The sequence below is a fragment of the Mixophyes fleayi genome, chromosome 2 (genome assembly GCF_038048845.1).
Source record: "Mixophyes fleayi isolate aMixFle1 chromosome 2, aMixFle1.hap1, whole genome shotgun sequence".
Classification (NCBI taxonomy): Eukaryota; Metazoa; Chordata; class Amphibia; order Anura; family Limnodynastidae; genus Mixophyes; species Mixophyes fleayi.
The window spans coordinates 375,788,800-375,860,888 of NC_134403.1; the positions used below are offsets into that span (position 1 = coordinate 375,788,800).

The 72,089-nt window shown below is 41.7% G+C and overlaps 1 protein-coding gene across 1 annotated transcript; it reads right to left on the reverse strand.

Moving 5' to 3' along the window:
• Positions 1-10,087: 10,087 nt before the first annotated feature.
• On the reverse strand, positions 10,088-57,381 carry CD2 (CD2 molecule). The gene is made up of 6 exons (XM_075197510.1): positions 57,275-57,381; positions 39,706-39,999; positions 38,486-38,725; positions 25,464-25,580; positions 12,500-12,862; positions 10,088-11,090 (listed from the first exon to the last, which is right to left on the reverse strand). The coding sequence occupies exons 1-5, from the start codon at positions 57,336-57,338 to the stop codon at positions 12,510-12,512; spliced, it is 1,068 nt and encodes a 355-aa protein (XP_075053611.1). The 5' UTR covers positions 57,339-57,381; the 3' UTR covers positions 10,088-11,090; positions 12,500-12,509.
• Positions 57,382-72,089: the final 14,708 nt, after the last annotated feature.

The window sequence follows — 72,089 nt, forward strand, 5'->3', positions numbered from 1 at the left end:
GAATCAGAGGAGGGGGAGCAGTGTGACTGGGACATAGCTATACCGGGATATACTTTATATAGGAAGGACAGAGCGAGAAGAATCAGAGGAGGGGGAGCAGTGTGACTGGGACATAGCTATACCTGGATATACTTTATATAGGAAGGACAGAGTGGGAAGAATCAGAGGAGGGGGAGCAGTGTGACTGGGACATAGCTATACCGGGATATACTTTATATAGGAAGGACAGAGCGAGAAGAATCAGAGGAGGGGGAGCAGTGTATGTGATAAAAAGCATAAATACAGCTTTAATACAAAGTATTGAAGAAAAAACTGAGGCCCTTTTGGTGACCATAGAAACGGGGGACAATGCTTTTCTTTGTACTGGGGTGATCTATAGACCATAGTTCAAAAAGAGGAACTGGACAAGAAGTTATTTCAGGACATCAATAAAATGATATTGAAAGGAAAGGTAATAATCATTGGATTCTTTATTCTACCTAATGTGAACTGGGAGAGGTCTTTTGCAAGTTCCACTAGAAGTAGGGACATTCTGATTTCCTTGTAGGGAGCATCCCTCAAGAACATGCTGATTGAGCCCACTCACAAGACTCAATATTAGACTTAATTCTTACAAATGTAAAATATCTGATGTATATGTGGGTGAGAGCCTAGTATTCAGTGACCATCAAGCAGTCTGGTTTAGTATAAAGACAGAGACCGACTCATACCACACAAAAACAAAGGTGCTAGATTTTAGGAAGGCTGAGATGGGAAGAATTTGAAAGGATGCAGGAGAGGTGGGAAAAAATAAAAAGTGCAATAGTTAAAGCAACAGACCTTTGTATCAAAAGGGTTAAGAAAAGCACAAAGAAAAGGAAGCCGGTGTGGTTTGTAAAAGAAGTAGCAAGTATTGTGAAAGCAAAAAATGTCCTTTAGGAAATATAAGCAGACTCAGAATAATGCAGACAATGAGCTGTATCTTGTTATACAGAAGGAGACTAAGAAGGTGATCAGATGTGTAAAGGCACAAGCTGAAGAGAATATGGCCCAGTCAGTAGGTAAAGGGGGCAAAATGTTTATTAGGTATATAAGTGAAAGGAGAAAAACAAAAGGGGGAATAATAGGACTAAAGACAGAGAGTGAGGGTCTTGTTGAGGAGACAAGGTGATAACAGATCATCTTGATGATTATTTTTGCTCAGTGTTCACTACAGATAGAGCCGGGAAGGGGCCACAGATAAGTTACAAGTATACTGATAAACATGAGGTAGATACAAGAACATTTACAGAGGAGAAGGTCCTAACAGAGCTCTCAGAACTGAGAGTGGATAAATCAATGGGGCCAGATGGGATCTATCCAAGGATACTAAAAGAGCTTAAAGGGGGCTGGTAACACCATTAACAGAATTATTCAACCAGTCACTAGATACAGGAGTAATCCCAGAGGACTGGAGAAGAGTGAATGTAGTCCCACTGCACAAAGTGGAAGCAAGGAAGAGGCAACTACAGACCAGTGAGTCTTACATCAGTAGTAGGAGATTTGTGGAAACACTGTTATAAGAAAGAGTTGTAGAATATCTCAAATCCAGTAACTTACAGGATCCCAAACAGCAGGATCTACTGGGGGGAGATCAGGTCAAATAAATCTACTATTGAACTTTTTGACTGGGTGACTAAAGTAGTAGATCAAGAGGGGCTGTAGATGTAGCTTATCTACATTTTAGTAAGACTTCTGACACTGTCCCACATTGCAGATGTAAATAAACTTGAAAGCTTGGGATTGGATTCTAAAATGGTTGAATGGATAAGATCTTGGTTGCAGGATAAAAAACAGGAGGCGTGAAGTGTCATTCCTTGATGTTATATTGTAACCCTTTGCTTAGTGTATTCTGCCAAATAGCTAATTGACCCGAATCCCTGTGTATTCAACTAAAAATATAGGGAGAGGAGAATGCCAAGAGAGCTAATCTAGCTTGGAGGATCCAGATGTACAAGATATCAGCGAAAAGGACTCTGGGCAGGCATCACGGTGCCACGAGCCAGTAACCCAGGCTGGGCGACATCGTAACTGTCTAGCTAATCGGTAGTGGTAATATTGCGGGAGGATAAGACTCTGAAAGAGACTGAGATTATTACTTTGGAGTACTGACTACAAGAGGCTCCTGGAGGATACATGCTACCATCTACCCTGTGTCTTGTGAATGTTATGTGGTGTTGTGCTGTAATAAAGCCTTATTTTGGATATATTCTGGTCTACCCGAGTGAGTTGAATCCCACAGCGGGTAACTGCCATCCCAGCTAAGGGTGGTATCCTCACACAATGTGTGACTGTATGTCATATTGTGTAATACTATGTATGACTCAAACATATATAATACGTTTGAATTACACACACATCTGTGATGAAAATAGAGGGTTATTCATGTTGTAACTCTCACTCATATACTGCCTATAACAAAGAAAAGGGGGTATCTAGTATATTACCTTCAGCAGCTACAACATAAGTCACATTATAGCAGTAAGATGTTCAGTCCTGGAACAACTGCACAAAGATGTTGAGTCAGAAACAGCTTATGCCTTATACCATAAAAGCATTTCAGCTGAAGCCTTCCTCAGAATGGTACAATTTTGAGAAAGGCATATGCAGAAACGCTTTGATGATATAATGCACAATGTCATAATATAAAGTAAATCATACTAGCTTACAGTGATTGAGGGAAATGGTTTCTGCAACAAGTGAGGATCAAGCACCCTGTATTCAAGCTTGCATTAATGGGAAGCCATGCAAAATGTTATTGGACAGTGGATGTCAGGTTTCAATTTCTCCCACATCCCCATCAAGCATCTGTTGGGATTGTAGTAAGGGGCCTCAGCAATACAGCTTATCCATACCTCAGGTATGTCACCGCCACCCTCCAGTATTAAAAATAAGTTGTTGAGGTTGAAGGGTCATTGTAATTGGTGACCTTGGTCGGGGTAGATACAGATGACAATCATAGCGACACTCCTGCTATTGTCCATAATGATACCAAGAGTTTCTGCTGTGGCAGTGAAATCCCTCCAGATGAATAGAGAAAGATAATCAAGGGAACCATAAAGAAAGTTCTTGTGTTTTCTCTGGATAAATTGGATGTGGTCCTACCTAAGGGAGTTGAACTTAACTTTCGTAAACAAGACAATAATTTTGTGAAAGATCAAGGAGACCAGCTGATTTGGAAGATCTGAGACAACACTTACAAGGCCTTCTTTATACTGAATTGTCAGAGGACTCTGCATTTAGTTCATAGTTATGGAGAGGAACAAAAATGGAACTATCCAAAGTTTTATTATCTACCATGTGCTCAACAAAAGAAGGCGTCACACACCAGGTTACCTCTCCGTTGTCTTTCCAAGCTGTTCCTGCGGTCCTCAGGCTCTGCTGGTTTCAGATCTCTCTGCAAGATGCTGCCCAGTCTGTCTCCACTCCAGAGATCCCTCAAGCATCAGGATATGGCCGCTGCCATCTTGGATTTGGTCAGTGTTACAATAGAGGAAGGAAAGGGTCCTCAGTTATATAGCTGGAATATTGATACATAGAAGGTAGACATGAGTCCATATACAAAGGAGAGCATATTGACATCCCTCAAAAATGAATGTAGAAGAGTCAAACAGGTGACATGGGATACATCCATGGATACTAAAAGAGCTGGTTATGATTTATTCAGCCAGTCACTATTAACAAGAGTCGTCACAGCACTAGAAAAGAACAAGTGTGGTCCCACAAAAGTGAAAAGAGAGGAGAGTCTACAACTACAGGTCAGTGAGCCTGACACCAGTATTGGGGAAATTATTGGATACACTGTTGGTGGGAGAATTGTCGAATATCTCAAATACAGCAAATTACAATTTCCCAACCAGCAATGGATTTGCTGATTTATTTTTTGACTGGGCCACTAGGGTATTAGGACAAGGTGGAACTGTGCACGTAGATTTTAAATGGATAGCGTTCTAGTGGAGTTACCCCAAGGACCTGAGCGTGGACCAATCCTCCTTATTATCCTTACTGTTCACAATACAAATTACCAAACAAAATTATGTAAAAGAGTAGACACACCACTGAGGTGACCAAAATGATTGATGATCGGCCGCATCACATTGATATTACTTCCGGGGAGCGGGCGGCCCTAACAGCCCTGATTCTGAGCGGCCCGGGGGGCCGATGCCCCCCTGCCCAGCCCGCCCCTGTATGTAGGTTAGAGAATTGGCCAAAAGTAGAAAATGTAATTCAATGCCAAAAAAGCAAAGCTATGCCAGGGGCAGGCTGGGCTGGGGGGCAGGGTGGCATCTGCCCCAAAGGGCGGTCCTGTAGTAGGCTACCTTGGGCTGAGTCACTGGGCCACTGTCACAACTATATTGCGTACCTGCTATTGTTGGCGCAACTGAGAGGAAGGTGCGGAATCTACCGTGCCCCTGGTATTCACCAGGAACCCCCGCAAGGAAGTATGGACTCCGCTGCAGGGACACGCAGGTCGCGGTCCTTCCACGAGTCAACAGCGAGATACAAAGAGGTGTCAGACAGGCCGGGTCTGTAACGTTCTGGTAGTACGAGGTACACAAGGATATCCAGAAGAATGATGAGACAAGCCGGGTCGGTAACATTCAGGTAGCGCAGTACAAAGGGAAAATCCAAATAAGGGTGATCAAATGGTCCGGGTCAGAAGGTCACTGGCAGCACAAGGAAGGTCAGGAACAATGCAGAAAACTGGCAACACACACAATAACGCTGGAGACAGGAAGACCTGATACTCTGGCACAGGTGTCGTGCCTTATAAAGCCCAGGGGGCCAATAGAATTGTAATGGGCGGCAGCGCTGTGCTGAGCTGCCGCAGTGCTATCCAATAGCGTCCCGTTGCCTAGCAACGGGGCACGCATGCGCAGATGACCGCGCCGGGCGACCGGGACTTCCGTGTCTGGTTGCCTGGCAACCAGACGCGCTGGGCAGTGACGTAGGCGGCCGTCCCGAGGAGACAGCAGGACGGCGCCTAACAGCCACCTGCATTTTTTTTTCCTTTAAAATGTTCCTAATAGACTGCTGAGTCGAGTTTGGCCCCCGGGCTAAAATTTGCCAGCCCCCCCCTGAGCCATGCCCTTGGGTCTCAAAAATCCAAAGTCTAAATGAAACAAAAATGGAAACTGCTGGGGAGGAAAGGGATTTAGGAGTCACTATTTCTGGTGCAAAGATGGGCATATAATGCAGGAAAAGCAATGGGGAAGACTAGTGGGAAGCAGGTTTATAGGAAGTAGCAAAAAAATAGATCCACTATATAGGTCATTGATGAGACCACAAAATACTGAGATCAGTTCTGGATGACTTACTCCAGAAAGACATAAATAAAACAGGGATTGTGCAAAGAAATGCTACTAAATAGTGCATGGTCTACATCATAGAAATTACTAGAAAATACCAACAGATCTCAATGTATAGCCTTGAGCAGAGAAGGGAGTGGGAGGTACGATAGAAACTTTCAAATATTTCAGTGTTTTTAAAAGAAAGAAGAGGAAAGTATTTTACAGAGGAAATTCTGAGTAATTTGGGTATATCACAGTGTGAGAACCAATTTAGCAAAACAAGTTTCTGTAACGTCACCTAGTAAAGGCCTAAAAGAGCTCTAAGCGTTCAAAGACAGGTCCATCTTGATAGTGACTTCAAAGAGGCCTGGTCTACACAGTGTAATGTCATAAAGGTAGACATGGTAAAGGTCTGTGGCAAAGCCTTCATGTGCTGTTATGCCTGCTTGTTGATGCCTTGATCTACCTCTTCTGTATGTTGGATTTATGTGGTTCTAGCAATGCATCCGTTAATGAATCTTGCTGCATTTCCCAGCAGTTAACAAGCTGCACTTGTTGTCTGCCCTTTAATATGTTGGTTTTCAATGCAATCATGTCCAAATCATTGGTGAGCTTACGCTGTCACACAGTTACAGTTGCTGTAAGTCGCTCCTGATCCTACTATCCTCAGGTCCTGGTATCCAGATCCTGTAAACCTTGGCTCTCAGTTTCCAGTGTGCAATGCTGAGTACCTGGAATTTGCTAACTGTGCAATCCTGAGTTCCTGGCATCCTGTTTCCAGTATGCAATCCTGACACTCAGCTACCCATGTGCAATTCTGAGTTCCCGACACCTTGCTAACAGTTTGCAATCCTCATATATCTCTCCACACTGAGGACTCTCCATAATTGTCAATTATTGTATGGTTTCTGGTGTAGTAAGTATTTCTGCACAAAAATCCTGACATCCCTGACAATAAATAGCCTTAAAACAATTGAAGATTAATTATAAATAGGTATAAATTAGTAACTAATGTAGTGGTTGGGGTTTTGTGTTGCCGGACAGGGATCATTTTGTCATGTGTACTATCCTTTTTTGAGGGATGAAAAGTTTTATATACAAATTTAGATTAAACCCTACTGATCTATATTGGAATCAGTTAAAAATAACTTGATCAGGCTAAGGTTATTGAGATTATTTCAGAAGCATAATATAGATAAATTGTAGATGAGACTCTGGTGGTCCCTAACCACCAGACAATTCCCCCTGATCATTCCATAGTTCCTGAAATAAGCTCAATTACTGCAAGTGCATCCCAATATAGAGATATTTTATTGCACCATTTGATTATATGATCAGAGTCATCTGTTATTAAAACACTTTCACTTATATTGATCAGTGTGACAGGATGGATCGCCTATGCCACCCTGTCTGTTGTTGCTGGGAGCTCTCTGGGCTTACTTTGCCACTTTTCCCTTTTGTTATCCCAAATGCACCCTCTAACCGCAGTAGGAGGGGCTTACAAATGCCCTGGGCTCCTTACCGGCATCCAGAACATGTTCCTTCTGGGTAACTGTCACTGCTAGAGTACCCCCTTGCTGATACACTTGTACTGGTACTCCTGACCTCTTACTATAGATCAGGGTGCTGTGGATGGATCCTTCTAGCCTATCACACTGACCAGAGCTGCTGGGTAGCGGGCAGAGCGGTGGTACTGGAAAGCTGGGTCCAAACCTCAGACAGCCGGGAATGGATTAGATTTTGGGTCTAATCTGTAGGTCACAGGATTTTCAGCATGGAGAAGTTCTCAAGCAGGTCTTTGAAACAAGTGATGTTTATTTGCTCTCACACTGGTTGCAGGTACCAGTGATCAGGTCAGATGGAACAAGAATGATACATTCAGTACAAACCAGCGCTGTTTTATACAGTGTTGGACACAGCCTCATAGGGTAATCCAGCCCCCTGAGGTCTGAGTTATTTTTAGTAACAGGATGCAATATGTTTACCCAAACATGGATTTAAATGCAATTTATACTTAACAAAATGTACACTTATCTGCGATATCCTGAATCCCATTGATCGGAGATTTACTTTTACTTTAACCAGGATACAGGCAACAGTTCCCTGCCGTGCGTTCAAGTGTTGGTCACTCACATTGAAAAGACTTATTTAGCATTTCCTGCTATCTGCAAAACAGACTCCCTCCTCACATATGTCTAATTGGAGATTTCGTGGAGCAAAGTTACAAAACCCCAAACAAGACATTTCCTCTGCCAAAATACGTAAAAAACTTCCTCAAAAAATGCCTATTGCATCAGAAATTAATGCCATTCCTCTACAAAGTGCCACACGATACAGTAAAATCAGTACATTGCAATGATATAAATAAGCGCCCTGCGCTATTTCCTTTAAATTAATTTATACCATAAGTTATAAGTGATCCAATCACAGTCAGCTTCTTTTTAGCAACGGTTGATGATCAATCACTGTACACAATAATTCCAAATTATTCAGGTATTAAGATTATTTCACACAATACATTTTATGTTAATTCACAATTATTTTTTATTTGAGGAAGCCTATTATCTCCAGGTCTGTGGGTACTTGGGTTGCTCCATATTTTGCTATGTATGTGATGGTGGGAAAATAAGAAAATACTGGATGATATTTTTTCTTAGTTAAAATTTTGGAGGAGTTACATCAACAGCATAATACTGATGTAAGAAGGGATTGCCGACTCTTTGTTGGGATTTTTATTACATTTCGAAGATTTAGACCATGATATAAACTTTCCATATAACCTTTTTGGATTTGAATATCAATATTGTGGGAAATACACTAAGGTGATCTCATAGCTGTTGTCAGTCTAGATGTGTAAAAATATTCCTTACGGAATATCTTGGCGGATATATATATATATATATATATATATATATATATATATACACACACACACAAACCAATATATTAAAGTTGATTATATGATTTTGTTCCCCCAAAGAGTTAACAAAAATTAACAAATTATTATTCTTAAATATTCTGTTAGACATTTTTGATATGAATTATCCTGCCTTTGCCAACCAATGAGCTTGGTGAATGGGCTGTATAAACAGTGCAATAAACTATTAGGAGCATTTTCAAGAAAAAAAATGCAGGTAGCCCAATGACCCAGCCCATGGTAGCCTACTAAGGATCGGTCCAGCCAGCCCCTGCATCTATTGCATCCTATCTACATACTGTAGCTTACTATGCTATGTAAGGGATGATATCTTATTGATTTGGGATAAATAATGATACTTATTCCAGTTTTCTCTGATTGGTTTTTTTCTTATATGATCTAAGAATTATAGATAAATGATAGCGAGAATATGATTGGTTGCTATGGGCAACAACATTTTTCCTTTGTAGAAGGTTTGATAAATTTACACCTTGAACTGTAACCTTGGTATTTCTTATTATCTATAGATATTTCCCATTTCCCACTGAATTCCCCCCTGTTTATAAATCAATGTTCCCCCTTTAGCAGGGGCACTTTCAGATCAATCCAGTCAGGTCAATACCCATCTGTTCCCCGGTGGGTGATATTTTCTGAAGAAACCTGGGTGAAGGTAATGAATACACAGATTTCTAAGCAATTTCATCCTCATCACCCCACCCCCCATGATTGTCACATGTCCATGGATACAATAATACATATGTGCTACCTCAGGAATGGTCAGACAGTAAATAACATGTGTTTTCACAGCGTATTTCGTTAAGTGTGTCTGAACATTTTAATACCCCCAATTGTGCTCTACACCTGGGCCTAAGCATCGGTCAATATGAGGCCAACACACAATACAGATATATAACAATGTTTTATTATTGTGCATCTTTTTATTGTACTACACAGCTGAATATGTTGGAGCGTAATAAATAAATAATAATGTATAAACCACTAGGTGGCTGTGAGAATTCTTAAATACAATTCCAAAGGCCTCAGTTTGTGCTCTATTTTATGACTTGTTTCAGTTATCCATTAATTATATAGTTTTTATTGTTTTATAACCACAAATGAATTAATCGCATACTTTTAACAGGTAACATGATAAATGACATTTCTGTTTACAGAGTAACCCGCACACATACATAGTATATGCTATAATTGGGAATCTGAAGAAAAGTGTTGCACTCCTGTTAGAGAACCGTTTCTCCAGGAAAATGTATAGGAAACTTTCCAGTCCTTGATATAATGTGAGAGGCTAAAGCACTTTGGAACAGATACTTTACACGTCAGTTTACTTACATTAAAACTCTCCCCTCTGTACAACGTTCTTAAATTTTACACTTTTAGAAGTGGGGAAATGTCTACAACCTAACAGCTTAATCACCGGATGAACTAGGTTTAGCATCTATCCAATCTCTACGCATCACATCTTCAGTATGTACATGCCCTATTCCTCTAATACCTCACTCTGTCTCTGTAGTTCCCATCCAGTCTATGTGGTCACAAACATAATCTTATCAGTCTCCATACACAACCTCTCCAGTCCTCCTTCCAGTATCTCCAGAACCATTAGTTCTGGAGCGACCCACACAATCTCCCCAGATCTAATGCTCTTCAGTCCACATATATCATCTCTCCACTCCCCACACATCATCTTTCCAGCACCAACACATTGTCTCTCCAGTCCCCAAACATCATCTCTCCAAGCCCCACACATTATCTCTCCAGTCCCCAAACATCATCTTTCCAGCACCAACACATTGTCTCTCCAGTCCCCAAACATCATCTCTCCAAGCTCCACACATTGTCTCTCCAGTCCCCAATCATCTTTCCAAGCCCCACACATTGTCTCTCCACTCCCCAAACATCATCTCTCCAAGCCCCACACATTGTCTCTCTAGTCTCCAAACATCATCTCTCCAAGCCCCACACATTGTCTCTCCAGTCCCCAATCATCTTTCCAAGCCCCACACATTGTCTCTCCAGTCCCCAAACAACATCTCTCCAAGCTCCACACATTGTCTCTCCAGTCCCCAAACAACATCTCTCCAAGCTCCACACATTGTCTCTCTAGTCTTTATACATCATTCTTTCAGCCCCCGCACATCATCCGTACAGACACCCCCCACACATCATCCGTACAGTCCCCACACATCTTCTGTACAGTCCCCACACATCATCTGTACAGTCCCCACACATCATCTGTCCAAGCCCAACACCTTGTCTCTCCAGTCCACACACATCATCCCTTCAGTCCCCACATATCATCTGTACAGTCCCAACACATCATCTCTCAAGTCCACACACATCATCCCTTCAGTCCCAACACATCGGCCGTACAGTCCCAACACATCGGCCGTACAGTCCCAACACATCGTCCATACAGTCCCCACATATCCTCCTTCTTGTTCCCACCCATCATCTCTCCAGTCCACACATATCATCCTTTTAGTCCATATATATCCATCTCTCCATTCTCCAAACATCATCTCTCCAATCTCCACACATCATCTTACCTGTCCACATACATTGTCTCCCCAGTACCCACACTATAAAAAAAAATCTACTTTTACAGGCCCAGTATAGCACATAGGTAATATATAATATATAGCAGATAATATTTTATTCACAATAATATACAATATTATGTAGATGTTCTTGAGACATACAGGGAGGGATAATATATATTTTCCTTCCCAAACAGACCAAGGTGTGCCTCTTAGACTTAATTAAGGGGTAGATTGAATGATGACTTAACAAGTCCAATCATGTGAAATCAGGAATTGATGTAAGTTCCCGAATGACCACAGGATTTCCTGTGAAGCAAGAAGATACAATTATAATATTGAAAATGTTAGCAGTATAGTGTGACTAATATTTCACAAACACAATATGAATGTAAGACCTAGGGCAGTGTTAGCTAACCTGTGACACTCCAGGCGTTGTGAAACTACAAGTCCCAGCATGCTTTGCCAATATATAGCAGATTATTGCTGGAAGGGTATGCTGGGACTTGTAGTTTCACAACACCTGGAGTGTCACAGGTTAGCTAACACTGACCTAGGGTGTCTTTTCCTTCACCAGAGTGAGGAAGGATATTGATGTACTATACTAAGTATGCTTGAACAGTCAAGACCCCGCCATTGGCTAATAAAAGTCCCCACTACAGAGAGTTGCCTCTTGTCAGTTTATGCTGCCTTGCAAAATGGGTCTTAGATTTTTAGGATAGTCTTTTTCTGGAAATGTATTACTAGCTCTGCACCTGTTGCACAGCTACATAGTTCCTGTTGAGAATCCATTGTTCTCACAATATTCTGGTCATTGATATCTGACATTATGATGTTCCTTTACTTGTTGCCTACACACCTGTATTGCTAAATTGTCTGGTTATTTCCCCAAAACTGGGCTTTCAATTTCTGTAATAGCTTAATCTGATGCCTGATCTTTGCACACATCCACACAATCTAACATACCCCCCTCTCTGCTTCCAGAATCTCTGTTTTCTACAGCTCCCTCCTGTGGGCACACAGGGTGTTACCTACGATGCTTTGAGCCAAGTGCAATTCTCACCTCCAGACATATTTTTCTGGTGGTTTAAGTCATCATTTCATCTAAATATGAAATTAGGACCAATTGAAGGACAAGACAATTGAGGCAATTATATTAGGCATTAAGTAGTTAAAGACCTCGGGCCTGATTCATTAAGTATCTTAAATGAAGAGGTGTCTTATTTCAGTCTCCTGGCCAAAACCATGTTACAATGCAAGGGGTGCAAACTAGTGTTCTGTTTTGCACATAAGTTAAATACTGACTGTTTTTTCATGTAACGCACAAATATCAACTTTAAATTTCAGTGTACAAATAAGCTATCAAGTATTTGTGTGCTACATGAAAAAACAGTCAGTATTTAACATATGTGCAAAACAGAAAACTAGTTTGCACCCCTTGCATTGTAACATGGTTTTGGCCAGGAGACTGAAATAAGACACCTCTTCATTTACGATCCTTAATGAATCAGGCCCCTCAACATTTCCATGTATTAAATGTCACCTTTATTCTAGTGAAACATAACCAGACATGTATTTACTAAGAGGTAAATAAGGATTAAATTAATATATTATATATGTATATAGACTTTCTCTGTCCATATTTTGTCAGTATAAATAGTTGCTCTCATATGATTGAAATTGAGTCAATAATATTACAATTTATAAAATAAAACAACCTGTTTTTGACTAAGGGTTTTTGCGGTGTTGGCGGGGAGCCTTAGACTTAGTTCGTGGTTGTGGTCTCGGAGGTTGTTCATTGGGGTGATTTGCCGGTAGGGCAGGTTTTGTTGGTTGAAGAGTTGGCATTTCGTGATGCTGTGGCCCTTTCTCCGTCGGCTCCTGCGGTCGTGGGCGTCTTTGCTGTGATTGCTTCCCTTTCTTGACTGTTGGCTTAGATGGGTTCTGCTGTCTATGGGGGGTTAAAGGTTTCTGGTTGGAGCTAAATTCTGGCGCATCGGTGGGCTGGAGATACGGCTCTGGCAGTGGACGCTGCTGCATGTTTTGTGGCGTTCTTTCATAGCTGAGCCTCACATCTTCCTCTGCAGGAAAAGCAAAGTAAATTGTCATTCTACTGTTTATAGGAGGAAATGGGTCAACCCACTTGTGGAGGAGTGACTTAAATAAAGAAATGGTTTATTTGTGACATCCTTTTTTTTGGAGCTCAGAAAATCATTTTCCTACACATCACTTTGTCATTCATTTCTTTTGCTAGTATTTCAGGATTGTAATCTTGGTAACCTGCTACACCAGACATTGGTCCAATGTCATTAGGGTTACACCTCTTTAGGACACTAGGGAGAGCTAGAGGCCACATTTTTTAATATTGCCAGATCATTACAAATGTGTCAACAAAATAACTCCTGTAATTAATTATCAATATTTTTATTATTATTTTTATTATTAATAATAATAATAATAATAATAATAATAATAATAATAATAATAATAAAAATAATATCTTTTATTTATAAGGCACCCAAAAAAAGTCCACAGTACCATACATAGGGGGCAAGCAGAGTACATATTTAACAATAAACAAAATGCACAGACAGCTATGAACAATACATAAACAATACATAATTACACAATGACCAGTCAACAATGAATTAACAGAGTATAAACAGAGAACATAAAACTGCAGATCCAGTTATTGACAAGACAGTGAGCATAAGTGACTAATAGCGCCCGGTAATGTAGGCCTGTGCTCAGGAACATGGGCTTGAGAAACAGGGCCGGGGAGACAGGCCTAGAAGTGCAATGGTAGGAAGGAAAACACAAGAAATAGGGCCCTGTTCAGGCTAGATACATCCTGGAGGAACGGGGGAGATACAAATAGGGTGAAACTGAGTAGAGAGTAGAGATTGTAGCAGAGGCAGAGGAGTAGAGATGTTCACTGACCCCCATGTTCTTATTTTGGTTTTGGTTTTGGATCTGGATTAACTTCATGTTTTGGTTTTGGCAAAACCGCCCTTGCGTGTTTTGGTTTTGGTTCCTGTTTTTGCTTCTAAAATCCCTATTTTTTTTTTTTGCCAAAATCACATATTTTTGGGCTTTTTTTCCCCCCTACATTATTTTTAACCTCAATAACACTAATTTCAAGTCATTTGCAGTCAATTTTGAGCACCTCACAGGTCACAATAATATTTTCATACACTTTCGGACAAATACTGCAGCGACCTGGCTGGATGGTAAGCGACAGAGCAATGACACAAACACACGGCAGCTCCTACCACATCTAGGACACATTGGCACACAGCAGTGGCAGAAAAGAAAAGTGGTGCAAGATGGAATTGTACTTGGATCATGAAATCAGTAATAGTTAATTTGATCGCTCCACCCGTTCCTTGGATAACTGTGGTAATTCTACAGCTAATACATGGCGATGAGCTCCCGGGATGTGTGCTTTTATCAGACCCAGACCAATCCAGGGTGCCAGACAATGCACTAAAAAGAGCCATTGTAATTCACAGCAAAAAAGCAAGTTCATCACTGAGCTTCGAATCAGCCCCAATTCCCCAAAAATTATAATATAGTTAGGTACCTTTGGCGTAAAGTGCAGATTACAAACACTTTGCGCAATACTGATAAAACAGCAGCACAGTGGAAGGTAATACATATACACCTCTATTTAGACATCCATGCTTACATTACTTCTGCAAGCAACGTTGGTCTTTGTTAATAAAAAAAAAACTGTTGTCTTTATTATGTTCAAAAAAATAAAAATAATCCTCCAACATTCTTTGGATGTAGATAGTTGATAGCAGGATTGGATGGAGTTACAGCAGAGGCGTCACTAATTCTGGTCAATTCTTTTACAGTAGAAAAGACCAGGGGGTAAATGTATCAAGCTGAGAGTTTTCCGGCGGGTTTGAAAAGTGGAGATGTTGCCTATAGCAACCAATCAGATTCTAGCTATCATTTTGTATAGTGTACTAAATAAATGACAGCTAGAATCTGATTGGTTTTTCAAACACACCGGAAAACTCTCAGCTTGATACATTTACCCCCAGATGTCAGAATGTTGTGCTGAGTCATCTGCATCATCAATGGGTGTCTAAGATTTTTGCAAAGCACACAACAGTATATAGCACATATAGGTAACTTTGGCACACAACAGTATATAGCACATATAGGTAACATTGGCACACAACAGTATATAGCACATATAGGTAACTTTGGCACACAACAGTATATAGCACATATAGGTAACTTTGGCACACAACAGTATATAGCACATATAGGTAACTTTGGCACACAACAGTATATAGCACATATAGGTAACTTTGGCACACAACAGTATATAGCACATATAGGTAACTTTGGCACACAACGGTATATAGCACATATAGGTAACTTTGGCACACAACAGTATATAGCACATATAGGTAACATTGGCACACAACAGTATATAGCACATATAGGTAACATTGGCACACAACAGTATATAGCACATATAGGTAACATTGGCACACAACAGTATATAGCACATATAGGTAACTTTGGCACACAGTGGTAGCTGAAAGGAAATGTGGTGCAAGATGGAATTGTCCTTGGGCCCTCTCACCCACCCTTATGTTGTATCTTAAAAAGGACATGCAACAAACCAAGCACTTCAGCGACAAGGAGCCACTTTTGAGGCTGAGGTGGATGGTTTGTTTGGGCCCCCACAAAACAAGCTAACAATGGACTTAAGGCACCCAAGGTAACAGAGCTGTTAATGAACTCTCCTGTGGAAAGATGTTGTTGTCATCATCCTCAGCCTCCACCTCACCCTCATCAGTTTGTACATCATCCTCACACATTATTAATTCATCACCGCTGGAATCCACCATTACAGAAGTCTCAGTATTTTGATGTAATTGGAAGGGAAAGGCCTTCATCATGGAAATTGAAGTTAATTTTTCTGAACATCGTCTTTTCCACATTTTGAGGAAGTAGCCTCCTACGTCAATCGCTGACAAGGTTCCCGGCTGTGTAAAGGGACTGTATGATGTGTCTATTTCTATGCCGTTGTGAAAATAATCCTCCATCATCCTTTGGATGTTGATAGTAGGATCAGGTGAAGTTATGGCAGAGGTCACCTTTTTTGGTCAATTCTTTTTAGACCAGACCAGGGGGTAAATGTATCAAACTCTGGTTTCTTCAACTCGCGGGAGTTCGGCGAGATGACAGCTAAAATTTAAAGCGGTGCTGCCTTGTAAAAGGAAACTTGCCTTTACAAGGCAGCGCCGCTTTAAGTTTTAGCTGTCATCTCGCCGAACTCCCGCGAGTTGAAGAAACCGGAGTTTGATACATTTACCCCCAGATGTCAAAATGTTGTGCTGAGTCATCTGCATCATCCCTGGGTCTATTGGGAAAGCTAAGTTTTTAGCTAGCAGCAGTTGAGTGAGAGACTGAAGGAGGAGACTCCGTCTTGTCATGTAACACTTGAGCTGTCATCTTGCTCACCAGGAGCTCCTTGCATCTCTTCAGCTCTGCGTCAGTTGGAAACAAAGAGAAGACATAGCTCTTAAACTGAAGATCAAGCACAGTCGCCAAAATGTGGTGATCCGATTTCAAGATTTTGATAACTCTTGGATCCTGGCGAAGCAATTAAAGTACTTGATCTACAAGTCCGACATACTTAGTGTAATTGCTTTGTTTAATCTCCTCCTTCAGTTTTTCATGCTGTTTTTCCAAAAGTCTAATTAAGGGAATCACTTGGCTCAAGCTAGCAGTGTCTGAACTCACTTCACAGGTGACTACTTTGAATGGTTTCAGCACCTTGCACAACACAGAAAGTATTCTCCACTGTGCTTGAGTAAAATACATCCCCCCTCCTTTCCCAATTTCATTGGAGTGGAGTAAGCAGGGATGGCTTTTTGCTGTTCCTCGATCCGCAGAAGCATATACAGGGTGGAATTTCACCTTGTCACCACCTCTTGCTTCAGTTGGTGACAGGACAAATTAAATTGCTCTTGTTGCTGCTGCAATCTCCTACATGCTGTTGCCAAATGCCAGAAATGTCCAGATGTGTTATGGGCCACAGACAGCATCTCCTGCACGTCCCTGTCATTTTCTAAAAAGCTCTGCACCACCAAGTTTATTGTGTGAGCAAAACAGGGAATGTGACGGAATTCACCCAGCTGTAATGCTCTTACAATATTGGTGGCGTAATCAGAAATGACATATCCTGAGTAGAGTCCAAATGGATTAAGCAATGTTGCAATGACATCCCTTAGTTTTTGTAACAGAGTGTCAGCTGTGTGCCTCTTAGTGGAGCCGGTGATACACATAGTAGCCTGCCTCTGACAAATGTGACGTACTTGGGTGAATGCTGCTGCTGTTTCTGCTGGTGAAGGCGAATCACCAACCCAGTGGGCTGCCACAGTCATATAATCTTTAGTTTGCCCAGTTCCCCTTGTCCACATATCTGTGGTTAAGTGTACAGTGGGTAGAATGGCATTTTGCAGCCCATTAATTACATTTTATGAACCTTCTGGTAGACGTGAGGAATAGCTTTTCTAGTGAAATGGTGTCAGGATGGAATTTGGTAACGGGGACACAAGACCTCAAGTAACTGTCTAAAACCAGCTGCATTAATAGTGGATATTGGACGCAGATCTAATACTAGCATAGTCCCTATGGCGTCTCTGATCCGCTTTGCGACTGGGTAACAGCTTTCATACTTGCTTCCTCTTCCAAAGGATTGTTTAACAGTCAATTGTTGTAAACTACTAGTAGTCTTCTTCTTGGTCTGCTTCTGGGATGAAGATTCACCCCCAGCAACAGCAGCAGTGGGACTAACGCTCAAGAATTATTCACAGGAATCCAGGATAGTGGAGGAGTCATCCAGCCTTAGCAACTTGGATGCAGAACTAACTCCGATCGCTACTGAGGATATTGATGAGGACGGTGTTGTGGGTGTAGATTGCAGGTGTCGGGATCTAGCTGACAGAAGGGACCTAGCTGATGATGGACTGCTTGTTGTTATTTTTTTAGTATAATTTTTCAATTTTCCCAACAGCTTGCCATGAATTCGCTTCAAATGGCGTAACATGGATGTGGTTCCTAGATAGTTAAGGTCCCTACCTCGACTGACTGTGACTTTACATACGCTACAAATGGCTAGACAACTGTTGTTAGGATTTGGGTAAAAATAATTCTACACATAAGATGTGGATTTTTTGGTCTTATGCCCAGGCATGACAATGGCCTTCTTCTTATCACGTTCAAGAACTGCTTCCATCAGTGCAAGACTTACACAAACAACATCATCCTCATCAACATCCTCATTAGCACCCTCGTCGGCTACACAAATATCCCCCTCATCCTGCTGCAATTCCAAAGTGGCATCCTCAATTTGTGTATTACCGATTATACTTGGGCTATTCATGCACACATCTGCAGAAATGCTGAAAGGGGCCTTCCTTATGGGTACACTATCAGAATGGTCAGGATTACACATAGCACTCATGGATAGACTCTTCTCAGGGATTTGTGTCATTTCTGAATCTTAACATACATTTACCTCTAATGCCTTATTGTTTTCTTCCAGCTCGGCTTTTACACGTAAAAGTATTTGGACACCACTTTTGGAGTCCAAATGACAAGGTCTTGCTTGGTCACAACTGACCTTACAAGAAGATGCCTCAGTGACAGTTGCAGAACTAGCACTCATAGAGAAAGGCGAAGGCCTCCTTCTTTCCTTGCCACTGCGTGTGTAGAATGGCATGTTGGTAATTTTATTTTTTTCTGCAGATGACTTTGCCTGAATTACAGGTCTTTTTTTCTCGACCAAGGTGAAAGGTGTTTTTTTTTTACATTTTGATTTCCCTGACTTACAAATACTATGCACTTTAACATAGGCTTTACCAGATGACATAGAGGGATTATTATCATCATGACTGGTGCCAGCAGCTGCTTGATGCTCCTGCTCATCTGTGTACTGCTGTGAATCCATTTTGATAACACTGTACAATTTGACTGCAAATTCAGAAGACCAATCCTACCAGCCCTAGTATTTCTATTTCAGCAATAACAATTAGCAATGGAGCAATGGAGCTGTCCACTTTGTGTGTTACCTATATAACACAGTACAATGTGACTGCATATTTACATCAAGACTGCCAGCCCTATTATTTGTATTTCAGCAATGACAATTAGCAAAAGAGCTCTCCTCTTTGTGTATTACCTATATAGCACAGTACAATGTGACTGCAGATTCACACCAAGACTGCCAGCCCTATTATTTGTATTTCAGCAATGGCAATTAGTAATTGAGCAATGGAGCTCTCCTCTTTGTGTGTTACCTATTTAACACAGTACAATGCGACTGTGACTACAGATTTAGAAGACCAAGCCTGCCAGACTTATTAATTCTATTTCAGCAATGACAGCAATGGAGCTCTCCTGAATGTCACTGGAGACTTTGAAGAACACTGCTACCCCTCTTCTTTCTTTTCTACCTATGACGCTGCCCAACTGCTCTAGAGACTGCCAAGAACTGTGCTACCCATTTTATGTTCCTCTGTGAAATGGAGCTGGATCGTCGTGGAGGGCGGTACTTATAGAGTCCAAAACTTGTGAGATACGATGACGCTTTGCCTCGTTTTCAATTCCGAGGGCGTGCTTCTGCTCCACGGGAGATTTCTGTCCTCCCTGAGCTCGCCTTAGCTCGGATCTGCTAAGTTCAGGTGTGTTCAGTTCTCGAGGAACCGAGCCTGAGCATCTCTACAGAGGAGTTAGGAGGACGAGGGCTGATAAGCTTGAATGAATGATGACTTTTGAGGGCATGTTTGAAGCATTGGCATCTAGTGGCTAATTTAATTAGTTGCAGGAGTGTGTCAGAAGCAGCACGGGCACAATCCTGGAGGCAGGAATGCAGAGAGGTAATCTGTAGGAGACAGTCAATGTAGTGCTTGGCAGAGAGGGTCAGCAGAGGTAGAGTGCTGAGACAGGAAGATATGGTGGGCAGAGACGTTGAGGATAGACTGAAGAACGGAAAAGTTGGAGTAGGATAGTCCAGAGAGTAGAAGGTTACAGTCGTCTAAACGATAGATTATGAGCGAATGAATGAGAGTTTTACTTGCGTCCAAGATGAGAAAGGCTGTGTCCTGAAGATTTACCAGAGATGGAAGCAGCAGGATTTGAAGAGGAACTGAATATGGAGAGTGAAGGAGAGAGGACTATAGGATGACTCCCAGGCAGTGGACTTGAGAGACTGAAGAGAGTGTAGTGTCTCCAACATAAAGGTAGAGGAGGGGAGGTGAGGGGACTCTGGAGTGGGGGAAAATTGATGACTTTAGTCTTACATATATTGAGTTTGAGAAAGTGCAGGGACATTCAGGATGAGATGTCCAAAAGACAACTGGAGACATGAGAGAGGGTGGAAGGAGAGGGGTCAGGGGAAGAGAGATTCATTTGTGTCATAAGCATAGAGGTGGTATTGGATACCAAAGATGGTGATGAGATCACCAAGGGAGGAGGAGTAGAGGGCCAAGAACAGATCCTTGCAGTACTTTGACAGGCAAGGGATGAGGGGGAAGGGGAAGTGAAGTCAGATGTAGAGACAGAAAAGGAGCAGTTGTTTGTATAGGAGGTAAATCAGGGGAGGACAGTGTCACAGAGGACAATGAAATGGAGGGTTTGCAAGAGAATAGGGTGGTCAACGGTAACCCTTAGATTTAGCAGTGAGAAGATCACTGGTGACTTTGATGAGGGTGGATTATTCAGAATGTGATGCGATTGTCAATGGCCCTAGTGAGTTGGTTTTGGATAGCCTTGTATATTAGTAATACCATTTTTGACAATGAAATCTGTTTGGCTCAAAAAACATTAGAAATTCACTAATTTAATAAACAGCCTAATTTAATCAGAGTTGCTGTAAACCAAACAATTCCCTGCACAAATGTAGCATTATAAAACCAACCCTATCTGACGTGAATTTGTTAAGAGCACATAGACAGAAGACTACTAAATGGGATTTAACAAGACATAATGTCACAATGTTTATTGATTAAATCGTTTATCAGTAGAAGACATCCCAAAAATTGTCAATTTCTAAAATAATTCCAGCACTCTTCTAAACCTTACTGTTCCTCAACCAAAACCCCTCCTCAGTCACTTAACAGCAGTGTGTTGGTATGCTAATCTGGTTTACAACCGTTTTATTGCCCTTTGTCCAAGAGCTGCTCTAGGCTGGCTAGTCCCTGTGGTTGCAAATAGATACATATCAAATATAACCAGTATTTGCTAGCCAGGTGTTTGTAGAAACTAGCCCTGATCTGACCACATATTGCAGGAGCCTTTGATAACATTGCTGTAGTCTGTATTCTAGTACATCAAAACACATTTTTATTATATATCCAAATACAAACAATATATTTTCAGGGTGGAAAGTATTTGGCAAAACTCGTGGTTATTTTTAAAAAAGCCCTTAAAACCATTTATAGTTTGCTAAGTGTAATACAATTACCATGGCATCCACAGCCCTGTGACATATGATGTAGCAAGCAGAGAGTTCAATATGGAATGCTCATAGCATAAAACCCTTCCCCCATCCTTCCTCTGCCATCATGTGACCACACAGGAGCTTCTGGACTGCCTGGCTCGGGAGAAAGACACTTTGTCTTGCAGTGGCAGACAGATAAATATCCCCCATAGAGTGACTGGGCAAAGGAAATGAAAAGTTATAGGAGAACCTTCTGAGCTTTATGGAAAGAGGTGCAAGACTTGCGGCTAAAACAACTAAAAAAAATAGTGACAATTCACCATTCGGTAGTGTGAATATTTTATGTTGGATTTATTCATAGTTATGTTAAGACCTCTCTAAAAATCCACAAAACAATAGTAGAAGAATAGGGTGTGATTAATCTGATGCGTGCACTGTATAGTATTGTTTCCCTGGTCTGGTTTTGAAATGAGCTGGTAACGTGTTGTGGTATTGGCACAGGATGCTTTGTATAGATGATATATGATATCAGCACTGTGGTTTATGAGGAATGTGTTGTGTTTTATCACATCTCTGATCTCATGTACATATCCTCAAACACACAATGAGTCTGTACTTGTGCTGGTAAATTATGTCTCCTCTCCAAGTCCCACCATCGTGGATGCTCTACAATTCTCTGTCTCCCTCTGTTTAGCTATATATCCCCTTTTTGGGCACCTGGTATTGTCAGACTTATTTTGTACTTAATTTTTTTACTTACCATGTCCCCTGACATTGTTTTGGAGGTAATCGGGAAAGTAGCAGCATCATGAGCAGAGGACAACATCCCAACTACTCGGGTTCAGTAAAAACATGCCAGCGCTAATGTGACAGATTCCCAACAGTAGCGCATTGATGCCTGCTACAAGCCATCTGAGTTATGCATAACATAATGTAGGAATGGACTAAGTCAACACCTTGTTATGATCTTCTAAACATTTATAAAATCTTTACATTATACTCCCAAAACTTAGGTCTTTGGGACACTGACCTATCCTGGTTCTCATCCGACTCATCAAACTGCTCAATCAACATTATTTTCATTATTATCATCAATTATGTCTCTTAGATAACTAATACGCTGTTTTGGATTTCAATATTACCTCCACATAGATAACTGTATCCTCTCTGTATTTCTCACCATCTCTGTTCCCCCTCTTACAGATTGTCCCTCGTCCATTTCATCTTTAATGTCCTCTCATTACCTCAAACTCAATCATTTCAAAAATTCAGCTAATAATTTTTCCACTAGTGAACAGAAGCTGCATATCTGCCATCCCTGTTTCTATGGACAACATGAAAATAAACCCTGCTCCTCAAGCTTGCTGCCTAGGTGTCATCCTTGACTTATAATTGTCCTTTGTGTCTCACATCCAATCTATATCCAATTCCTGTAACATACACCTAAAAAACATCTAAAACATATATCCATAGTCTGTACATATCTCACACAAGATCTGACAAAGACTTTAATTCATGCACTCATCATCTCCTGGGTTGACTATTGCAAATCCCTCCTTACTGGTCTTTCTCTTGTCAGACTTTCACCCCTACAATCTATTTTGAGTGCAGCAGCTAGACTAAATGTCCTTAAAAATTGTTCTACTACTTTTGATCCGTTCTGCTAGTCTCTAAATTGGTTGTCTGTAATTTTCTGAAACCAATATTAAATACTTCTACTAACATACAAGACCATTAACAACACTGCACCACCGTACATCTCTTTTATTGTCTCAAAATATCTCCAAATTCAAGTCCTTCACTCTGCCCAAGATACAAATCTCTCATCCACACTCATTACCTGCTCCCATTCCCGGTTACAAGACTTTTTTGGGCTGTACACACACTGTGGAATTCCCTCACTTGCACAAAAAGACTCAGGGCTAGATTTACTAAGCTGCGGGTTTGAAAATGTGGAGATGTTGCCTATAGCAACCAATCAGATTCTAGCTGTCATTTTGTAGAAGGTACTAAATAAATGACAGCTAGAATCTGATTGGTTGCTATAGGCAACATCCCCACTTGTTCAAACCCGCAGCTTAGTAAATCTAGCCCTCAATCTTCCAAACCTTTAATCGCTCCCTGAAAACGTATCTCTTCAGGCATCCTTATCAAGTTCCTGAGCCATCTCCTTAACCTCCCTGGGCTCTCCTACCTGATTACCACCACCCTACACAGTTGACGGAATCTTACATTCATTCTCATTCTGTATTCAAAAACCCTCTGATTGCTGACTGGTCACAGATCCCCTTTCAGCACTGGTTCCCATCACAGGATGAGCCCCTTTTCATCCAGAGTTAGCACCGCATTTCCCTTTCTTAATACAGGAAAAAGTGATTGCTTATTTTAGATTGGTTGTGTTTACATCTTGGATAATAACTGTGACAGGCCTAGTATGTACATACAACTGTTGCTTTACTTACAGTTGTGATAACATCAGATATGCAGTGACTACAATTGTACATAAAGGGATTAAAAATACAATTGATGTAGTGTTGATTATAAAAGCATTGACAGATCAGACAGATGGGGCACCATGGTGGGATGCCAGTAAGACAGTGGAAGAACTAGAAAACCCCATTCAAACATTATTTACAATAAGCAACATTTAATATGCCAATGATGATATCTATCAGTGTATTATTATAATTATTATTATTATTTTTTATTTATAGGGCGCCACTATCTATCCGTAGCGCCGTACAGGGACAGACAGAAACACGATACATGGTGAGACAGCACGGTACAGTTAACAAAATGCACAGTAACTCCGAAGCTCAATGTACAGCTAGATGAGAGGTGAGAGCCCCAAGCGGGGTAGAGAGAGGGGTAGAAGGGCAGGAGGACCTCGTGGAAGAGACAAGGAGCTGAAGAGCAGAGTTAAGGTGGTGGAGAACAGAAGGAGAGGAGGCATAATCAGTGTAGATTATGGCCAGCAATACTTAATACACCATTCATATTTCCTAAGGTGAAATATTCCAATGATAATGTCTAGAATGATCTCGTATTTCAGATAATGTCCAGCAAGACCTAATATCCATGTGATAATGCCCAATACCTAACATGCTAGTGATTATGTGCAGCAAGATGGAATATATCAGTGATAGTGCCAGTAAAAGTACAAGTGATCTCCAAATGAGATGGATAATGTCCAGAAACATTTAATACTCACATGATAATGTCAAGCAAGACCTAACTGGCCAGCAATAATGCATTTAACATACCAATGATATTTCCCAAGATCTATTATGGCAGCAAGATATAATATTTCAGATAATGTCCTGTAAGTCCTAAAAATGTATAATGTTTAGACCTCTTTACTATCTATCTCCAGAAGACAGTATCATTAGTGATCTCTGTACTGCCTGTCTCCAGAATATAGTACCACTGTGAACCTCTTTACTATATATATATATATATATATATATCCAGAAGATAGTATGATCAGTGATCTCTGTACTGCCTGTCTCCAGAATATAGTACCACTGGTGTCCTCTGTACTATCTATCTCCAGAAGATAGTATGATCAGTGATCTCTGTACTGCCTGTCTCCAGAATATAGTACCACTGTGAACCTCTTTACTATATATATATATATATATATATATCTCTATCTATCCAGAAGACAGTATAATGAGTGATCCTCTGTACTGCCTGTCTCCAGAATATAGTACCACTGGTGTCCTCTGTACTATCTATCTCCAGAAGACAGTATCATTAGTGATCTCTGTACTGCCTGTCTCCAGAATATAGTACCACTGTGAACCTCTTTACTATATATATATATATATATATATATATATATATATATATATATATATATATCTATCTATCCAGAAGATAGTATGATCAGTGATCTCTGCACTGCCTGTCTCCACAATATAGTACCACTGGTGGCCTCTTTACTATCTATCTCCAGAAGATAGTATCATCAGTGATCTCTGATGCTGTCTGTCTACAGAAGAAATTCCCACCGGTGTCCTATGTACTATCCATCTACACAAAACATTAGCATTGGTGGAAACTGTACTGCCTGCCTCTAGGAGACATTGCAACTGGTGTCCTAAGTACTGTATATCTCTTAGTTGACATATATTATAACTCCAGAAATAAGTACTGCAAGCGACCACTATAATGTCTGCAGGAACAGGTATAAAGTTTGGTCTTACCAGCTCTGTTGTCATGTCTGCACGGCCTCTGTTTCACTAAGTAAATGACCAGAACGAGGAAGATAAGAAAGGCTACACCTCCACCTGCGATGCTCAGGATGAGATAGATGTTCCACACTAGAGTAAAACAGAACTATTGAGAGTTAGATATTCCAGCTAGGGTTGTTGAGTAGCTGGTTATATTTTTTTTATTTAAATGAGGTAAATACTCTTAGTTCTGTTAAATTATCAGATTTCTGTTTAATACTTTCAGAATAATAAAGCCTATCGGGGTGGTATTCCAGAGGTAAGAAACACTCTTAGAAAAGCAATAGACTGTTGCTGTTCACCAGGTGTATAGAACATTATAAAACACCCCATTATCCAAAGGACGAACAAGCCCTGGCATTGTATGTGACCACTGAAGCTTAATGAAACATGGGGCTACTACACCAAGCACCCAACCATTGCTTCAGTACGGGTCACTTATTCTACGGCACAAAGTAAGTGAATTTGACAAACCTTTATACCCTACTTGCCCACTCTCTTTTTGGGAGACTGCCGAATTCTGAGGCATCCTCCTGTATCAACCCACTTGCTAGTGAAGTGGGTGGGATGGGGGGGCCCTATGACTTGATCCAGGATGGGGGCCCCTATGACTCCATCCACTGCAAATCATGGCACTTTGGCCTCACCCCATGTGGCAAAATGAAGCAGTCGTGGGAGACAAAACAAAGTTGTCAAGTATGGTTTGTGTACAGATGTACAGATGCCTAAAGATGTGTAACCTCACTAAGAGAAACAGGTACAGTCCATTAGCACATGACATCACTGGAGGACCCACTAGCTTAAGAGCAGTACAGTCCTCTAGTTGAAGACTTAGGAGGGTGGAGGAAATAGGGAAATATAGGGACAATAGAGGAAAAATAAAACTCATACAATAATCAGACACAAATATATCCACCAACATACACATCAGTAAATGCATAAAATTAAATCCAATAAGAGACTCATAGGGGTATATTTACTAAACTGCAGGTTTGAAAAAGTGGAGATGTTGCCTATAGCAACCAATCAGATTCTAGTTATCATTTATGTAGTACATTCTACAAAATGACAGCTAGAACTTGATTGGTTGCTATAGGCAACATCTCCACTTTTTCAAACCTGCAGTTTAGTAAATATACCCCCTAGTGTAAGTGCAAAGTTACAGGAGAGGTTTAGGTGGAGTGGGAACATCACAACAAGCTGATCTCATAATATAATGTAACAAGATATGTAACAACAGATTAACACTTATAAAGAGTTTGTACGGCTCATTATTAAATGGCAACAAAGGAATCCTGTAGATTTAAATCTAATATAGACTGAATAGAAAAGGAGGAACAGGTGAATGAACAATGGGGAAGGGGAAACAAGACAAGTGACAATCCCTAACATAGATAGAAATAATCACATGAGACAGTCAATGGTCTTACAGTAATGGTGTATAAATGTATCACCAGTAAAGTAAGCATGTCCTGGCTAGACACCCAGGTCACTGCACAAAGAACAATCATGGAGACACTAAGACAGTCAGTATCATGTATAGGTGCACATTAGTAAATGCTCCAGTAGGCACATAATTCCAATTGCAATGATTTCCTTCCCCTGTTACCCTAACCCTTAGCGGGGGGGATATGGGTAGTGGGGCTGCATTTGAGTTGATGAAGATTATGGCCAGCTTCCAAGCAATGCCCAGACACTGGCAGAAGTCTTGTGACTGAGTACCAGCAAACTGTGCTTTCTACGCCCGGTGCTGGGCAAGTCGCTCTTTGAGCAATCAGGAGGTTTTGCCCATCATATAACAGTCCACAAGGGCACTGTAAAATGTAGATTATAAAATCTGCTTTCACTGTTGAGCCTCTATCGGACATGTGCTAGTTTTAGGTGTGTGAATGATTTACCAGTATAAATGTGTTTACTGTTCACACAGCCTGAACATTTGATATATTTCAGGGCTATTAGTAAGCCAATTAGGCATCCTCAGGGCAGGTCTGTGAGTACAGTCAGTTTTAACCCGAAAGTCTCTGAGATTAGGATCCATCCTATAGGCAAAATGCAGGGAATCAGCCAGTATAGTATCTGCAGTAATTAAATGCCAGTGTTTAAGGAGCATTGGTTTAATGTTCTTATAGTAAAAGTGCTATCAAAATTGACCACTTTAGGGTGAGTAGAAGCAACCAAATTATTTTTTGGTTGTGAAAGTGTCTCTTTTAAGACAACACACAAAATATATTGTTCCACTTCGTAGCTACTGAGTCCACAATGCAGAAAGCAATGTCCAATATGTTCAACTGCTTCTCCAAACCTCTTCTTCTCAGAGGTTATTCTCATTGAGATATGGGGAGAGGGGTGGTGGGGCCTATTCTGAGGGGGTTCAGGTAGAAACTAGTGGAGTGTGAGAGTGTTTTCTTATCTGTATTCTTAGTATATATGGATGTTTCTAACTTGCCATCAATGGCAGTAATACATGCATCCAAAAACTGATAACCGTAGTGCTAAAGTTGAGATTAAATCGGGTGGTACTTGGCAATAGTTTCTCAACAAATTGTCACAGCTTCTCTTCCCCTCCTCCCCAAATCATAAAGAAGTCATCAATATATCTGACATACTGTACGTTAAATCATAGATCGTGTATACAGGATTTAAAGCAATATGCCCTAAATAGATTTGCACACGGTGGGGCCATATTCGACTCTATAGCCGTCCTCTGTTTTTGTAAATAGAAGGTGTTCAAAAATAGAAAATAGATTTTTTTGTGCATCATCACATCAATCAAGAGCATAAGATAGTCTGGTGGACGGCCATGATAGGCAGAACTGGTAACAACTGACTTCCCACAGGCACCCATACCACACTCATGTGGATTATTAGTGTATAAACTTGTTACATGAAGCATCACTAGTAACCAGCCAACTTGAGAAATGACCAGTCAACAATGAATTAACAGAGAATAAACCAAGAACTTAGAATTGCAGATCCAGCTATTGATAAGACAGTGATCATAAGTGATAATTAGGGACTGTAACACCTGTGTGAATTGGGCCTCTGTCCAGGAGCATGGGCTGGAGAAACAAAGAGGTGCAATGGAAGGAAGAGAATCACCAGGATGTAAGCTCATGAGGAAGGGTTAGAGACAAATAGGATGGGACCGAGTGGGGAGCAGAGATGGTACCAAGGGCAGAGGAGTTAGTAGAAGGAAGACTAACAGGCTCGTAAGAAGAAATGAGTTTTGAGGGTACATATGAGTGAGTTCCATAGGTCAGGAGCAACACGGTTAAAATCCTGGAGGTGGGTATGCCAAGAAGTAACCAGTATGACAGTGAGGCGGCAGTTATTGATAGAGCGAAGGGGGTACAGAGAGAGTGTGGGTAGAAGTTAAGTTGGAGATGTATGGGGGGGTGGACGAATGATTGGCTGAGCACTTTGTAGGTTAGGAGTTAAAAACTTGATTCTGTATTAGGCGGGGAGCCAGTGTTGCGTCTGGCAGAGAGGGTCAGCAGAGCTAGAACAGTGAGAGAGGAAAATAGATAAAAACTACTATGTGTCACTCACCGGACCGTGAGTGCCTCTTCCCGGACATTTAGGAACCGTGGCCGTCCACCATCCTGAGGGTCTGCGCATGCGCAGCCCTTTTCTATACTTCAGTGTATACCCCTTTAACTTAATTGGCAGATCAGGCAACCTCCCTATATTAAGCACCTGTGGTCACTACCACGTTGCCTGATCTTGGAGTCTCATTCCTCATGAGTCTCTGAAGGTGTTCCTGTATTACTTGTGTATTCAGTGCTGCTGATTCCTGTGGTTTCCAAACCACTTCTACTACTGTGGTTCCATACCACTTCTACCATCAACTGTGTCATCATGACTGTTTGCTGATTCCTATCCGCTGCCTCCGTGCACTACAGTCTTCTACACCACTTCAACGTTATTTTATATCTATGTGACTGTTTACTCATTGCTATCCGCTGCCTCCGTGCACTCCAGCTTTTACCTCACTCACCTGCTTCTCATTAAGTCTGTTTGCTGATTTCTATCCGCTGCCTCCGTGCACTACAGTCTCCTGCTTGCAACTCGCCTGTGTTCAACATCGTGACTGCCAGCTGACTACTATCCGCTGCCTCTGTGCACTACAGTCTCCTGCTTGCAACTCGCCTGTGTTCAACATCGTGACTGCCAGTTGACTGCTATCCGCTGCCTCTGTGCACTACAGTCTCCTGCTTGCAACTCGCCTGTGTTCAACATCGTGACTGCCAGCTGACTACTATCCGCTGCCTCTGTGCACTACCGTCTCCTGCTTGCAACTCGCCTGTGTTCAACATCGTGACTGCCAGCTGATTACTATCCGCTGCCTCCGTGCACTACACTCTCATCTCATCTTTGCTGTGTCTTCCTCGAGACTGCCGCTTTTCATTACCATCTGCTACACTTCGTGATCTACAGCTCCTGCCCTGCGCTGCACTCCTGTTTCCCATCGCTGTTGGTTCCTGTGGTTGCTACTGGTTACCTCCGTGTGCCGCTGAGTCCTGCCGCTGTGGTCAGCGCTATCGTCCATCTCCTGCTGATCCACTCTCCACGCCTTCACGTGTTCCACTGGCCTCTACCCTCCTGTCAGCATTGGATTTGTATCTCTTCTACTACCCGCTGCTGGATCATCTCCATTCTCCTGGGTTTCCTATGAGTCCAGTTCCACGTGTTGCTGACTCCTGTGGATTCGTGTCCCTGTCGGTCTACTCACCTGTGCGCTGCACCTGCTAGACCGCTGCTTCTCCTATCCAGGGACTTCCTATCCAGTCGGCCTCCAGCCGCTCAGGTACCGCTGCAATCCCATCTGACTGCTACTGCTGAACCACGGTATGCATACTTCTCATTGACTGTGCTGTGTATTGCATATCTTGCTGGACTGTGTTTGGTTCTCTCTGGAGTCTGCTATCCGCTGAGTCTATTGCCATCATTGACTGTGTTATCATTGTGCTGGACTACTTCAAGAGACTTTCTAGATTGCAGACCTGTTCAGTCATTTACATATATATATACCTATATTGTGCATATTACTGTGGATCGTGTATAAGGTGCCTGTGTATATCCTGTGTTGCAGTCTTCCCCCGTGCACCTCCTCACATATATATGCAGTGGTACAACTTGCTGATGTCAGACCACTGATCCCTGTTTCCGGTATCACCTGTTCCATTATCCTCTCACATAGCAGTGGTACAACTTGCTACCGCAGACCACTGACTACCTGGATACCTCCACTTGGATTCCATTCCTTCACTCAGACAGCGGTACAACTTGCTACCCGCAGACCGCTGACTCTCATCACCTCCTTGTTTCTGTTGGACATTCCTCCTCACTATAGCAGTGGTACAACTTGCTATCGCAGACCACTGACTACCTTCACGTGTCCTTGTCCATACAGTTCCTTGTGTATCATTACCTCATTATTACCAGTGTTGCTAGTCATAGACTTTCCTGAGCATCTCATCGGTCATCATTTCATGTTCCGTGATCACCCAGCTACCAGAGTACCCTATTACCATCTACATTGCTCTGGTAAGCCTACCATCTGGTGATCCCTGGGTAAAGACTCCTAGTGCCCGTGACAGTAAGATCAGGCCATGACAGACCCAGATGTGGAACCTACCGCCAAAGAGATGCTGCAACATCTGGTTAGCCGTGTGGAGCAACAGGATGCCCGCCAACAGCTGTTACTTCAGTGTTATCAGTCATTAATCTCCCAAGGAACATCTGGACAGACTGTGACAGCTACTACTGAAGCTCCTGTGCTTTCCTCCGTTTCCCCATTGCCATCCCAGGTGTCTATAGCTTCCACGCTTCACCTGCCTACTCCGTCAAAGTACGATGGAGACCCCAAAACTTGTAGGGGTTTCCTTAACCAATGTTCAGTCCATTTTGAGCTCCAACCTCAAAATTTTTCTACCCATCGTTCCAGAGTGGCCTATCTTATCTCTTTGTTTTCAGGACAAGCCCTGGCTTGGGCCTCCCCTCTGTGGGAGAGGAACGATCCAATATTACAAGATAGTGCCAAATTCATTTCTACATTCCGAAGTGTGTTCGATGAACCAGGTCGTGTGACCTCCGCTGCTTCCAGCATCCTCCGTCTGCGACAAGGATCTCATACTGTAGGCCAGTACGTCATTCAATTTAGGATCTTAGCCTCTGAACTTCAGTGGAACACTGAAGCCCTAGTTGCCGCCTTCTGGCAGGGGCTTTCCGATAAAATTAAAGATGCACTGACTACCCAAGAGCTTCCTTCGTCACTTGAAGATTTGATCTCTCTATGCCATCGTGTTGATATGAGATTTCGTGAAAGAGAGGCTGAGAAAACGACTTCTGCTAAAGCACCTTTTCGCTCTAACCCTCAATTTCGTCCAGTGTCACCCGCTGTGATTCCCATGGAGATTGGACGTTCCAAGTTATCTTCTGAGGAGAGGAAACGAAGAGTCAAGAATAGACTCTGTATCTATTGTGCTGATTCCACTCATGTCCTCAGCTCCTGCCCTAAGAGATCGGGAAATGCCAGGCCCTAACTAGTTCTGGAGAGGTGAAGTTAGGGTCCCTGGAGTCCTCTCCATCGTCTATGAAATCTAAAGTCTGCGCTTTTGATGTGACTATTTCCTTTGCTACCAAGACCTTTGAGTCACAGGCATTGATTGATTCCGGAGCAGCAGGAAATTTTATTTCCAAATCGTTAGTTAATCAATGGTCTCTACCAATGATTACCTTAAAAACTCCCATTACTGTGACGGCTATCGATGGATCACGTCTCATCAACGGTCTCATCACCCAGAGTACGTCTCCAGTAACCCTTCAGATTGGTGCTCTGCATCATGAAGAGATATCGTTTTTAATTCTTCCTGTTACGACAAGTCCGATTGTCCTAGGCCTTCCATGGCTTCAGTGTCACTCTCCCCAGATTGACTGGCGCACCCCTCAAGTCACGTCTTGGGGGCCTGAATGTCACCATCATTGCCTTTCCCAAGTCATTCCTCTCAAGGTACAGCAAGCTTCCATTTCAGCTATTTCACCGGGACTCCCTCCTCAATATGCTTCATTTACCGATGTTTTTGATAAAGCTCAGTCTGAACGTCTTCCTCCTCATCGTTCTTGGGATTGTCCGATTGATCTTCTTCCTGGCAAGACTCCTCCCAGAGGCCGGGTCTATCCACTCTCGTTACCTGAAACTCAAGCTACATCTGAATATATACGGGAGAACCTCCAGCGTGGGTTCATTCGACCTTCCACCTCGCCCGCTGGAGCTGGGTTCTTCTTTGTCAAAAAGAAGGATGGATCATTACGCCCTTGTATAGATTTTCGTGGACTCAATGCCATTACTATCAAGAACCGGTATCCCATTCCGTTGATCACTGAGCTATTTGACCGCATCAAGGGAGCTCGTATTTTTACTAAGTTGGATCTTCGTGGTGCTTACAATTTAATCAGAATCCGTTCCGGTGACGAATGGAAGACGGCGTTTAACACCAGAGACGGGCATTACGAATATCTGGTAATGCCTTTCGGGCTATGTAATGCCCCCGCTGTTTTTCAGGGCTTCATTAATGAGATTTTTCGGGACTTATTATATGTATGTGTCGTCGTCTACCTGGACGACATATTGATTTTTTCACAGGACCTGCCTTCTCACCACCAACATGTGGCAGAAGTCCTCTCCAGGCTACGGAAAAATTCATTGTTCTGTAAATTAGAAAAATGTTCATTCGAATTACCCCAGATTCCATTCTTGGGGTATATTGTTTCCGGAGTTGGTCTGAAGATGGATCCTGACAAAGTAAATGCTGTACTACATTGGCCCCAGCCAACTACTCTTCGTGCCATCCAGCGTTTTTTAGGTTTTGCCAATTACTATAGACGCTTCATTCAAGATTTTTCTTCCATTGCATCTCCTATTGTGGCCCTGACTCGTAAAGGGGCTAATCCTAAGCAATGGTCTACTGAGGCTATTCAAGCCTTTCAAACATTAAAAGAGTCCTTCTCTTCGGCTCCAATCCTTCGTCAGCCTGATGTGACACTCCCTTTTTTCCTAGAAGTAGATGCCTCTAATGTAGGCTTAGGAGCTATTCTCTCCCAACGCTCGGAACAGCAAAAATTCCACCCTTGTGCCTTCTATTCTCGGGGTCTCCTACCCGCAGAGAAGAATTATACCATCGGAGACAAGGAATTACTGGCTATCAAAGCCGCATTAGAGGAATGGAGATACTTGTTGGAGGGAGCTCGCCATCCGGTGACGATCTTCACGGATCATAAGAACTTGTCATATCTCCAGTCTGCCCAATGCTTGAACCCTCGTCAAGCAAGATGGTCTCTTTTCTTTTCCCGTTTTGAATTAATAATTACCTTCAAACCAGCTGCCAAGAACAAAAAAGCTGATGCCTTATCTAGAGCCTTTGCTACGTCCTCTGATATAGAAGAGGTTTCCAACCATACCATTCTAGACCCCAAATGTATCTCACTGGCTGCTTCATCTACCAAAACGCTACCATTTGGGAAGACCCTCGTGCCTCCTACTCTAAGGAGGAAAATCCTTTCGTGGTTCCATGCCTCTCGTTTTTCTGGACACGCCGGTGAACACAAGACTTTTGAGATCCTCTCTCGAAGTTACTGGTGGCCTTCAATGAGGAGAGACGTCAAAGAGTTCATTGCTTTCTGTGAATTATGTTCGCAATTCAAATCCTCCCGCAGAACCCCAGCAGGGTTGCTGCGACCACTACCCATTCCGTCCAAACCATGGACCCATATTAGTATGGATTTCGTTACTGACTTACCACCTAGTAAGAACCATAACACTATTTGGGTGGTAGTGGACAGATTTTCGAAGATGGCTCATTTCATCCCTCTGTCTGGTTTGCCTTCCTCGTCTATCCTGGCTGAACATTTCATTAAAGAGATCTTCCGTATCCATGGATGTCCATCTGAGATTGTGTCTGATAGAGGAGTACAATTCGTGTCCAGATTCTGGCGAGCCCTTTGTAAAACCTTGGGCATACGATTAGCACTCTCATCTTCTTACCATCCACAATCCAATGGACAAACCGAACGTGTCAATCAAGATCTTGAGACTTTTATAAGGATATTTTCATCAGCCAATCAAGACAACTGGGTAGAGTTACTCCCTTGGGCTGAGTTCGCCCATAACAACATGTACCATGAGTCATCATCCAAAACTCCATTCTTTGTGGTCTACGGTCACCATCCGTCTTTTCCGGAATTTCCTGCCCTCCCGCCCACCCAAGTTCCTGCGGTGGAGACTGTTTGTCAGACCTTTAAAAATATCTGGTCTCAGGTTAGAACCTGTTTGAAGAAGACATCTGTCAAATATAAATCTTTCGCTGATAAGAAGAGGCGGGCTATTCCACCACTAAAAATTGGAGATCGTGTCTGGTTATCCACAAAAAATATTCGTTTGAAGGTTCCATCCATGAAATTCGCCCCTCGTTTTATTGGTCCATATAGGATCATTCAAGTTATCAATCCAGTATGTGTGAAACTCCTTCTTCCTAAGAGTCTTCGGATTTCTAATGCCTTCCATGTATCTTTGCTCAAACCTCTTATTATCAACCGTTTTTCAACTCCTCCCTCAGCTCCGCAGCCAGTTCAAGTCCATCAGGAGGAGGATTTTGAGATTACCGAGGTACTAGATGCAAAAATTTCGCGAGGAGTCCTCCACTTCCTCGTTCATTGGAAGGGCTTTGGTCCTGAGGAGCGCTCTTGGATCAAAGCTGAAGATCTTAATGCTCCTGCCCTTTTGAAGAAGTTTTACTCCAAAAATCCGGACAAGCCCGGTTCCAGGCGTTCTGTGCCCACCTTTAAAAGGGGGGGTACTGTCACTCACCGGACCGTGAGTGCCTCTTCCCGGACATTTAGGAACCGTGGCCGTCCACCATCCTGAGGGTCTGCGCATGCGCAGCCCTTTTCTATACTTCAGTGTATACCCCTTTAACTTAATTGGCAGATCAGGCAACCTCCCTATATTAAGCACCTGTGGTCACTACCACGTTGCCTGATCTTGGAGTCTCATTCCTCATGAGTCTCTGAAGGTGTTCCTGTATTACTTGTGTATTCAGTGCTGCTGATTCCTGTGGTTTCCAAACCACTTCTACTACTGTGGTTCCATACCACTTCTACCATCAACTGTGTCATCATGACTGTTTGCTGATTCCTATCCGCTGCCTCCGTGCACTACAGTCTTCTACACCACTTCAACGTTATTTTATATCTATGTGACTGTTTACTCATTGCTATCCGCTGCCTCCGTGCACTCCAGCTTTTACCTCACTCACCTGCTTCTCATTAAGTCTGTTTGCTGATTTCTATCCGCTGCCTCCGTGCACTACAGTCTCCTGCTTGCAACTCGCCTGTGTTCAACATCGTGACTGCCAGCTGACTACTATCCGCTGCCTCTGTGCACTACAGTCTCCTGCTTGCAACTCGCCTGTGTTCAACATCGTGACTGCCAGTTGACTGCTATCCGCTGCCTCTGTGCACTACAGTCTCCTGCTTGCAACTCGCCTGTGTTCAACATCGTGACTGCCAGCTGACTACTATCCGCTGCCTCTGTGCACTACCGTCTCCTGCTTGCAACTCGCCTGTGTTCAACATCGTGACTGCCAGCTGATTACTATCCGCTGCCTCCGTGCACTACACTCTCATCTCATCTTTGCTGTGTCTTCCTCGAGACTGCCGCTTTTCATTACCATCTGCTACACTTCGTGATCTACAGCTCCTGCCCTGCGCTGCACTCCTGTTTCCCATCGCTGTTGGTTCCTGTGGTTGCTACTGGTTACCTCCGTGTGCCGCTGAGTCCTGCCGCTGTGGTCAGCGCTATCGTCCATCTCCTGCTGATCCACTCTCCACGCCTTCACGTGTTCCACTGGCCTCTACCCTCCTGTCAGCATTGGATTTGTATCTCTTCTACTACCCTCTGCTGGATCATCTCCATTCTCCTGGGTTTCCTATGAGTCCAGTTCCACGTGTTGCTGACTCCTGTGGATTCGTGTCCCTGTCGGTCTACTCACCTGTGCGCTGCACCTGCTAGACCGCTGCTTCTCCTATCCAGGGACTTCCTATCCAGTCGGCCTCCAGCCGCTCAGGTACCGCTGCAATCCCATCTGACTGCTACTGCTGAACCACGGTATGCATACTTCTCATTGACTGTGCTGTGTATTGCATATCTTGCTGGACTGTGTTTGGTTCTCTCTGGAGTCTGCTATCCGCTGAGTCTATTGCCATCATTGACTGTGTTATCATTGTGCTGGACTACTTCAAGAGACTTTCTAGATTGCAGACCTGTTCAGTCATTTACATATATATATACCTATATTGTGCATATTACTGTGGATCGTGTATAAGGTGCCTGTGTATATCCTGTGTTGCAGTCTTCCCCCGTGCACCTCCTCACATATATATGCAGTGGTACAACTTGCTGATGTCAGACCACTGATCCCTGTTTCCGGTATCACCTGTTCCATTATCCTCTCACATAGCAGTGGTACAACTTGCTACCGCAGACCACTGACTACCTGGATACCTCCACTTGGATTCCATTCCTTCACTCAGACAGCGGTACAACTTGCTACCCGCAGACCGCTGACTCTCATCACCTCCTTGTTTCTGTTGGACATTCCTCCTCACTATAGCAGTGGTACAACTTGCTATCGCAGACCACTGACTACCTTCACGTGTCCTTGTCCATACAGTTCCTTGTGTATCATTACCTCATTATTACCAGTGTTGCTAGTCATAGACTTTCCTGAGCATCTCATCGGTCATCATTTCATGTTCCGTGATCACCCAGCTACCAGAGTACCCTATTACCATCTACATTGCTCTGGTAAGCCTACCATCTGGTGATCCCTGGGTAAAGACTCCTAGTGCCCGTGACACTATGTCTCCTGAGCGAATTAGATAGTAAGTAAACTACTGCTCATACCACCGATATCAATCTCTTGATTATTGCCAATATACTCTTTAAGTCTTAATTGTCTGCCCAGTGTGTGCATATCGACCTGCCAGACAAAATCATTCAGTTTTACAGTGGGAACAGAAGAGAGAAAGATTGAATGCTACCATAGCTATGTTTTTTTTGTGACTACAATTTTTTGTGATGCTTATACCCAACCCTTCCATGGTTTCCAGGTTACACCAGCCCCCTCCTTTTTCTTCATCTAGAGCAGGGTTTCCCAAACCCAGTCCTCAGGGCTCCCCAACAGGGCAGGTTTTCCAGATCACATGTGACATAATTAGCACCACCTGTGGATCTGTTACAATGTGTCAGTCAGTAATGAATACACCTGTGCTCCAGCAAGGAGATCTGGAAAACCTGCACTGTTGGGGAGCCCTGAGGACTGGGTTTGGGAAACTCTGATCTAGAGGATTGTACTGCATTTAAGCTAAGTACTCCCAGAGATGTCATCTGCTAATCAGCTGCATGGACTCTACCTGTCTCTCTTAATGTGGTTACACATCTGCTAGGCGTGACTATTAATTATTATTTCAGTGCACTCTTTGTGTATATCTTGGCGTAGTAACACTATGTGTCATTAAACGTAACTTGTACTCCTACGATACCAGTGCTGACACTCAACGTAATTCTGATATATTTTTCCCTTGGCGATTACTAGCACTTATCTAATATACTGTAGGTCGCCTCTCTATTACATCAGACAGCTTGTCCTGCACTGATTGTCCTGCTCACAGGAAACAATAGTATTTTAAACTCTAAGCTGCACCCCAGTTCTACCCTAATTGACAGGTGTCAAACCCATTTCTTCCTCCCACTGACACCTTCCACCTCCCCTAGATACAGGTGATTAGAACAGGGGCTCTGTTCAGGTTCTTTGCAATGATTCATTGTAGGCACACCCTGGGTCCTGCCAGACAATAGAGAGACTCTGCTGAACACATGCACTAAGTCACGTCCCCACAAATATTTTTATTAATAATAACTTTTGTGGTATTCTCACCCTCTGTGCAGTTGAACTCCTTATTTTGTTGCTCGTTGCTCACGCTGTTGCTGGCGATACAGAGCACAGTTCCAGTTTTCTCTTTAATATTTATAGAAATGGATTTTCCATCAATGGGATTTTTCACCTGGTTATTCAATGAAATTGTTAATTTTGGTGCAGTACCCTCTGATATTGAGCATCGTATGGCTACGCTTTTCTCTGTGCAATTATATTCGATGCTTGGCGTGTCCACTGGTACTGCAAAAAACCCAAAAACAATACACTGATATTATGCTCATTGGTTAATGTCCATCCCATGCAATAGTTTCTAAACTATTTTACAAATCTCACAGTGCTCACAACACCCACATCATACCCTCAATTACAGTTATAACCTCACCCACAGCATGCATCACATCCAATGTCCCAGTGACCCCCACCCACATTGTGTCCCCAACTTCACAGTGTTCACCCATCCACAGCGTGCACTCAATCTCACAGTGACCCCCACCCACATCCTGCCCCCAAGTTCATTGCTCACCCCACGTACGGCATGCACCCTACTGCAGAGTATTCCCCTCACTAAATCCCTTTGAGAGGACGATAGTGGGAGGGGTATGGTTATTAACTTATTAGAGAGATGAAATATGGGTTATATGAAGGGAAGGGGGTGAGGAGAGGATATGATGAGTATACTAATACTGACACTTCATGCCCTGTTCTCCCATGTAGGAGGGGTCCCTCACCTGGGATCCCCGCAGTTACCTGTGCTGTTTATCTGACAGTCCATCCATTCTATAGAACACTTCTGTCCTGCGTTACTGAAAGTGTCTGGATGGACTGAATCCTTCTACTCTCTCTTTAAATACACAGTACTGCTCTGCAACTGGTAACTACGTGGGGTCTTAGGATGGGACACTGATACATCAAGTAGTAGACTAAAAAAGCAGATGTTTCCAGCATATCAGACTTAACATTGGGGTAAGTCATGTTTGAGTTGCTGGTGTCCCAGCATATTACCATTGTTCTACTATTTGGAGGATGAGGGGGTGAAAAAATGTTCTGGTGTTGCTGGACTTCTCCTATAATGTGACAAATTGTCATGTTATTACCGCTGATATTTGAAACCCAGTTTCCATCTGTATATGTAGCTTCATGTAATATCTTAGTGCTATATACATTTTTTTAATTTTTAATAATAGCATATATAACCAAATAGATTCCTATGCTTTACTCACCTTGTGTAATCACTGTTATTTCTTCTGTGCACTTGGATTTTCCAGAGTTGTCATGGACTAACACACTGTACGTGCTGCTCTCTGCTTTCTGGAGAAGCAAGGATCCGTTCGCCTGGAGAGCACATCCACAGTCTTTGATATTGTCAACTACAGACTTTTTCCGTTTTGCAAGTTGAGAAGTTTGACTTTTCTTCCACTGCAAATCGTCTGTTTCTAATAGATTGCAGTTTGGTATATTAAGTAATATTGGCTTGTCCACAATTGCAGAAATAGATTCCTTCATTGTAACCAATCCTAGAAAGAACAAAGACTATTGTCAGAATTCTTGATAAATCTATAGAATGCACATTCCTATTATTGATGCAAAAAGTTACACTCATATTTGTGTACAATATAGTAAGTAGTGTATATATAACAAATATGTATATCTTGTGTGATTTCCCACTGTGAATGCCCAGAAACCAAACTTACACAACTGCACGGAATTCCTATCCACAAGGAAGTGACGCTTGCGACCCCTTATGACTTGAGAGAAGGAAGGGGCGAGGGAAGGGGCGAGGGAAGGGGCGGACTATTGTAGGCAATGCACAGTAAGGTGGCTAATTGTATTCCTGTGTTTAGCGTAAGTGCGCTTGTTATCAGCCGTATCTTTTGCACCAGTTACAGGTCAGGTGCCGGATGATAGAGATGACTGATAGGGCATCGCCTTTGTTCTCTACCTTTCACACATGCGTCGCAGTAGTTAGCACAGAACAACTGTACACGCTAATGATGAATTTTCTATACCCATTGTATGCACTGTATGCATTGAAGAGTTATTTATTTAGGTAGTTATTTTAATATAATAGATGAAATAAAAAAAAAAAGAAATATATGGATTATATTTAAATTAATTGTTTGGGTTAATTGTTTGTAAATTTATTTTTTGATGTTGGTTTGTTATTATATTTTTGTTACAGTTGTTATTTTAATTTGTGCTCATTGTAAATACGCATGTAGTAAACATAGATCAACCATACTTCAACCTTTATGTGTGTCTATGTAACTACACTTACGTACGTACTTTTTAAACAGAGCGTATTTCCACTCGTATTCAAATCGTAATGGACATTAGGAAACGTTTGGATTTGAATGTGTTATGAACTCACCTCTCCTCGCTCCAGCGCCGTCCTTGTTCTCTGCGTCTGACGGCGCTTCCGGGTATGGGCGGTTACATGACTGAATGTCGGGGTGGGGAATTTGAAGTTTTATGTATATAAACTCAGCCCTAACACTCGTTCAGTGTCAGAGTAACTCGTGTGCGATCTTTCTCCTGTTCCAGTGTTCTGTGCCCTTGTGCCTCCGTGTATCCTGGTTGATTCCGGTGGTCCAGACACTTTGCTCGACTGACCATTTTCTGCTCTCCCTGTTCATTGTACCGATCTCTATCTTGTTTGACTGCCCTTGCTCTGTAATTTGCCTGCTTACAGTGTACCAGACCTTCATTCTGCCTCCTGATCCAGTTCATTGCTGCCTTACAGTGTAACAGACCCGGCTTGTCCTGACCCAGACTCTGCCTTGTGAATCTGTACTTCGCTGCCAGATCGTGTACCGGACCGGCCTGCTGACTGCGCTCATCTTATCTGCACATCCTACATACCCATCTCTACTACCATCCGCGGTGCTACATCCTGGGGCAGACCAGGGGACCGCGACCAGCGAGCCCACGGCAGCTAAGTCCATCCTGCCTTGTAGTGGTTCTTGGTGAACACTGGGAGCTCGTTAGACTCCGCACCTCTGGCTGGTCAGCGTCAATCTTGATTAGCACTGAATCCAGAATCTATTTTGTTACAGAGCAAACGGAACTAGGCAAAAGATTAGTACATAGAAGGTGCGCTGAGCGTCCTTCTTTATTTACATTCAAATTTCAGTTTATCCAGGTGACCAGAGAGATAACGAGGAGACATAAACATGTACATACAGAGATTTAGTGTAGATAATGATACATACATACAGAAATAAATTAATTGGCTGATCGCTGGTCTTGGTCACTGTGTTCTTAGAAGTCTTTAGCTGAGCAGGACAGATCTTTGTTTGTTTTACCCAGTTTGTTTATTACTGTGTTTGTCCCCAATTGTAAAGCATTACGGAATATGTTGGCGCTATATAAATAAATGTTGATGATGATGATGTGTCTGTTCTGAACTCCTTTGTCCCTCACCACGGGCTGCCAACTCAGCGATAGATGTGTGTGTTATTAATGTTTCATCATCATCATCATCATCAACATTTATTTATATAGCGCCAGCAGATTCCGTAGCGCTTTACAATTGAGAACAAACGGTAATAGAACAATACTGGGTAATACATACATATGTAGAGATAAGAGGGCCCTGCTCGCATACTTACAATCTATGGACATTACAATTACAATAATGTTTTGTTCATAGAGTAGAGATCTACACCAGAAATATCTGCCAAATGGGTTCCACACTCCCCAGACTTGGCAGTAAATACAAATAATAAGTGGATAGGTGTTAATAGCTATGAGCAGGAGCTTCTATGTTTGTTAGATATCATCTAAAGAATCAGTTTAACTTTAGTCTTTTAAACATCTCAGGAGCCCAGACTAAGGCTGTGTACACACTACAGAAACTTTCTCCCAATGCGATATCGTTAGCGATTATACCATAGACTGAAAGTCCCGATCAGCAGCTGATTCCTGTGTACACACTATACACGATTTACAAGATTTACCCTCAAATCTGTGCTCTTCATCTGTCATAACCATCGGCTGATCGTGACTCTGCACCCTGCATAGAGATCTATGGTCACTGCTGGTCCTGAGTGCATACACACTGCATAGAGATCTATGGTCACTGCTGGTCCTGAGTGCTTACACACTGCATAGAGATCTATGGTCACTGCTGGTCCTGAGAGCATACACACTGCATAGAGATCTATGGTCACTGCTGGTCCTGAGTGCGTACACACTGCATAGAGATCTATGGTCACTGCTGGTCCTGAGTGCGTACACACTGCATAGAGATCTATGGACACTGCCGGTCCTGTGTGCGTACACACTGCATAGAGATCTATGGACACTGCCGCTCCTGAGAGCATACACACTGCATAGAGATCTATGGACACTGCCGGTCCTGAGTGCTTACACACTGCATAGAGATCTATGGACACTGCCGGTCCTGAGAGCATACACACTGCATAGAGATCTATGGTCACTGCTGGTCCTGAGTGCGTACACACTGCATAGAGATCTATGGTCACTGCTGGTCCTGAGTGCGTACACACTGCATAGAGATCTATGGTCACTGCTGGTCCTGAGTGCTTACACACTGCATAGAGATCTATGGTCACTGCTGGTCCTGAGAGCATACACACTGCATAGAGATCTATGGTCACTGCTGGTCCTGAGTGCGTACACACTGCATAGAGATCTATGGTCACTGCTGGTCCTGAGTGCGTACACACTGCATAGAGATCTATGGACACTGCCGGTCCTGTGTGCGTACACACTGCATAGAGATCTATGGACACTGCCGCTCCTGAGAGCATACACACTGCATAGAGATCTATGGTCACTGCTGGTCCTGAGTGCTTACACACTGCATAGAGATCTATGGTCACTGCTGGTCCTGAGAGCATACACACTGCATAGAGATCTATGGTCACTGCTGGTCCTGAGTGCGTACACACTGCATAGAGATCTATGGTCACTGCTGGTCCTGAGTGCTTACACACTGCATAGAGATCTATGGTCACTGCTGGTCCTGAGTGCGTACACACTGCATAGAGATCTATGGTCACTGCCGCTCCTGAGAGCATACACACTGCATAGAGATCTATGGACACTGCCGGTCCTGAGTGCTTACACACTGCATAGAGATCTATGGACACTGCCGCTCCTGAGAGCGTACACACTGCATAGAGATCTATGGACACTGCCGGTCCTGAGAGCGTACACACTGCATAGAGATCTATGGACACTGCCGGTCCTGAGTGCTTACACACTGCATAGAGATCTATGGACACTGCCGGTCCTGAGTGCGTACACACTGCATAGAGATCTATGGACACTGCCGGTCCTGAGTGCATACACACTGCATAGAGATCTATGGTCACTGCTGGTCCTGAGTGCATACACACTGCATAGAGATCTATGGTCACTGCTGGTCCTGAGTGCATACACACTGCATAGAGATCTATGGACACTGCCGGTCCTGAGAGCGTACACACTCCATAGAGATCTATGGACACTGCCGGTCCTGAGTGCTTACACACTCCATAGAGATCTATGGACACTGCCGGTCCTGAGTGCTTACACACTCCATAGAGATCTATGGACACTGCCGGTGCTGAGTACATACACACTGCAGGATTGGAACGTCATCGTTCCATCGTTGAATGAGATTTTAAGTCCAGTTATAAAATCAAACAATACAGTGTACTGTGGAATGATAATCGTTCATCGTTGCTGCGTACACATTAATGCAATATCAGACAAAACAGTCGTTTATCGTGTGATTGGCACAATTATTGGCTGAAAACCCTGTTGTGTGTACCAATCCTAAGGTACAAGTGTTCTCAATATCAGGTAGTTGGTAGGTTATCTTTTCCTATGATTGCAATAAGCAAAGTTAGGTTTATAAACCAAAGTCATAGTTTTCATTTGTCTACTGTTTGCACATATCCTATTGTGCTAAATTCCCAACCAGACCTCACCAACCAGCTGAGACTGTGTAATATATTGGCAGAAACCTATTATTAGGGCACTTGTGCTGTTATGTGTAATAGGTGTCAGTGGTGTTGGTGGTAGATGTTAAACCACAAGAAGCTTTTTGACCTAATCAATTTGTTGGTTTTACTTGAGAACTTGTGGTAACAGGTGAGATAGATATATATCATCATCATCATCATCATCATCATCATCATCATCATCATCATCACCATTTATTTATATAGCGCCACTGTGTCTCATTTGGACAGATTGTCTGTGGTTTGTTGGCTGTCAGATAATTTATTTAGGGTACAATGACCCGGTCTCTGCAGCTAAGGCCTTTACCTGTGCGCTTGCAAAGATAAACTTAGGTTCAGCTAGGTGACAGCTAGAGATGAGCGCACTCGGATTTCTGAAATCCGAGCCCACCCGAACGTTGCGAATCCGAGCCGGATCCGAGACAGATCCGAGTATTCCCGCCAATTGCAAAACTGAAACTGAGGCTCTGAGTCATAATCCCGCTGTCGGATCTCGCAATACTCGGATCCTATAAATTCCCCGCTAGTCGCCGCCATCTTCACTCGGGCATTGATCAGGGTAGAGGGAGGGTGTGTTAGGTGGTCCTCTGTCCTGCTATATCTCGTGCTGTTCAGTTCTGTTCTGTGCTGTGCTGTGCTGTGCTCTGTGTCCTGTTCAGTCCAGTGGTGCTGTGTCCTGTGCTCTGTCCTTCTAAGGGCATTGTTATTTCCTCATTATTCCCAAATTATAAAAAAAATTCAAAAATAGTTATAAAAAAAATTACAAAAAAAGTAATTATAAAAAAAAAATATATATATCCCAAAACAATCCTGCAGTATAAGTCCATTGGTACTGCTATATTACAAAGTTCACTGATTCAGCAGTATAAGTCCAGTGGTACTGCTATATTACAAAGTTCACTCATTCTGCAGTATAAGTCCATTGGTACTGCAATATTACAAAGTTCACTCATTCTGCAGTATAAGTCCAGTGGTACTGCAATATTACAAAGTTCACACATTCTGCAGTATAAGTCCATTGGTACTGCAATATTACAAAGTTCACTGATTTTGCAGTATAAGTCCATTGTTACTGCCATATTACAAATTTCACTGATTCTGCAGTATAAGTCCAGTGGTACTGCTATATTACAAAGTTCACTGATTTTGCAGTATAAGTCCATTGTTACTGCCATATTACAAATTTCACTGATTCTGCAGTATAAGTCCAGTGGTACTGCTGTATAACTCCAGTCCAGTGGTACTCTCCTGTGCCGCATATAATTTTTAAAGGCTTTGCCGAGTGTGTGTGGCTTAGGGGTACACTCTCTTGTGCTACATATAATGCAGAACAAAAATTTGGAGGATAAAGTAGGGAAAGATCAAGAGCCCAATCTCCTAGTACAGGGCATGTAAAATCCAAAAAGGCCAATTTCAGTAAAAGTAGCAAAAAGAGAAACTTAAAATCATCTGAGGAGAAACGTAAAGTTGCCAATATGCCATTTACGACACAGAGTGGCAAGGAACGGCTTAGGCCTTGGCCCGTGTTCATGACTAGTGGTTCAGCTTCACCCAAGGATCTTAGCCCTCCTCCTCCTCCCCTACAAAAAATTGAAGAGAGTTATGCTGTCAGCAACAACACAGCAAACAACTCTGCCTTCTAAAGAAAAATTATCACAAATCCCCAAGGCGAGTCCAAGGGTGTTGGTGGTTGTCAAGCCTGACCTTCCCATCACTGTACGGGAAGAGGTGGCTCGGGAGGAGGCTATTGCTGTAGCTGTGGAGGAACTTGATGATGAGGATGCTGATGTGGTTATTGTAAATGAGGCACCAGGGGGGGAAACAGCTGATGTCCATGGGATTAAAAAGCCCATTGTCATGCCTGGTCAGAAGACCAAAAAATGCACCTCTTCGGTCTGGAGTTATATTTATCCAAATCTGGCCAACCAATGTATTGCCATATGTAGCTTATGTAAAGCTCAAATAAGCAGGGGTAAGGATCTTGCCCACCTAGGGACATCCTCCCTTATACGTCACCTGAATAACCTTCATAGTTCAGTGGTTAGTTCAGGAACTGGGGCTAGGACCGTCATCAGTACAGGGACACCTAAATCCCTTGGTCCTGTTGGATACACACCAGCAACACCCTCCTCGTCAACTTCCTCCACATTCTCCATCAGATTCAGTCCTGCAGCCAAAGTCACCAGCCAGACTGAGTCCTCTTCAATAAGGGATTCATCCGAGGAATCCTGCAGCGGTACGCCTACTACTGCCACTGCTGCTGTTGCTGCTGTTAGTCGGTCATCTTCCAAGAGGGGAAGTCGTAAGACCACTACGTCTTTCACAAAACAATTGACCGTCCAACAATCATTTGCCATGAGCACAAAGTAAAACAAAATTAAAACCAATTAAACAAGTTAAATGCCCAGTCATAATAAAAAAAAAGAGGTATTGACGTCCTGGAACTACTGTACTGTTTATAACTTAGAAACACTACACTGGAAAGCTTGAGCCTTTAAATGAAAAAGTCACTCTTCATTGCACGAATATTTGCAACAGGGACAGTTTTTTGTTTAACAAAGTCAACAAATAACACTTCAACCCTGTCTGTCTTTCACATACTTGATGGGATCTCAATGATGAATGCTCAGTACCATGGTCGTCTAAAACAAGAGGTATTGACGTGCTCGAACTACTGTAGGGTTTATAACTTAGAAACACTACACTTGAAAGTCGGAGGAGGTATTGTGGCCCCGGTACCAAATTGGGTACCGGGACCACTCCACTATGCAGTCCAGAAAGCTACCTCGGTGAAACGTTTAGGACTAAAAACAATATTGTGAGGTGTTCAGAATAGACTGGAAATTAGTGGAAATGATTGTTATTGAGGTTAATAATAGCGTAGGAGTGAAAATAAACCAAAAAAACTTGATTTTAACACTTTTTATGTTTTTTTCAAAATAAATCCGAATCCAAAACCTTAAATCCGAACCAAAACCTTTCGTCAGGTGTTTTGTGAAACAAATCCGAACCCAAAACCTCAAGCAAATCCGAACCCAAAACACAAAACACGAGACACCAAAAGTGGCCGGTGCACATCCCTAGTGACAGCGCTGGAGGACTTCATCAGCAAAACCACAGACCAAGCCATCTTGCAGCGAATTAATCAGGAAAAGTTAATTCTGCTGTGTAAGTAGCAGAAGTTTCATTTGCTCTTTGATTCTGTTTATGGAACTGAAATCTACTGATTATGACACATAGAGTTGGTACCAGTGTACACTTAGCATTGCTTTAAGTTCCTCAGAAGTCTTTGATTTTGTTGTGCTGTTGCAATGAAAGTATGATTGTTACTTTGAACTATTTTGAACTGTTTTGTTGGTTCAGCATCACTAAGCATTGTCACGAACGCCCAGCCTGTCCCAGATACAGCAATCTGAACAGCTGGCCATGACTGGCGTCACCTTAGTCACTTAGCAATGAATACACCTTTTCTGCCACCACAAAGGATTTATTATGGTGTCCTTTTGTTCACTAAAGCTACTTATTAATGTTTCACACTTAAATCACGTACACATGTAGCATGAGCCTCCCTGGGCTCCGTAAATTCACAAAGAATCACAGAGAATAAGCTAGATACAATTTATTTAATCTGAAAAATGTTTCCATGGCTTAGTTACAAACAATTTATAACAAGACATACAATTTGATGCACAAATAAGTTTCAGAAAATAAAATTGGAAGTTAAAACCAGAGTCACTACTTACTAGTTCAGCCTTGGTGTGTGAGGGAACACAATTGAGAAATATGTGACATTTCAGTCTTGATAGACCCCCTCATGAAAATGCACACATTATTGTCTAATGCAGAAGATTTTAAACCTTTCTCCACATAGCTCTCACCCCCACCTTTGTAGTTTAGCTGTCAATAAGGACAGATCTCCCAAATGTCACAGGGCTTTTCGAAGTGAGCTAGGGATGTCCTGAGATCGGAATGTTCACAGGGCCTTGAGTTCTCACCTCTGCTCCTTCTGCTTGGCTAGATGGTTCACAACTTTTGGGCTTCAAACTCCTCCAAGATCCTTATCTACCCTTGGTCTGGCTAATTTCAACAGATATTGACCCTTGCTTAGGTTTCAGACTCATTGTCATTTAGCAAAGCACAAGTTGAGATTACATTACAAGATTACATACAATATACATCTTCATACATGAATTCAACAGAAAATAACAATCAGTCATTAGATACACTACATGATCGTCACATGGAGTAACTATTAGATAGAGCAATAATGGGCTACTGGTTTGTTATACTAAATGCCCGTCACGGAGGGATGTTCAAAGTCAGAGGCTGGGTGGCTGGAAACAGAGCACAGCAGTGACTTGCAACTTATCAGCAGTACAGGAAGGCTGACGTGGATGGAACCATGACTGTTTCCAACCTCAATAACTGCAACTTGGCACCTACATCAGCCCACACAGCACTGAGACTCCAAACCACAGCTGAGCTCTCAGAATGTCTGCTTGATTGACCTATTTCACACAATGGTTGTGGAAAGTCACCTCTGAGCACAGGCAGTAAATTATTGTCACTTAGCTTAGAGATCACTGACTTGCAATACACAGCAAAAATGCTGTTCACTAAAGCCCTAAACGGGTATGCCTGTTATAGACTAATGTCACAGTATAGCGCCTGGTATTGCAGAGCAATGCGTAAACGCAAACGTAAACCAGGGCCAGGCCAGCATCTAATTACCACAGGACAGGTGCTGTATCACAGGACCACCTACATTTTGAACAATAGTGAGTTGAACTCACTATTTACCATGTTATGTTATGTGTAATGGCAGATATGGTATGCTGATGTATAAGGTTCAACACTTTGTCAGTTTGATTAAACATTTTAGGACCCCACTTTCAGGTGCATTGGTTATTTCTTGCACCTAGTCCCACCTAGGAGGGTTGGAAGCCCCCTCCTCCCATCCCATATTCCGGCTGCCGCCATGCACGATGTCTTAGGGAGCGTAGACACCCATATCTTTTTTACAACGGTATTATCCTGCACAACATTAAACGCCCAATAACTCTTCCTCTTTGTATTTGTGTAGTAGAACTCTTAAGTGACGAGAATACAGTATAATAATAATGTTCCTGTTGCAGGGATTTACATAGCTTCTAGATACATACAGTAATTGTTAGTAACTATGAATGTAGAGAATATCATATACCAAAAGTTGCCAGAGCTCATTTACATATGGATGATATAGTTCTAACAAGAGCTACATGTTTCCTTTATCTAGGGCTCATTTCCTAACAAAACACTTAAGTGTCATATTTGCACTGAACCTCACCATCCAATCAGCAATTAACTTGTATCTGCCCAGTGCAAGTTAGACAAGAAAAGCCAGTGTCTGATTGGTCAGTATTTCAGTGCACATTGTGCACCTAAATTGTTGAAAAATAAGCCCAACAGACATTAAAAAGACAGCTCTTCCATTGGGGCATTGAAACTGGCATTGTTTGTTATGGTGGGAATACATTAGAACATTCCTTATTTGTATCTACTTTATCATCATCTTCATCATCATCATCATCGTCATCATCATGATATTTTATTTATATAAGGTGCCGTACAATCCGCAGCATCGCATCTATCAACTACATAAGAAGACACAACTAGAACAAAGAAAACATTGCAAAGAGAACAAAGAGATAGGACGTAGAGAAGGCGAAGCGCGTGAGGTTAAAATTCAAGGGGAGCAGGGAATGAAATGAAGATGATGGGGGGAGGAAATAAGTGGAAGTGGTAGGTGGAGCGAGAGGAGGGAATTGTTTTGGATAGGGATGGGTAAATGGAGACAAATGTTCAGTAAATGGAGACAAAATGGGAGGAGGGAAAAGAGTGGAAGAGTGAAAGGGGCAATAATATCTGTCCCTAACATCTAAAATGATAGAAATGATATTTAAATGCACAGATTATTGGATTGGAGATACAACAAACTTGAACATGGAACTTGTTCACCAGAACAAAACATCTTGATCTCAATACCACTTCTTCTACTTCTTACGCACTGGGTGGGTGAGAACAACAATCAGGACAAGTGGGCACATTTATCTGCATTGGGGTGTCATTGAAAAGTGCTGCGCAAGTGTGCTCTGCACCGATTGGTCTGCAATCAAGCCTTGCAAATCATGTATATTGTCCCATAGTTATTACGGTACATAGATATGGCTTAAGTATTGTTCGTATGTAATGCTGGGTCTCTTGTGATCCTTTGTCTGTTCTGTGAGCTCCTGCGATTGTGGCATTGTGTTGTATAGCTATTGTTTAGCGCAGTGTACAGGGTGTAACCAGACATTACTGAGCCCCATTATTACAGACTGAAATCCACTGGTCTCTTCTACAATATTCAACAATGCAACTTAAGCTCTGTATGATGCATGGAGAGCTGGTACCTCTAATGAAGATAGGCAATAATTAAGGGTATATGATTTATTATCACTTATAGACCGATCAGTCACGAAATTAAAACCACTTGCCCAATATTGTGTAGGTCCCTCTCATGAAGGTGTCCTGTGGTATCTGGCACCAAGACATTAGCAGCAGATCCTGTCTAGCAGCAAGCCCTGTAAGTGGCGAGGTTGGGTCTTTATGGCTCGGACTTGTTTCTCCAGCACATCCCACAGATGCTAGATCGGATTGAGATCTGGGGAATTTGGAGGTCAAGTCAACACCTTGAACTCTTTGTCATATTCCTCAAACCATTCCTGAACAATTTTTGTAAGGTGGCAGAGCGCATTGTCCTGCTGAAAGAAGCCACTGCCACCAGGAAATACATTTTACCATGACGGGAATACATTTTACCATGTACTTGGTCTCCAACAAGATTTAGGCAGGTGGTATGTGTCAAAGTAGCATCCACATGAATGCCGGGATTGAAGGTTTCCAAGCAGAACTTTGCCCAGAGCATCACACTGCCTCCGCTGGCTTGGTTCTTCCCATAATGCATCCTAGAGCCATCTCTTTCTCAGCTAAACGGCACACACACAGCCGTCCACATGATGTAAATGAAAACTTGATTCATCAGACCAGACCATCTTCTTCCATTGATCCATGGTCCAGTTCTGGCCCCCACGTGCCCATTGTAGGCACTTTCAGCAGTGGACAGGGGTCAGCATAAGCACTCCATATGCACCAGGTTGAGATACACTGTGTGTTCTGAAATCTTTCTATCATAACCAGCATTAACTTTTTCAGCAATTTGTGCTACTGGAGCTCTTCTGTGGGTCTAGACCAGACGGCCTTCACTCCCCACACGTGTTAATGAGCCTTGTGCGCCCATGACCCTGTTGCCTGTTTACCGGTTGTCCGTCATTGGACTTTTGATAGGTACTAACCACTGCATACCGGTAACACCTCACAAGACCGGCCGTTTAGGAGATGCTCTGACCCAGTCCAGCCATCACAATATGGCCCTTGTCAGAGTCACTCAGATCCTTACGATGCCCATCTTTCCTGCTTTAAACATCAACTTCAAGAACTGACTGTTCACTTGCTGCCCAATATATCCCACCCCTGACAGGTGCCAATATAACAAGATAATCAATGTTATTCACCTCACTGGTCAGTGGTGTAAATTATTCTTTTTTATATAACTCAGTGGTACAAGGTTAAGTAAAATAAGATGTTTGCATAATGGATTTAGATTACAGAATACATTAAGTAAGATTCATGACCTGACCTCCACCACATACAGTATCTTCTATATAAGAGCTATAAATAAGAATAGTCTGTCTGTAGTCTTGAATTATATGATTGTTGGTTATGTTAGTCATTATACTGTGTATAGGAAGACAGGCCTCTGCCATTCTGCCAGTAAAGGCCTTGGCTTAAGGTAGGTAGTGACGTGGGACTATATAATTAGTAACATTGGTCCCTGGAGTACAAGTGCTTAAGAGTATTACTGTTTGTGATTTATCTTGTATGGCTATTCTACAAACTGACTTAAAAAAATATTTCAGTTATTTGTTTGGTATTTGAATTGTTACATTTATATTTGATATAGTATATTTTAATATAAAATAATCACATAAAACATCTGGTGAGAACACGTAGTTAAGGTTATCACTAATTGGTCATTCTAGTTTATTTCTCCAAAAGAGCTAAGTTTGTGTTTCAAATTTTTATACGCCTAAAAAAACAATTTTATAGTAAAAGAAAAAGCAATACTTTCTATAAATAATTTAACTGGCACAAAAGTAACGTTGTGACTCACAAAATGTATTTTGTGGCCTAAAAGGAAAAAAAATCACACAGAAAAAATAAGAGGCGCAAAACATATTTTTCGGTGCCCTTCTACTTCCCTGGTGAGATGAATGGTGGAAAGAGCCACCGAAAGTTCAATATAATAATTTTTACAATTTTGAAATCGATCTTAGATAATCTAAAACCCAACCAAGAAAAAAGCAAGCAAAAAAAATAAATATTCACCATTAATAAACAGACCAATAAGGAGATGAGAATAAAATGTGAGGGTGTTATATGGTGAGGAATGAAAGGATATTCTGTATCTGGGCAGTCCGGATGCCACATAAGTCACACACATGAATACATCGCAATGCATTAAAAGTAACAGCAATATTAATACAAGAGTATAGGGCAATGGATTATTCAGCCTCTAGTGAGTTAATTAAACATGGTTACATAAATGTGTGATTTGGATAAAAAGAATACAACAATTGTATCAAAGTTGTGCTGTAACTTGAGATGAACATATAGTTTCAGGAAATGTTCAGTTTCTGTTCAGTGATTTAAGGTCACTGAATTGTTTACACTTAAAAAATTGAGAAATTTGGAAAATAAACATTTTTACATCAATACATTTTTATTTAAGTTTTTCAACAAATATATGGGGGTAAAGAAATAAAAAAAAGGAAGGTGAAAACAAGGGGGGTACAATGGGGGACCCACACTCTCCTGTCTGCGTGGCTTGACCCAGAAGTCCCTGATACCCATGTGAGTGTAAGCTCTAACACCCCAGGGGCTTCACATTCATTCAGGGACCTCTCTTCAGATCCGCTCCTAGCTTAATACAGACGTGCGTATGTCTGAATTACATGCGTTTAAGAAACACACAATTTATATTTGTTTTGTGTGTCTTAATGACTCAGGTCCATTTACTCTCAACATATCTCTGAATCCTTATGTTAAATAAACAAATATAAAAACTACATTTTATTTATGATATTGAAAAACTTTGTTTAAAAATGATAATTTCATCGCTAGCATTAAGTGTTCTGCATCTGAATAACCCACCGACCACAAAAAACACAAACTGAATTTTACACTCGACAACAGAGTGCTGCCATATACAGAGGAACCGACCCAGTGCACACCGCATGCACCCTGTATGCACTCAGCATGCACCCCGCATGCACACAGCACGCACCCCACATGCACCTCGCATGCACTCAGCATGCACCCTGCATGCACTCAGCACGCACCCCACATGCACTCAGCATGCACCCTGTATGCACCCCGCAGGCACCCTGCATGCACTCAGAAAGCACACCGTATGCACTCACACAACCCGCATGCACTCAGCATGTACCCCGCATGCACTCAGCATGCACACTGCATGTACTCAGCATGCACCCTGCATGCACCCCACTTGCACCCCGCATGCACCCAGCACACATGGAAAAGGGGGAGGGAGAAGCTCTCCAGGCTGCTTTAATCAGTGTCTATGTGCCCCAATATACTCCGGCACTATTATCTCCTGGTTACCTAGCTTGGAGACACCGAGTATTGTGCCCCAGGAACTGACCGAGTAAAGCCCGATGTACAGCCCGCACACTCCCAGCAAACATGGATGGATGAAAAGGGGAGGGGGCATCTGGCATGGAGAATTGTATGCTCTAAAAATGAGAAATTAGGTTACAATAACAACAACAGTGGTAGTGTGATTACATAAACTTATTGTTCTTTTCTTTTTTCAGTAGTAGCAAATATTAAATAATAATTATAAAATTATTCCAAGTCATATAGACCTAAGGGTTGTAAAAGGATTGCAAAACCTCATGAGTGGAGGCGGATAATCAACATCAGCTGGCTTGTTTCAAGGAAGAACTGTTAATCCCATCACAGTGCAGCATGGGACCATTACACCAATCATAGTGCATCATGGGACCATTACACCAATCATAGTGCATTATGGGACCATTACACCAATCATAGTGCATCATGCGACTGTTACACCAATCATAGTGCATCATGGGACTGTTACACCAATCATAGTGCATCATGGGACTGTTACACCAATCATAGTGCATCATGGGACCATTACACCAATCATAGTGCATCATGGGACCATTACACCAATCATAGTGCATCATGTGACTGTTACACCAATCATAGTGCATCATGGGACCATTACACCAATCATAGTGCAGCATGGATGGACTGTTACACCAATCATAGTGTATCATGGGAATGTTACACCAATCATAGTACATCATGGGATTATTACACCATTCATAGTGCATCATGGGACCATTACACCAATCATAGTGCATCATGGGATTATTACACCAATCATAGTGCATCATGGGACCATTACACCAATCATAGTGCATCATGGGCCTGTTACATCGTCAACCTGTTGTACTCCACTCGAAATTATATGTTGAACTGAGTGGATTTGCCCTTTCATTTACTGAAAAATAATAATCAGAATGGGCATAATGACACCAATATAAATAGTAATTCAGCTATTTTATGTTTCATTTTCCTGGTGGTTATTGTCAGATCAGGGCTGACCTCTGTTATGTTGTGCAATATATCACAATGTAAAATAACACAGACATTTGTCACATTACTGCACTTGTTATTTGCAGCTGGAAGCTTATTGCTTACAAGTTAACCCGTGCATGATACTCATGCATTCTAGTCAAATCAAGCTACTTAAGGTGTTAAAAAGGTTCTTGTCATGCATTTGGGCCATAGCCCAGGCCTCAACCACCAACCACTCCCCACTGTCACCCCCGGCAACCACCAACCACTCCCCACTGTCACTTCTCCTTCAAGAAATGTATATATATTTTTTTTAAATCTTTATAAACACTTTTAACAATTAACAAATTAAATTAACAAATTAAAAACATCTTAGTATACCAAATTTCAGCCCTTTCTGATTTTTTTTTTCCACACACACTAAGAATTTAATAGGTCAGTGTATAACTCTGCCCAGCAGGTGGCGCTGCAGCTTGGTTTTATTTTTTCCACACACACACAGACAGACTAACACACGCCACTAGACATTTATATTATAGATTACTTGTTACTGCACATTAGGAGCCGCAGGAACTCCGCCTCTGTCACTGGAGTACAATAGAGGAATCTCAGCTTTCATTTCCTGCAGCCGCTGTACGAGGCGCTATGTGAGGAATATCTACTTCTCCTCTGATAACAGCTGCAGCTGATTCCTTACAGAGAATCTTCTGTCCTGTTATGTGGTGCCGGGGGACGGGGAGGGGGCTTAAAACGACCCCTTCATCTTTTACTAGAAAAATTACTTTTCTTAACCTCAAAAGCAGCTTTTAACCACCAATTTATTTTCACACCACATTGTATGATGAGAACGAGTGAAACAGCACCAAAGTGACAGTTATTGTTGTATACGGAGCGATACAATATGGAAATAATTGTGTTCCACTTTTATTATAGTTCACAAGGTAAATTACGGTGAAAAGTGACAGAATATTTTATCAAATCCCATTTTACACTGACAGAGAAACTGAGCGTGAAGTTGGTCAGATAGTTGTCTGTTATTCCCAGGTGATGGAACAGGGGAACCAGGTCGTACACATGGGGCCATTATCTCCACAATGCAGTCAGGATCTAGAGCAACATCACTGCTTATAAGTTTCCAATGGACGGGACAAAAAAATTGATGATTATTACACTGGGCAACACTCATTTTATCACCAATCATAATAAAGTGATTTTGGGGTAACTTTGTGGTTCTGATTCCGAATATGACATTGGTTTTGCTAAATTGGCTCTAATTTTTGAGATAATTGGTACCACATTGAAAAACATAAAAATGCAAAAAATTTAATTGTCAGTCAAATCGCACTGACATTGTCTCAAATCATACAAAGGTAAACACATGAAACACATAATGGCATTTTATTCGTTATAATAACAGATAAACATTGTAAGCTGATTCGGATAATTACAATTAATGCAGAGCAAAACATTGAACGATTTTCTTTTATGTAGGATATCAAATAGACACAAAATACATTTGTGCAGTGTACAATAACTACCACGCCAATAATGGAAATACAGATTATTATTCTATTTTGTCAATAAGTATCCAACAATTGTCACGTAATAAAATGTTTCAGATATTCAGAGGTTGCAGTTTGCACCGTTTTCAATAATTCTCATATAAATCCTGTTATATAAACCTTTCCTGACAATAATTATGATCAATATAATTTTCTGTCTGTTGCAGATATTAACAAATGGCAACATAACATCATTTTCTTTTTTCAGAGATATCATTAATTAATAATATTGTGTTTTGAATGATACAAGATAAATAAGGTGCTGTAATTTTACATTATGATTCAATTTAATAGATTCAACTATATAAATATCAGTGACATGAGGTATTCACAATTCATTCAGTTTCACTAACAGAAATGTTTTACTTTTGCTCCCCCGCATCTATAGCTTTATCTACCTGTGAATATTTTTACCAGTCACAGATAAGCCACAGAGTGATCAGAATAAATAGAGCCATCTGCTGCTGTTGTGGATACAGGGTCCTTACCTGGTACAAGGAGGAGACAGAGGCTGATCCTGAAGGAGAGACGTACAGCACCTACTAGCTCCATGACCTGCTGATAGTGACAGGCTCAGAGACACCCGATGTCTGACTGTAGCTGAAGAGGAAGAGGTGGAGTTGTCATCTACATGTTCTCTCACTGATCCTGGGCAACAGGTACAATGTCACTGGGTGCTCAGACCAAGAGACCCCACAGCCGGTGTAGACTAAGTTACTTTCCTCCTACTTTCCTCATGTGTAATCTCATTAATCATAAATATTTCATATTTTCCTTGACTTCAACTCTCCCCATATTTCTGCCCTGTATCTGTTAAACCTTTTCACACCCACCTTATAAACTAGGGAAACACTCATAGGGGGATCACAGGTAACAGATACACTGAATGACTGAGCATGTAAAATAATTTTTTGTTGCATAATTATTTCTGTCACAGAAGAAACCTAGACTCTCAAGTTAAGTTCTCAGAGGCCTCACACATGGGCCAGGATCTCATGGTCATTAGTAGTCACACATGTATCATGCTCATTCCTCAACAGCCTCACAGATGTCAGGATCCCGTGTTCAGGCCTCACATTGGCCAAGTTATCACATTTTGTTCTCAGTGGTTACACGCAGACCCAGATATTAGGCTCAGTCCTGAACACAAACTCTCCTAATTAGAGATTAGCGAATTTGCATTGAAGTTTTATGCAAATTGAATTTTGAGGCAGAACAGGCCGGCGGTTTGCAGAGATTCAAAGTTCCAGCTGTACAATCTTCAATTGCTTCTGTTGGGCATTTAATCACATTTTGTGGTATTTATAGTCTATGGGTAGAGCTGAGATGAGGATGGTTCGTTCCTTCTGCTGTGAGGCGCAGTTGGACTACAAACACTTAAGGTCAAATCCCACCAGAGAAACATGGAAAATGTTGTGATGAGATGAAGAACAAGGTGAATATTTTGCTGAACAGTTTTGAAAATATTTCTCAGCTCTACTCCTAATTTAGCACAAATGATTATGACAGAACCTCCTGGGCTGAAGCATAGAGGGATTTAATATCTGGCAGATGTGAGGTCATCACTGGAAAACCCCGTATTTGATAGACTATGACAATTTTGCTCTATGCAGAAGGTCCATGATGTGTTAACCTCACATCTGTTTCTTTCCCTGGGTATAATATTCCCTGTATGCTGTAATATTGCTGCTGATATTTTAATGTGTATGGTACAGAAATGACCCAGGTTCCCAACAATGATCCTATGAAAATGGGGATCACACTCGGGCATATTAGTAAATGTTAGATGATGACTTGCGATGGCTTCTATAAGCTCATGTGTGCTCTAATACAACACGAGCAGGCTCCAGTGATGAGGAACATGACAGCCATGTCACATATTAATCTGCACTCGCACTGAGTCACGTGATTGGCCCCTGTGTGATTGGCATTAATTCTATTATCCAATTGATAACAGAATGTTTTGTAATTTGAGGTGGAGATTTCAGTTGACTATTCAGTTTGGAAGGATAGTGTCTGAGCTTTACGCCTTCTCCATCCTTTCCCTATTTACTACAATAGAACCTGAAAGACAACCTGGACTACGGCTTAATTTACTCCTTTGTTACAACAATATTTCTGCATCTTAGTAAACACTTCAGGTACAGCTGCAGAGACACCATGGAGCAACCGACAGAGACACCATCTCATCACAGCAAGCTGCCATAACCATTTGTATATGGGTACTTTACAAGACTAATGTTGTAACTTTAAAGCATGACTTAATCTGTCAACAATGTACCGACCACTGTAACATTCAAAATATATTGAGTACATGGTCATTGAAGTTTTGTAGTATGGGTGCAGGCCACCTTCATTTATCAGCATCAACAGATGCACTGCCCATCGAGAAGTGCATAGTACTAGTCTTTAAAATTTTGGCATGAGTGCAAGCCACCTTCATCTATTTACTTTTGCAAATGTCCAGCTCTATTCATTCATACCACTGTGCAACCAATGACCTGTGCATATTACTGTAGCTTCACTGTCTATGATGGTTGCCCTGTATCATTCAAGATGCATTGTATGTGTAGTCTTTTAAGTTTTGTAGTATTGGTGCAGGCCACCTTTGTACCTCAGCATCAACATTTTTGGTATGGATGCATACCACCTTCTTCTATCATCATCAACATCTATTTATATAGCGACTGCAAATTATATAGCTTTACAATTGGGTATCTACTTGTCTAAATATCTACTGATGCCTCTGTCCATCCATTGACTGTTACTGCCTCTTCACTCTCCATGATGCATGCTGTCTAATTTCCAAATTTAGGGCGTGGGTAGCGTTTCAACATTTTTAATCTATCGCACCATACATTCATTTTTTGTTGTTGTTTAACGTATCTAATGGGCTTGCTTCAGTTGGTGGCATGGCAGATGATTGCTGCTGAATCTCACATGCAAACACCCAGTTGTTTTCAAAATGAATCCAGATGTCACTGCCCCCTACAAGATTACTTTCACTAGAAAAACTTCCAATTTTAAAAGAAATAAATGACCTTGGTGATGGTTTAGAGAGTAAAGTTTCTATTTTTGCAGATGACACTAAACTCTGTAAGGTAATAAAATCAGAGCAAGATGTAGCTTCTCTACAGAGGGACTTAAATAAACTGGAGGATTGGGTGGCTAAATGGAATATGAGGTTTAACACAGATAAATGTAAGGTTATGCATTCAGGGATCAAAAACAAGAACGCAATCTATAAATTAAATGGAATTAATTTGGGAGAATCTATAATGGAAAAGGGTTTGGGAGTGCTCGTAGACAGTAGACTTAGCAATAGTGCTCAATGTCAAGCAGCAGCTGCAAGGGCAAACAAAGTATTGGCATGCATAAAAAGGGGCATAGATGCAAGGGAAGACAGTGTAATTTTGCCACTGTATAAATCATTGGTAAGACCTCATCTTGAATATGCAGTACAGTTCTGGGCACCACTCTATAAAAAAGATAATTTGGAACTAGAAAGGGTTCAGAGAAGGGCGACAAAATTGATAAAGGGTATGGAGTCATTAAGTTATGAGGAAAGGTTAGCCAGTTTAGGCATGTTTACTTTAGAAAAGAGGCGTCTAAGGGGAGATATGATTACTATGTACAAATACATTAGGGGTCAATACAGAGAGCTTTCATGGGAACTTTTTACCCCAAGGACCATACACAGGACACGTGGTCATCCCCTAAGGTTAGAGGAGAGGAAATTTCACAACCAGCAAAGGAAGGGGTTCTTTACAGTAAGGGCAGTCAAGATATGGAATTCATTGCCAGGGAAGGTTGTGATGGCAGATTCAATAGATATGTTTAAGAAAGGGTTAGACAAATTTTTAGCGGAAAGGTGTATCCAGGGATACGACCGTTAATTAAAATAAAGGATAGTAGTGGATATAGGGTGAAAATAGGATTGCAATATTGAGTCTGGGGGGATTTTCAAAATTGAAACAGATTGGTGGTTGCCTACTCTGGATTAATTTCAAATATAAATGCAGGATCGCAGGAGATCCAAAATAGGTTGAACTTGATGGACTGGACTTTTTTTAACCTCATCAACTATGTAACTATGTAACTATGTAACTATGTAAATATTTTTGCTTTTTGGATTCTGCTGCTACTAGTCATACAACAAAACTTACTATATAAACTACCTAGATTAGAATTATATCTAAGTCAGTCTATATACTAGCACTATTATACATGCATTAATAACAACCAGTAGCCACTAGTCCATCTCAACTGTCTGACAGATTGAAATTAAAAGCAAATGATCAGCAAACTATTCTAGCTGACTCTATTGCTTTCTATGTCCCTGGTTCACCCCAAACACTATTTTCAGAGCAGAGCACCCAGCGAACATCCTCTATCTATATATATATATATATATATATATATATATATATATATATATTTAGCCCCTCCTCATCTTCTCCCTGCTGCTGCCTGTTCTGCAATGATACAGGAGAAAATGAAGAAGGGCTGTGCATATAAATATATATTTATATTAATTTATTTAATTTTTTTTCTTCTTCTCTTGCAAGTTTTGCACCAAAATTTTCCTGGAAATTACATATTGCCTCGTTTGGTGAACTGAAATTGGCGTACAAAATGGAGTCATTCCCTCGGAACCCCAAATCTCAGATCTGTTGTATTTCTCAGAATCCAAACGGCTCATCTTCAATATATACAAAAGAAAAGATAGTCCCATGCTCTAAAACAAACAATATAATCACTATGTGTCAGCATGTACATAAGTAGGAGATTGTGTGCACAATATATTGGGATAAGCTCATCTGCCAGCATCATCTCCTTTAGGCTAGTTCCTAGCATTTGAAACAAATATGTATTCAGGGTGTCATATTTAAAACCCTGAGCTTCATTTGTAAAGCTTATAGCACATGAAGGAACGGCCTGACTCCCAGAAAACAAACTAGGAATTAGAGAGAACAAGGTGCACGTCTTTAAATTATTGAAATGTGCACAAGTGAATGAAATCATTTGAAAAGTGCAGCCAGGACAATGAAGACCACTGCAAGCTTTACATTTGGAGGCTCAGGGAAGGTTCTAATCCTGATGCATGATGTGTTTTGCAAGAAATTGCTCTGTGAGTGTTCAGAAATGGACTATACAGCAGTGAAGACAAGTGCATCCAACTCATCTTCGAATCCAAACAACACTTCCAACAGCTTACGATCTTAAGGGCAGAAGGGGGGAGAAAATGGTCCTATGCCCGTGGACAATGTACAGTAACAGCGTTCCCTGGTTAGAGCACAAAGCAGCGTCTGATTCATGCTCTGGGCATCTCTCAGGTACATGATTTTCTGTTGTATCATTGGCTCCAGCTACAGGTCAGGTGTAAGTGCTGATTACTAGTGATGACGGCTGTGTATACAGCTAGAACATGTGTTTGTATTCTGGAGCAACTGTAACAATCTAATTTTTGTACATGAGACATTAATAACATCCTGATAAATGTATTTCATCTTAAAAAAAATACCCCAAAACATTTCAACAGATGTTAATGTATTTAATTTTTTTATGGGACTTTATATGGGCAGCACAGTGGCCTAGTGGTTAGCACTTCTGCCTCACAGCAATGGGGTCATGAGTTGCGTGGGTTTCCTCCGGCTGCTCCGGTTTCCTCCCACACTCCAAAACCATACTAGTAAGTTAATTGGCTGCTATCAAAATTGACCCTAGTCTCTCCCTCTCTGTCTGTCTGTATCTGAGTGTGTGTCTATATTAGGGAATTTAGACTGTAAGCTCCAATGTGCAGGGACTGATGTGAATGAGTCCTCTGTACAGCGCTGCGGAATTAGTGGCGCTATATAAATAAATGATGATGATGATGATGATGATATAAACATGTGCGTATCCTGCACACGGCAAGTACCTTATAGACAGAACACGCTTAGACCCGTTTCTTCAGATCCGTTTGTACTTGAATATAGGGCTCTTAGTATTTCATCTTATTAAGAAAAACGCAAGTTGCGTTCACTTAGCATACCTCAATGAATCAGGCCCATAGTGATATATATATTGTTTGTTCCAGAGCGCCCAACTATTTTTTCTTTTGTTTTCATATACACAGAGGTCTTAATTGTCCTAGCTGCACAGTCATTGTAGTGTCTTGTACACATATATATATATATATAACAGGAGAGAGAGAGTATAGTGAATTTCACAGTTAACAGCAGAAGGTTGTTATATGCAGACGAGGTGTAAGATTATATATATATTGTATATGTTGTATCACTATTGTCATAAATACAGACCACATGAAGGTGCTGAATCTGTCCCAGCCCCCACAGAGCTGCACAATGCACCACAGACACTTCCTGTCATTTGCCACCTTGAATCTTGTATGAACCGTTCTGAATTCTTAGTAGAGGGGAAGTCATGTGACCAAACCGAGCTGTTCTGTAGAAGATACTCAGCACAGCTGTATAGAGCAGTGTCAGCATGTCACCCTGACAGCTAGTTGTATGTTATTAGTGTATTATATTATATTATACTAAGACCGATACTGTTTGCTCTCTATGAAGAATGTCCCATTGGTTTCTGTGTTTCTTATTTTTCAGTAATGGAGCCGTGAAAGGAATATGATGCATCTAATAATGTTCTATTGCTGTAATCATACAAACCCTGATATCTTTCCTTCATCATCGTTAGTCTAATCCCTCATCTCACATATATCCCAAGATGACCGTCAGGAAGCCTCTGGGTCCTATGGTATCTGTGTTATAGGCTCTCATGACCAATGGATGCGGCTGACGTCATCATTCAACCGGTATCACAGCTGCTTAGGGCCACTTCCCAGAGGGTTTATAATTCTGATTCTCCATTGGATGATGGTAGACGGCAGTTGTATCTCTTCTGCTTCGGGAGAGACTGTCACCAGCGCACAGAGGGGTGAGACCCCCAACTTGGGCAAGATCCCAAAGAGTCTGACAGGTTTAACCCTTTTGACTCTGAAGCTTTTCTCACCTCTCTGCACAGACAATTCGATCACATTCCAACATCAAGATCAGTAATATTTCTATACAGTTCCCACGTGAATCATTCCTGGATTTTGTTTTTTTTAGAAGACTTTTTTGAATTGTCAGAAAATATCACTAGTTTGTTTATATCTCCTACCTCAAAATGGGGTCGATTGAAGTGCCAAGGACCTGAACTAAAAGCAAATGTGTCTTTTTTATGTTTTTCGAAAAACCACCAAAAATAATTTGTGGTTCTTCCTTCAGCGTCAATTTAACTTTCTACGCGTAGGTTGTCATAACAAAACCTGAAGATGTTTTACTAGTTTGAATGGAATGTATATAATGTGTAGGAATAAACAAGCAGGGCGTACATTTGAAACTAGACAACATACTGCACTACCTGAGGGTACCCCTGAGTTTATAGAAGCCAGAATTGAATGAAGGGTCCCTATAGTTTCTAAGAGCCAGGATGGGACAAATCTGGACATTACAACACTCCTACCCCATCTCTGGACGGCTTAATATTGTCTGTAGTGTGGGGCGGTTTTGTGTTATTGTGATCACAAAGTAATAACTATTAAGGATCCATATCACTAAAAGAGGGGGCCCCAGAGTTCATTGAAGCCAGGACAGAGGAGATCTGACCCGAACCCTAGACTTATTAATGATCTCACATGATCACCATACAATTACTTGTAAGGGCTCCCTCTTAGTCTGTAGATACCTGGATGGGGGCGACCGGGCACTTTAAATGCCCTCCCCCAGTCCCTGCTCTACGTATTGTTTTCTGTATTGCAGTGGCTCAGTGATCATCACACACGTCATCAATCACCAGTCCCCACCTCTTCTCCCCGTGCCCAACGGCAGGATATACCGGTGGGTGATGGGTAAGTATTATTTGCTAGGGACCAGTGGTCTTTATCATTAGCACTTTAGGAGTATATGTGGAGGATGAGTCCCCCTTGTCCTTAGCCCTGAAGGGGTTAAAGGTATTTTTGTTTTTTATTTGATTTTGAATTTTATTATTGGGAATCAGGGAATCTAGTTGGGAAGTATTGATTGTTTTAGTGTTCTCAATTGTCATAACACATTTATAACCCATTATTCTACCAGGGTTTTAGGGTATTAATGCATTTTCTAATAAATTAAGCTAAAATAGGAAATAATCTAACAAGTTAAAATGTAAACAATACAACGTCAATAACTGATCCTATAAACATTAATACGATGATTACAAATGCGAATAAGAATACTAGGATTACCCTTATACCAGTCTGAATATTAACTCTTAAATACAATTTATTAAGTTTACTAAATTAATTCTAAGTACCCTCTAAATATGTTCATTACAGTGCAGGAAACCATAACCCCGTTCTGTCTGGTGAGAAGGAGCAGGGGAAGGAACTTGTACGTTCAGTACAACGAGGGAACGATCACATAAGTGTAGCACAGCCCCTGGAGATGGGACATCATTAGACACAATACACAATAATTTCAACTTAAAAGAGAGAATAATGAAACCTGAATCCTTAAAAGAGACATTTTATTAACTTTTATTAAGTTTTTTTTACATGTTGGTCTTATTTACAAACTTATTTTAATATAAAAGAGTTTGGGAGTTTCTAAGACAACGTCGTCTTCAGTTTATAGCAGGAAATAAACAAACATTGTGTAAAATAGAGAAGTGAAGGAGGTGGATACCGAGATCTGAAAGAATAAGTATGTGAAATTAGTCTCCATGCATCTAGAAATAGGGAACAGAACATCATGTATTATCTCTACAACAGAAATACATTTATATACCTCATATATATGTTTCTGTGTTGTGTTTTATGTTGTGTGACAGCCACAGCTCAGACGAAGATGGGATTTGTTCTCAAAATATTATATTACACAAAAGTAGAGATACTCATATTTTTTAAAAGTGGTTCATTGAATTGGAATTTGTTGAAAGGAACAAAATTTATGAAAAGAAAAAAGCAAAAGTAACAGTAACGTATCTCCCTCCACATGCAGAGCCAGGCACATCCCAGGTGCCCCAGCACCACATCGGCAGTGTATGTGCCGCATAACACCGTGTGCAGATGGAAAGGAGAGCGCCCTCTACAGATGGAATCTGCATTTGAAGCACACACACTGTAGGCTATAAGAAGTTAGGTTAGCGATAATAAGATGAGTAGTAGCAGGCTTGATGATCTCACTCAATGCATATCTTGTCATATGTATGCACACTTGGAGCAAGTGTTCCAAGGTTTATACCTCTGTGAGAAATATGAGCAATTGGTCTCTTTGGAAGCCCAGGTAACTGATCTAAAGCAGACCATTGCAACATTGAGAGACATTGCCAACCTGGAGCAGAGTTTACAGCTCACCGTTGATGCGTTATCTGAGCAGGGTGGAGCAGAGACAGAGGAGGATGCACAGGTAGGCAGCTGGGTAACAGTTACTAGGGGTAGCAGAGGGAGGAAGAGGCAGGCCAGTTCTGAGCTAGGCAATCCCAGCAGATTTGCCAGATTGGATGAAGATACTGTGGAAGGCAGTTCAGAATTGGTAGAGTTGGATGACACTGCTTCCTCTAGCAACCAGGGGAATGGTCTCTCCAGCATAGAGGGGACCAAAGTTACTCAGAGACCCAGACAGATTGTGGTGGTAGGGGATTCAATTATTAGGAAGGTAGATAGGGCAATCTGTTACCGGGACCGTGCATGCCGAACAGTGTGTTGTCTCCCGGGTGCTCGGGCTCGGCATATTGCGGATCGGGTGGACAGATTGTTGGGAGGGGCTGGGAATGACCCAGCGGTTTTGGTGCATGTTGGCACCAATGACCGAGTTAGAGGAAGAAGGGGTGTCCTAAAGAATGATTTCAGGGACATAGGTCGCAAACTTAAGGCAAGGACATCCAAGGTAGTATTTTCGGAAATACTACCTGTGCCACGCGCTAGTCCAGGGAGGCAGCGGGAGATTAGGGAGGTTAATGCGTGGCTAAAAGATTGGTGTAGGAAGGAGGGTTTTGGATTCTTAGAGCACTGGGCTGATTTCTCGGTCAGTTGCCATCTTTATTGTCATGATGGATTGCACCTGAATGAGGAGGGTGCTGCAGTGCTAGGGGAGAGGATGGTTAGAAGGTTGGAGGAGATTTTAAACTAGGCTCCGGGGGGGAGGGGCAAGCAAGTATTTATGGGATAGACATTGAGAGTAGTAAGGAGGAATTTAACAAGAGTCAAGGGGGTGGAGAGGGGAGAAAGGGAAGCATAGCCGATAAGGAGCGGCCCTTTTTAAAGCAAAAAGAAATACCTAAGGGAGGCAATAGACTTAAGTGTATGCTTGCAAATGCAAGAAGCCTGACAGGTAAAATGGGGGAGTTAGAACTAGTAGCAATGAATGAGCAGTATGATATTATAGGTATTATGGAGACCTGGTGGGATGATACACATGACTGGGCAGTCAGCTTGGAAGGCTATTCTCTCTTCAGGAGGGATAGGGTAAATAAAAGGGGGGGAGGAGTATGTCTTTATATTAAACCAGAATTAAAACCAAGTATTCAGGAAGTTATATACGAGAATATTGGTGATAATATAGAGGCATTGTGGGTGGAAATATCCAGCGGAGGAAAAAGTTCAGAGAAGTTTCTGATAGGGATATGCTATAAACCGCCAGATATTAGTACGATTGAGGAAGCCCAACTTCTACAGCAAATTGAAAAGGCTACACAACTAGGTCAAATTTTAATTATGGGGGATTTTAATTATCCGGACATTGATTGGAGTACTGAGACCTGCGGTACAGCTAGGGGAAATAGGTTTCTGAGCACGCTAAAAAACCATTACATGTCCCAATTAGTAGAGGAACCAACTAGTAACCGGACTATACTGTACCTAGTAATAACAAACAATGTAGACGTAATATGAAATATTCAAGTAAGGGAGCACTTGGGAAACAGTGATCATAATATGGTCTCATTTGAAATTAGTTTCCAGAAACAACAGTATAAGGGATCAACTAGGACTTTAAACTTTAAAAAGGCAAATTTTAATATGCTAAAGGAGTCTATAAAGAGCATAGACTGGGACAAAGCCTTTGAAGGAAAAAATACGGAAGAAATGTGGGCTGTCTTTAAAATGTTGTTGGAAACATACACGTATAAGTTCATTCCTATAGGAAATAAATGTAAAAGAATTAAGTCTAAACCAATGTGGCTAAATAAAAAGGTAGGGGAAGAAATGCAAAGGAAGAAGCGTGCATTTAAATTGTTTAAGTCTGAAGGGTCAGAGGAGTCCTTCCATAGTTACAAGGAATGTAATAAAACATGCAAAAAGGAAATTAGATTGGCTAAATTAGAAAATGAAAGGCACGTTGCAAAAGAAAGTAAGACAAACCCCAAAAAGTTTTTTAAGTATATAAATGGCAAAAGGATTAAAAAAGATAATATAGGACCACTAAGAAGTGAGATGGGTGAATTGATAAATGATACTAAGGAAAAAGCAGAGATATTAAACACGTTCTTTTCTTCAGTATTTACCAGAGAGGAACAAATGGCAGGAGTAATACATAAAAATGGAAATGAAACCATGCCATTAATTAATACTTGGTTGTCAGAGGAAGAAGTCCAAAGGCGACTGAAGAATATTAAGATAAATAAAGCTCCAGGTCCAGATGGCATACACCCAAGGGTCCTTATGGAATTAAACTCGGAAATAGCTAGACCGCTATTCTTAATTTTCAGAGATTCAATCTCATCAGGCTCAGTACCAAGGGATTGGCGAATAGCAGATGTGGTGCCGTTGTTTAAAAAGGGGACGAGATCACAACCAGAGAATTATAGACCTGTAAGCCTGACATCAATAGTGGGGAAACTACTGGAAGGTATTTTAAGGGACAGTATTCAGGATTACTTGGTACGCAATAAAATTATTAGTGGGAATCAACATGGATTTGTGAGGGATAGGTCATGTCAAACTAATCTAATTAGTTTCTACGAGGAAGTTAGTGGGAACTTAGACCAGGGCAGGACAGTAGATGTGGTCTACTTAGATTTTGCAAAGGCCTTTGATACAGTGCCACACAAGAGGTTGGTTTACAAAATAAGGGAACTGGGTCTAGAAATCAAAATTTGTACTTGGATCGAAAACTGGTTAGAGAATAGGGAACAGAGAGTTGTGATAAATGGAACATTTTCTAATTGGTCAAAGGTCTTAAGTGGAGTACCTCAAGGTTCCGTGCTGGGACCACTCCTTTTTAATATATTTATTAATGACCTTGGTGATGGTTTAGAGAGTAAAATTTCTATTTTTGCAGATGACACTAAACTCTGTAAGGTAATAAAATCAGAGCAAGATGTAGCTTCTCTACAGAGAGACTTAAATAAACTGGAGGATTGGGCGGCTAAATGGAATATGAGGTTTAACACAGATAAATGTAAGGTTATGCATTCAGGGATCAAAAACAAGAACGCAATCTATAAATTAAATGGAATTAATTTGGGAGAATCTATAATGGAAAAGGATTTGGGAGTGCTCGTAGACAGTAGACTTAGCAATAGTGCTCAATGTCAAGCAGCAGCTGCAAGGGCAAACAAAGTATTGGCATGCATAAAAAGGGGCATAGATGCAAGGGAAGACAGTGTAATTTTGCCACTGTATAAATCATTGGTAAGACCTCATCTTGAATATGCAGTACAGTTCTGGGCACCACTCTATAAAAAAGATAATTTGGAACTAGAAAGGGTTCAGAGAAGGGCGACAAAATTGATAAAGGGTATGGAGTCATTAAGTTATGAGGAAAGGTTAGCCAGTTTAGGCATGTTTACTTTAGAAAAGAGGCATCTAAGGGGAGATATGATTACTATGTACAAATACATTAGGGGTCAATACAGAGAGCTTTCATGGGAACTTTTTACCCCAAGGACCATACACAGGACACGTCATCCCCTAAGGTTAGAGGAGAGGAAATTTCACAACCAGCAAAGGAAGGGGTTCTTTACAGTAAGGGCAGTCAAGATATGGAATTCATTGCCAGGGAAGGTTGTGATGGCAGATTCAATAGATATGTTTAAGAAAGGGTTAGACAAATTTTTAGCGGAAAGGTGTATCCAGGGATACGACCGTTAATTTAAAATAAAGGATAGTAGTGGATATAGGGTAAAAATTGGATTGCAATATTGAGTCTGGGGGGATTTTCAAAATTGAAACAGATGGGCGGTTGCTTACTCTGGATTAATTTCAAATATAAGTGCAGGATCGCAGGAGATCCAAAATAGGTTGAACTTGATGGACTGGTGTCTTTTTTCAACCTCATCAACTATGTTACTATGTTACTATGTTACACAGGGGGTAAATGTATCAAGATGAGAGTTTTCCGGTGGGTTTGAAAAACCAATCAGATTCTAGTTATCATTTATTTAGTGCATTCTATAAAATGAAAGCTATAATCTGATTGGTTGCTATAGGCAACATCTCCACTTTTCAAACCCACTGGAAAACTCTCAGCTTGATACATTTACCCCCAGATGTATGGAAGGTGTATTTATAGCCATACCAGAACACAAAATACGCATAAAGCCTCATGTAGGCTCATTACTGATTATACTCTACTCACTATCATCAATTAATTCATATTACATTTTTACCTGGACACTACGAATGTAAGGTGTACTAATAAATGTTATTTTATATCATCACCAAATATTATTGTAACCCTCATTAACCACTTGAATGTAAGTCTGGTTCTCAAGGAACAACACATCAGTATAATTCCTGCTATTATTATGGTGTGGTGTGTTATTAAACATAAATATATTAAATATGTTTATGTGATTATTGTTTCTCTTTACGTTCAATCAGCACTTGTGCACCATCACTACTAATACCTTCATAGGTAGATGTACTCACACTCACATACAAGGCCCTCGCCAACTCCACTGCGCCCTACATCTCCACCCTCCTCTCTATTCACACTCCATCCCGCCCTCTCCATTCTGCCTCTGATCGTCGCCTCTCTTCCTCCCTTATTACCTCCTCCCACGCGCGTATCCAAGACTTCGCCCACGCTGCCCCCCTCCACTGGAACAAGCTCCCTCCCTCCATCAGAACTTCCCCATACCTGTCCAGTTTTAAACGGGCTTTAAAAACCCACCTTTTTCTTAAAGCCTTTCAGTCTCCCACTTAACTCCCTACCATTTCTGCTGCCTCTCCTCCTTCTTTCCCCTTCCCCGCCCCTGTCCCCCTATTCTCCCTCTCCCTGTCCCCCTATTCTCGTCTCTCTGTCTGTCCACCCCTTCCCTTAGATTGTACGCTCCTCTGAGCAGGGCCATCTCTCCTCCTGTTTCCACCACTTCTAACTCTGCTCTCCAGCTACTTTGCCCTCCTCCTCGAGGACCCTCCTACCCCCGTCCCCTCTGGGGGTCCCCCTGTCTTCCGCGCCCTCCTTCTTGGGCTCCGTTGTTTGCCGATCCTCCCTCCCCCTTTCCCCGCCCTCTCTAGCTGTGCATTGAGCTTACTGAGTTACTGTGCTTACTGTTTACTGTACTGTGCTGTCTCACCTTGTATTGTAATTCGTTTTGTCCCTGTACGACACCACGGACACCTTGTGGCGCCCTATAAATAAAAATTAATAATAATAATAATAATAATACTCCCTACTGTCCCTGAAACACTAGCATCTTACGTACATTGTTTATGAAACATATATTCACTTCATTTGCACTAAACCATGATAATTCTCTGCAAAGAAAACAGATGTGATAAAAGATATCATTTATTTGAAAAAAAATTAAATACATTTTATTATTAATAGAGTTTTTAATTATTCTATTATACAAGAGTCTTCAAAAAGATCAATATATTGCATAATATCGCTGAGCTATGTGATATTATACAATATAGAGGAGAAGATGTTATATTTATTTTACTTTAGGCACAATGGCTATAGCTCCTGTAGTCCCTCTGGCTGGGCCTCCAGCAGACCCTCCTTCTGCTTCCACCGGCCCCTAGTCCTCCTTGTGGCCCCACGCTGCCCAGGCCTCTCTGCATTGTTGTCCTGTGTAACGCACAATTATAATAGTTATTGTAGGTTTTTTTTTTCTTAGAAATCAATAACTACATATCTGTAAGGCGCAGTTATGCCCAAGGGATCAATCGTTTAAGGCTTTTTTATGAAATAACACCAGGATATAATGGACTGTTATAATACTCTCTAGAGCATGTTCTTTTATATTACATTTTAAAGTAGCTGACATTAAACCAGGAGATAACTTTCAAAGAGGGTAATAGTAAAAGAGTCATAGTAAATCAGTCACAAT

Excerpts from the sequence above, each read along its gene's own strand:
- CD2 (XM_075197510.1), bottom strand. The coding sequence starts at position 57,338 with ATGGAGCTAGTAGGTGCTGTACGTCTCTCCTTCAGGATCAGCCTCTGT. Across the intron at positions 25,581-38,485 it reads GGAGTTCAACTGCACAGAGG|TGTGGAACATCTATCTCATC; the intron begins GTGAGAATACCA and ends GTTTTACTCTAG. Across the intron at positions 12,863-25,463 it reads CAGACATGACAACAGAGCTG|AGGAAGATGTGAGGCTCAGC; the intron begins GTAAGACCAAAC and ends CTTTTCCTGCAG.